This window comes from Ruditapes philippinarum, unplaced genomic scaffold (assembly GCF_026571515.1).
Source record: "Ruditapes philippinarum isolate M1 unplaced genomic scaffold, ASM2657151v2 ctg6811_1_1_1_1, whole genome shotgun sequence".
Taxonomy (NCBI): domain Eukaryota; kingdom Metazoa; phylum Mollusca; class Bivalvia; order Venerida; family Veneridae; genus Ruditapes; species Ruditapes philippinarum.
Genome location: NW_026851790.1, coordinates 128701 through 181284, shown reverse-complemented (window position 1 = coordinate 181284; position 52584 = coordinate 128701). Strand labels below are relative to the sequence as shown.

Genomic DNA, 52584 nt, shown 5'->3' with positions numbered 1-52584 from the left:
AAACGAATTAATAAGGTTACATAGATGTTACAAGGTTGTTACATAGTTGTTACAGCATTGTTACAAATCGTTACGAGAGTTTGAGAATGAAATGAAAATTTTTCACACATTATTGTTACAAATGTTACAGGTTGTTACAAGTGTTTACAGCACAATCCTTAAAAATGGTCAGAAAAACGGAAATAATAAGGTTACATAGATTTACAATGTTGTTACATAGTTGTTACAGTATTGTTACAAATGTTACGAAGGTTGAGAATGAAATGAAAAATTTCACACATTATTTGTTACAAATGTTACAGGTTTTACAAGTGTTACAGAACAAGCCTTGGAAATGACCAGAAATCGGAATTAATAAGGTTACATATATGTTACAAGGTTGTTATACATAGTTGTTACAGTATTGTACAAATGTAACGAGAGTTGAGAATGCAAATGAAAATTTCACACATTATTGTTACAAATGTTACAGTTGTTTACAAGTGTTACAGCACAAGCCTTAAAAAAATGGTCAGAAAACGAAAATAAGTAAGGTTACATTAGATGTTTTACAAGTTGTTACATAGTTGTTAACAGTATTGTTACAAATTGTTACAAAGGTTGAGAATGAAATAAAAAATTCACACATTATTGTTACAAAATGTTACAGTTGTTACAAGTGTTACAGCACAAGCCTTAAAAAGTGGTCAGAAAACGGAATTAATTAGTTACATAGATGTTACAATGTTGTTACATAGTTGTTACAGTATTGTTACAAATGTTACGAGAGTTGAGAATAAAATGAAAATTTTCACAGATAATTGTTACAAATTGTTACAGGTTGTTACAAGTGTTACAGCACAAGCCTTAAAAATGTCAGAAAACGGAAATAAATTTAAGGTTTACATAGATGTTACAAGGTTGTTACATAGTTGCTACAGTATTGTTTACAAATGTTACGAAGGTTGAGAATGAAATGAAAAATTCACAGATAATTGTTACAAATGTTACAGGTTGTTTACAAGTGTTACAGCACAAGCCTTAAAAAATGGTCAGAAAACGGAATTAATTAGGTTACATAGATGTTACAATGTTGTTACATAGTTGTTACAGTATTGTTACAAATGTTACGAAGAGTTGAGAATAAAATGAAATTTCACACATAATTGTTACAAATGTTACAGGTTGTTACAAGTGTATACAGCACAAGCCTTAAAAATGGTCAGAGAACGGAATTAATAAAGTTACATAGATGTTACAATGTTGTTTACATAGTTTGTTACAGCATTGTTACATAGGTTACGAAGGTTGAGAATGAAATGAAAATTTCACACATTATTGTTACAAATGTTACAGGTTGTTACAAGTGTTACAGCACAAGCCTTAAAAATGGTCAGAAAACGGAATTAATAAGGTTACATAGATGTTACATAGTTGTTACATAGTTGTTACAGTATTGTTACAAATGTTACGAGAGTTGAGAATAAAATGAAAATTTCACAGATAATTGTTACAAATGTTACAGGTTGTTACAAGTGTTACAGCACAAGCCTTGAAAATGAACATTTCTACATACTTTTTACGACTGATTTCAAAACACATATAAGTTACCTTAAGGGTTACAGCCTTTATATGTGTTACATCGATGTTACGTACATGTTACTTAGAGTTATACTTGTAACATATTAGAAGTGTTTCATTAAATTGCGCCCATTTTGTGCCCTATCTCTTTGAATTATATCGCTTTTTCCTCTTTTTGTCATTATTAAAATATTTTTCATATTTTCATTTGTTCGTTTATAGTAGCAATATGCAAGTTAGTCTTATGGAAAGATTGACGAGTTTTTTGTGTTTTGTGTTTTAATAGCATTTAGAAGCTGCAGTTTATTCTATTTTTGTATAGAAAAAGAGTAACATGTTGCAAAATAACAAAATGTTTAACTTTATATGTATATTTTAATCATGATTTTGAATATAAGAACTACCCGAGCTTTGTTTAAAGTAAAACATATATATTATAAATATTACGCATTAAAACAGGAATAGGGAAATATTAAAAGATAAAAAGCATGAATGAAAAAATGTTAAATATGCAATTAGCGTGAACTCGAAGATGAGTTTCATTTTATGATGGTGTATTTATATATTATCAAAATTGTTATACTATGTTTAAATTTTCTCGAGTTAATGTCAGGTGAATTTTGTTTTTCAAAAACAAAAACTCAAAATGTAGCCGATTTCAATAGAGTTAACAGTTTACATTTTATCGTGCTTTAGAAATAAAATTTAACGTATAGCTACTTTTAGTTAAACCATTCAGAGTTTAAGCTTATATTTTATATCTTTGTACTGTAAGTATTTTCATTAATACATAACATAGTCACATTCACATACCACGTGTAAAAAATAAGCGACGACGTCAGAATAGCACTTCATATTTTGGTAAATTTTTAAATATGTGATGCCCTTATTTTAATCATATTTATCAAACACTCTTTTCATATATTTGTTTTGTTTCTTTATAGCGACTTAACTGTTTTAACTGAGACTACAATTGTTCGTGCTGTTTTGGTTATTTTATCATATCTGTATTTGTGGACTTTTTACATAAAAATCATAAATGACATATAAACAAGTGATTAGCAACAATATAATATATTCATACTATAGTATCATAATACAGTTTCCACTGAAAAAAATAGTCAGACCATAAAGACAATTTAATTTTTTTTCTTTTCTTAACACGATACTGTATCTTTTATTTAACATGCATAAATTTGAGAACCCATTGTAGTTTGTGGCAGTATAATAATTTGAAAGTATATCAGTTTAGAAATAAAACAAGGAATATAAGTCAATAAACAGACAGTAGCTAGAAGCTAGGTATTCAGCTCCATACATATTAATTTCCAGCAAATACATGGGAAACTCATATAAATAAATCATTCTTAATGAATATTACATATCATAACATTTATGTTTGGTTCTGTTATCAATCATATTTTGAATTGAACATGTGTTTATGTTTTCCTGCTTCATTCACTTGTTTTTCAAAGCAGATTGTATCTGGGAATCGACCATTAACTAAGTTAAAGTAGCGTTGGGTTTATTATATATTCAGTCAATAAATAGAGCGTATTTATTGGTTGAATTTTCTTTCAGTTAAAACAAGTTATTAGTGACATAATCGAGTAATACATGTTAGATAACTACAAACCGCTAATTGAAATAAAACCAAAACTAATGTTTAACTTTAAACATGATACAGTGGTGTTTTATTTTACTCCGATAGTATGAATGAATGTACTCCTGCTTGTAATTTCCATTTCATCATGATAGATCACGTCAGCTGAACACCTTTTCAAAATATCTTCATCTCTTTACAGATCACAGACTAGCTCGGAGGGAAAAACTTACCAAACAAGTGCCTTCAGAGGTAAACAAGAGTGTTAATGAGATTCTTTGGACAACTAATTGAAGAAAAACATAACGTTTAATTAAATTGGCAGATGCCTTAGAAGTGATGAACATTCGAATATCCTACAAAATAGTTAAGAATTGCTAACATGATATTTATAAGCATATGCTTAAGTTAATTAACATACTGAATTTATGATGAATTAGTTCTCCTAAGATGATATATCAACAAAGAGAAGATTAAACGGGATATTAAATGATGTTATTTTAACTATAAAAGGATTATCAAAAGGCTTCAATGTTGTTAGTACAAAAATAATTGACAGCCTCTCTTAGGAACGGAAAATTATTCACTTACAATCGTTAGAATGCAAAATATTTTATAACAAACTCGACTTAATGGTTGTTTACAATCGAAAATAGATTTTGCACTCAAACAGAAACACAATATAATCATCAAGGGAGGCAATGTCTTTCAAGTTGTATTAAAACGACATATAGGCTGAGTAATCTTGTGAATAGTTTTCAGCATTGTAGAACAAATGGTGTATTTATAGATAAAAGTAGTGGATCATGGAATCTAGCTTTACTTACCGAGACTTGATGACAGAGAATCGTGACCTAATTCAACTGAATTTGACCAACATCACTGAAGATGTGGAAGAAAACAATATTCTATATGAATACAACTTGAAAGAATTTAAATCAAAGTTACCGGCAATACTTTACACATCTATTTTAATGCTCATTGGAACACCAGGGAACGCCATTGTGTTGTATGTTTATTTCTTTAAATGGAGGAAGAGTACATCAAGGATGTTTATATTGTTTTTAACCGCACTGGATTTAATCAATTGTATGACAACTTTACCAATGGAAATATACATAATGATATATTCAGTAATTCTTGATAAACCTTGGCTTTGTAAGGTGACGCGATTTTCTACGTATATACTAAATAGCTCGTCAGCGGCTATTCTGGTAGCAATTGCTTTTGACAGATTTCGACGGATCTGTCGACCTCATGGACCTCAATTTAGTGCTCAGAGGTCAAAATACATGTGCATAGGCTGTATATTAATTGCCTTGACAATAACTTGGCCGTCTTTACTATTTTATGGAACAAGAACTATTCCGTTAGGAAATGTTAATGGCAAATCATGTTTGTTAGAAAATAGATATGACCGATCAATATATCCAACCATATTTTTCATATTACAGATGGCAAGTACAGTTGCTATATTCACCACATTATCAGTTTTGTATTATTTTGTTGGAATACAAGTATGTAAACATCGGAAGATGCGATTGATACGAAAAGCTGAAAGTGCTGCTGCTAAGAGTATGATAGAAAAAGAAAATTCATCGCCAAGTAAAGATGAAACTCTGATGCAAGAATCTGATTCAACCGAATTAAAGAAATCACAGATAAGACGGAAGTCTTTAAAAAAAACTAAATCTGATGGTATAGAATTAAAACAATTGGAAGTCCCCCAGCTTAATTTGAGTCATTCATTTAATGAAATTTCTGCTGCTGACACTGTTTCTACGTGTGACGGAAAATGTGAGACTATTGTATCTGTTCCCATCGAGCAACGGAACGGTGGCTCGAGCAAAGAGAGACCACGGACTAGTAAAAAGAAATTTAAAAAGAGGAAAGGGACGTTGAAAGATTCGTTAACGAAAATGAACGGACATTGTATGCACATGAAGATACGTATCGGACGGTCAACATTAATGTTGTTTCTTATTACCTGTGCATACATAATTAGTTTTCTACCGTTTTATATTATTGCCATTATCCGCCAGACTTACTCGGATTTCTTGAGCCAATTAGAAGGCACTAGTTATATGACATATAACGTGTTTTTGAGATCCTACCTTTTATCTAGTGCTATAAATCCTATAATTTATTCGTTTTGTAATGCTCAATTTCGAACATTCTGTCTTGATATGTGCCGAAGAAAACAGAATAGAAGAGTAACATTGTAAAGTTTTTGTAGTATGTACTTGTAAGTTTTGTCTTAATAAAATGCTCAGATATATAAAGTAGTATTTAGTTTGTAGCATGATCTTTTTCATTATTTTTTAATAAAATTTTAATTTGCAAAATTGTCATTTAAATATCGTTGAAAATTCACGTATTATATATTGCTTGTTTAATTTCAAAAGTATTTAATAAAATATTTAGAATATTTGATGCAAATTGCTCATTAACATAACAATAAAAATAAATTTCTACACAACATTTTCATAGTTAACAAAATAGGAACTGGTTCAATAACTTATTATCAGTCATCATGAATATTCATGTAATCATTACTTAATCAAACGTTTGATCTCATGTCGTAGTAAATAAGGTTTTTTTTCTAATAAATTTGTATGTGTAATGCAGTTATATATCTCTTTTTTAGATTAAATCCTAGGTTAAAAGTAACTAAACTCATTCCAAACTATTTAGAAGATAACCTCACTGTAGATGTATATAGGAACAATTTTAACTCTCAAATATTTTATTTTCATGTACATGTATAAGCACTTGCATTATCTATCAATATCAGAATTTCTCTGAATGTTAGAGGAAACTGAATTTGCCCGGAGGGAATATACTTTGTCATTACATTAAATTCACACATTAAATTCACACAAAATAACAGAATCATGTAAAGAGGCAAATCTTTATGACAAATGAAAGTCATTTAACCTGAATAATTATGCCTTAAAACAATAGTGTTTCACTTAAAAATAGTATACATTTTACATTCCACATCGCCGACTGAAAGTTTATATAGTAACTTATATGTGGTCACACTCGTAGTTGTTGCATCACCTTAATCTGACAACTGAAATTCGATCATGATACATAATGCGATCTGCACATTCTCGAACGCTCGTACAATAACAATAATGGTGTAAGTAACATTTTGACTAACACTTGACAATTATGTAAGGTTTTGATAAACGGGCAATTATGCAAAAAATTATAGATCATGAACTCTTGGATTATGAAAATTGTATTCTTCAGTGCTATGGTTGACATTTAAGGTTTCCATTTTGACGATTATGATAATTACTCTCAGCATACGAAAAGAAAGGAAGCTTTAGTCACGGTCCAAACTCTTGTGAAAAGCTGTGAAATATAAGCACATGCATATTTTTCAACAAATATATGTCCCATTACTTCTCATTCAGCCTGAAGGTCAATGTTTCTTGTTTAAAACTGTTTTCTTTTAGAAAAAAAAGGATATTCATTGTAATAGAACTTTTTTTTCGATTTCGATCTTCTGTTGTTTTAAGCAGAAAATGCATTATATCATTAACTCATATCGAACCATCATAACAATGTATGTTTAATAGGTCTTAAATTGTGACAATCATGAACAGTAGTATTAATTATTAACATTATGCCAGCATGACAAGAGGCGCATTCCAGTAACCGTATGTTTACTTCAATTACACTCATAACTTCCCATTGTAGTAAATCATGCATTTTAGTTAGAAGATGCGACTTTTATGAGTATAAATAACTCAGTGCATCATTAATGTTAAATGGAATATGGTATCCTTTTACTCAATATACTTAATGTAAATAATGTTAAATGTGTTACTTTTATGAAAACACATACACTTCGATGCATTGGTCTACATTCTTGAAGATAAAAAAATGGTTGGTTTCGTTCTTCATTTCGTAAAATTGTACTAATACAAGTAATATATAAACATGAATTTATTCTGAAATGACAAACGACATGGTTTATGAAAAAAATAATTGTTTGCGATTCTTCAAAATGTTAGATTTTATTTCAAACATTAGATATTCAAAATTGATAACTTCAACATACATAACGAATATACCGCTTTTTCATTTCTATAGTTGAGCTCGAAACACTTTAATCGCGGACAAACCATAGATAACATATTTTATTTTATATTTATATTTGTTCAACCCGTAAACTTACTCTTAGTCTTGTGAATTCGTTACTACTTTTTGTAGTGGTAAGATTATAGAAAATAGCAAGTTCTACTCTTAATTTAATACTAAGGAAATATGTAATACGTATATTTATAAGGTTTTTAAAATATGAACTTTTCCTCGACCCTTTGGCATATTACTCTTAAAACATAATATGCGAAACACGATAAGGTGAGAAGGAATCTAAAGATAATTTTACCAGTTTTCTCATCTGTTCTTGATTTCTGGTATCAATAGCTGTTTTGCCATCAAGTGGTGTCAACACTTTTGATTTCTTCAGAATGATTATTCTCTTGTACTGGTCATACTGATTTTTCTTTTTCATGTTATTAAACCTTTTGTAAGAACCTGTTGTTTTTCTATCTCTTCTGTTGTTTTAAGCAGAAAATGCATTCTAAAATTTTGTCTTTCATAGAGTTAACAAAATATGAAGAAGTGGTTAGTTTTATTAGCGAGACAGAAATACAATAAAGAATATTTTTCTTACTTCTATATATAACAAATAGATTTGTAGAAAAATAAAAAACACTTCAGATTTAAAACAATATCATTTTAGATAGTATCGAAGTGACATGAAGTAAAGTCATTTACAAAAGATACATACATAAAAATAATCCTTTCATAGAATTTTCTAAATTTTTTGTATGATGAGTAAAATTTAATGACGAATTTAAAAATAAAAACAAAAATATATGTTGACGTGTTGGATTTCTTGTAAAATGGCAGTTTCCATGGTAACCGTATATCTAAAAACTGTCAAAATAGCCTAACTGTGTTATAACGAATGGAAAATGTATAAGATAACTTAAAACACACAACGAGCATTGTTTTATGCAAAGATAACCTTATCTAATCATTCTGTATGAAACAAATGATAATCTGAACATATTTCTTTAAAAAATGAGTTTTCCATGTTCCTCAACCGAACAAAAAATGAGAAAAATGAACATGAATTCTCAGAATAATTAGAGATATTGAAAAAAGTGTTTCATAGAATTTTCTAATTTTTTTGTATATTGTGTAAAATTTAATGGCAAATTCAAAAAGAAAAAGAAAAATATATGTTGGCGTGTTGGATTTTTTGAAAAATGGCAGTTTCCATGGTAACCGTATATCTCAAAATTGTCAAAATATCCAAACTGTATTATAATCATGTATAAAATAGCTTATTACACTCACAATAAACATAATTTTATACAAAGCTTGCTTTATCTTAGGGTTCTGTATAAAAACAAACGATAATTTGGACATATTTCTTTAAAAAATGAGTTTTCATGCTTTTTAACTAAACAAAAAATGAGAAAAATAAGCATGAAAATATTCTGTTAAAAATTAAAGCTATCAAGAAATTTCTTTTATAGAATTTTCTACATTATTGATATATCAAGTAACATTTGATTGTGGATTCAAAAATAGAAATAAAATATATATGTTGAAGTGTTAGTTTTTTGTAAACGGGCAGTTTCTATGGTTACCGCATATGCCAACTGTCAAAATTACCACGCTTTCTTAAGAAATATCAGTGTTATAGTAGATGTATTGTCAAATATAAAACATGTTGTAATAAGAATTTCTTTTTCTTTTGATGTTATATTAAGTAAATGATACTGAATATTTTTTTAAAACATATCTAGGGCCATATTATTTTTTTTTTACTCGACTAACATACCCGAACAGTAAGCAAGTATTCAGAAATTTACAAAGAAAATAATGAAATTCTGAACATTTCTTGGATATTAATTTTGTTTTTTTATTCAACACTTTTAAAATATATCATTTTAAACTTTGTCCAGTTGTCTGCCAGTAATCAAGTCGCGACGCACTTTTGTCACTATACCACAAGTGGGTGGGGTAACGCGCGCAGACTTATCATCAATGCTGTCGTACTAATGCTTGGAGAAATACTTTATGTGATGTTGTCTAAACGACATTCTTATTCTTTTGAACCAATCTCCTTTTGAACATTTAGAAATATCTATTCTGTATTATTTACTCATTATTTGCTTGTAGCCGAAATTTAAACACTTATCCGAATACTATTCAACTTTACCTTCATTTGAAGAGTAATTATCCGTGATTATCTTTCTTGGATGCGCATAACGATGCGCACAGAAAACTACCGAAAACGTCTTTAACAGCAAAATATCTAAAGCCAAATTACGTACGTTAGGCAACGAGTAAGTAACATCGTGTTAAGGTGATTCTCCGCATTGACATATCTGTAATCTGCGCACTTTGGTGACATTCAATTGAGTTGGCATAGACCAGGATAATATGACATGTCTGTAATAAACATCAATTGTTAATTTTACGTTAACTATGGGATTTGATAGTCGACAAAATACATTAAACCTACAACAGTTTATCTTGTCATGTAGTTATATGCCATCAATTTAACACTGGAATCACCAATTATTGGTGTCTCGCGAGATTAGAATGTCGCATTAAACTGAGAAAATGTGTTTTATTTCCTTCATAGTTTAAAATCGAATCCAAAGTGCTGTCAAAGAATTTTTTAAATAAGGACTTTCAAATATATGGCAAGGAAGTATTTGAATATTTTATCTTTTTTGTATTAAGTAATAAATTGTATCAATGATAACAATGTACGATGATTGTAAAAAATCGATTTTAAGAATTGCCCATACTTTCATGGTATTCTGCTGTTCTTTTAACATTAAATCCAAAATAAAAACCCATTTTATATCATTAAAGTGCTGATAAACGTATCATGATTAACACAATGCAATAGCAATGAAATACCTTGATCATTACATTGTCTCTTTAAACAGGCTTAAATCAACACGAGTGTGCAATTTCTGTCTCCTTAATCCAATTATTAATACCTTCTTTTAAGAAGGAGCTGATTTCAAAATGAACATATAGTTTTCGTTTTTAAAACAGAATTTTGAATATCTGAAAAGTGCTTTACTAACTTATTTATTTGAATGGTAAAATCGGAAATCTACAGCCCCTTTAATTCAAATCTTTAAATACATAAATTGTGTAACTTTCATTTACCTTTGCTGTTCAAGAACAAGACCAATTCTTGAATTTCAGATAAACATGAAGATAGGTGAGACAACTCCTACATTATACTCGACATATTTTAGTTATTAAAACATACATAATTAATCTTCATTTTCTTCAGTAAAGAGTCATGAATCAAAATAATTGACTCTTATATAACCACCAAAATGTCTTGCGCGTAAGTACACGAATATTCAATTATAGTAATAATGTGGGTAATAGAATTTAGAAAACAAAATGCGTAAATAATATTTCTGTCTTAACAATGAGATTTAATTAAGCTTATTAATGTAATTATATAAGTAACTAAAGTTACAAAACAAACGACTCTGCTTTAACCGATTCTGGTTGAAGTAGGCGTTGACAAGTATGTGCATTTGCTTATTGCATGCATGAATTCAAACAAGCGTTAAGAAAATTAATTTCCATCTTATTTTTGACACAATCACTATCTAAATTGTAGAATATTACTCTCATCATATGCATTGAAATGTTAACAATACTGTATTTATATTTGCTGGTCCATCGGGATCATTAATTCCAGCACATGTACTGTTGAAGATTAAACACCGCTTAAGCCGGTGCTAGGTGCGTAAGAGATGTTGCACCTTTACATTATCTATCAGAAACAGACTCGGTTAAGCCGGGTTTGCAATTTTCATGTAATGTTGTTGTTTTCTTGCTTACAAGGAATCATCTCTTTCAGATTTTTTACAAATATGTTTCCCAAACTGCTTTACTTCCTCTATTTATCATATCCTAGCTTTCAGCGTTGTAAGCCCTTTAAGCACATTAGCGTTGCATATTTAAACAAAATTATTATTTCAAAAATGAGTGTTAATATGGTTAACAATAAATGAAATAATAGCCATCTTCTTGTTCCGTTGTTTACGGATGTTTTTACAATCAAATTCTTAAGCAAGATTATATTAGTTTATTTTGTTTGGTTTTACGGCGCGCCAATACAATTAAGATTATATGGCGCCGAACAAGAAAGACAATTATGGCTAACCTTACGCGTTTCAAACTTAAAGCAACACAAGGGGTCACGGGGTCACAATAACCTCACCTGCTGGAGGTAAGATATGTATAGACTTAAGTTATTAACCTATTAATGACCTCTTACGATCACTCGCTGTTAGTCTGATGCCTTAACCCTTTAAGGCAACCGTTCAGCCACATGGAGGAGTTATATAAGTAGATCATATAAGAAAATCACATCTTTAATCAAAAGGTTTAGTAAGTGAGCGATGAAGTCTGATTGTTTCTCATTGATAATTGTTTGAACTATTGCATAAGCAAGTACAAGAATATATGATAAACAAACTGGTGTCTGACCTTTGATTAACACTCCTATTTAATTAATATATATTTCTTTATACCTTTATTATTAATTATTCTTATCACCATAATCTGTTTTACTTAATATAATCATCCCGTTTTGATTCATATACTATGTGTTTCTAACTCAAACGTTTTATGTTAATATTCACTATATACAAGATATTAATTATTAATGTACATAATTCTTTATAATCCTTTTAATAATGAAACCAGCATGTGGCATTTACTAGATTTTGACATAAACAGCTTATCATACATGTACATGTTTGTAAACCATTTGATAAAACAAAATATATTCAGGCACAATATCAAGCAAAACCTAATCAATTTGGCAACTAAGAATATTAGCAATAAAAGCAAAAGTACTTGAGAGACGTACATATTTAGCTATTTTAGACGTCAAATAAATGCACTTAAGAAAGATGGTTAAGGTAGATACGTAAGAAAATAATAATATGGATAACATGTCAATTCGTTTATTCAGGTCATGTATAGTCTGATTTATATCAGCTTTGAAAAAAATAGATAAATACAGAATCCCTAAAGAAAGCTCAACACGGCAAAATTGAAAATGTTGCAGGCTCGTCTAGCACCTTTACCGGTTACTGTACGTCAATGGTACTCATCCACATGCTATCTGGGGCCATTTTCCATCTATCAGCATTAACACAACTCAGATTGTCTTTGGCATTGACCTAAATTTTGACTTAGTTCTTTGACAAGGCAAGGTTAACCAAATAGGACCGTTTTGTCTAGCACCTTACCGCTTACTGGACTTCATCGATACATGCACATGTTACCTGTGGCCATTCCCCATATGTCAGCAATCTCAGATAGATAAAACCAGAATCCCTAAAGAAAGCCCAACACGGCAAAATTGAAAATGTTGCAGGCTCGGTTTGATTGAGCCTGTTCATGGACGGTACTGGAAAGTGCAAGTTACCGTCCACGCCCCCTAGCACCGGCTTAAGCAGAATTCAACATTTAACATGAACTGGTAAAATTTAGAATTTTTTAACATCCGCAGATGTGTTCATATGGCGGTTATCATGGAACCTTCAATGTGACACGTTAGTGCCATTCCATGAAAAGCGGCATATGGTCCCCAAGTAAAAAAATGCGTGTGCCTTAAACGAGAAAACAATGGGCGGAACTAAATAAAATGGAATTTTGAAAGGGGATCTGAGGTTATGAATCACCTCTCTAACTAAGACTGACCTTGACCTAAATTTGGACTTACTTCTGTGACAATGGAATTTAATTGGGAATTTTAGAGTGCAGCTTTCTCATTAGTTGATGTCATTCTCGAATTTGCAATAGTATAATGCCTTTTAACGAAATTTATTATTATTGTCTGATTTTGACAAACTTTTTTAAGAAAGTTCTCTCGATTTTTTTTATTCAAATTGGGACAAATATATATACTTTTTGGCATTGGAAACATGACCGAAAATCGTCTATTAAAACAGAAGAAAAAGCCTGCTTTATTATTACCTCTCAAATATGTATATAGTGTTGTTTTATTTTAGGTTCAGGAGTGTTGCACAGAGTTATATAGAAAAGGGCCGACTTAAAGTCCTCTATGAGATAGAACTGATCACCAATGAACAAGGCGAAAGGAGTCATGCAAAGTATTCAACCTAAGATGGCTCTTCCTCTTCATCTTTTCCACAAACAACATATGGTATGTTATTCAGATAGTTTATAATTAACCTAGTCTCAATGTTTTCATAGAGCCTAAGAGGCACATGTTGATTCGTAACAACACGGCCATCTGAGGGCGTGGCAACCTTTCGTTAAATACTACTAACTAGGAATAAAAACACAGGGAGTGTATGTATTTATTCATATCAAAATAGATAAATACAGAATCCCTAAAGAAAGCCCAACACGACAAAATTGAAAATGTTGCAGGCTCGGTTTGATTGAGCCTGTTCATGGACGGTACTGGAAAGTGCAAGTTACCGTCCACGCCCCCCTAGCACCGGCTTAAGCAGAATTCAACATTTAAACATGAAATAGTAAAATTTTGAATTTAGAAACTTCCGCACCTGTTGAACCAAATCATGCAAATGAATTTACTTCTAGAGCTAATGTTATACTTGCTGGACCAAATCCTGTATTGCCTGAAACAAATGAAAATTCAACTTCCCCTTTGAATAACCAAGAAAGGTCAAGTAACAGTAACTTAAAACAAGCAGAGTTCATGGAAATTTCATCAACAGATGTCAGAATCCTAATAGAAAATGAAGAGAATAAGAACTCTCTTAAGAAAACACTATCAGATGTTGCTAAATTTGAAAGATTTTTGCAAAGCAAGCAAGAAACCAAACAATGCCATCAAATTGAACCAGACCTCTTGGATGAATATTTAGCTAACTTTATATTTTCTGGTCCTTCGGGATCATTGATGCCAACACTATAATGTGTTGAGAATTGAGTACCGCTCAAGCCGGTGCTAGGGGGCGTGAGGGATGTTGCACTTATACATTATCCCTCATGTACAGACTCAATCAAACCGAGTCTGCAATTCTTATGTTATTTTGTTGTAATTAATGCTTCCGAGGGATCACTTTGTTTCCAGAATTTTGTACTTCACAACAGCAGGTGTCAAGTGCCGTGTGGCAGCCGTAAAAAGTTGCCCCAATACTTCACTTCAGTGTTGTTATATTTTTCTGGTCCTTCGGGATCATTGATGCCAACAACTATAATGTGTTGAGAATTGAGTACCGCTCAAGCCGGTGCTAGGGGGCGTGAGGGATGTTGCACTTATACATTATCCCTCATTTACAGACTCAATCAAACCGAGTCTGCAATTCTTATGTTATTTTGTTGTAATTAATGCTTCCGAGGGATCACTTTGTTTCCAGAATTTTTTATTTTATCTGTAAGAAAGCCAGACGGTGATGAGTATGAAATAGATAAATATAGAATCCCTAAAGAAAACCCAACACGGCAAAACTGAAAATGTTGCAGGCTCGGTTTGATTGAGCCTGTTCATGGACGGTACTGGAAAGTGCAAGTTACCGTCCACGCTCCCTAGCACCGGCTTAAGCAGAATTCAACATTTAAACATGAAATAGAAAAATTTTGAATTTAGAAACATCCGCAGATGTGTTCATACGGCGGTTATCATGGAATAGATAAATACAGAATCCCTAAAGAAAGCCCAACACGGCAAAATTGAAAATGTTGCAGGCTCGGTTTGATTGAGCCTGTTCATGGACGGTACTGGAAAGTGCAAGTTACCGTCCACGCCCCCTAGCACCGGCTTAAGCAGAATTCAACCTTCAATGTGACACTTCCGTGCCATTCCATGAAAAGCGGCGTATGGTCCCCAAGTTATAAAAAGCGTGTGCCCTAAACGAGAAAACAATGGGCGGAACTAATTAAAATGGAATTTTGAAAGGGGATCAGAGGTTAAGAATATGATAAACAAGATCAACAAGGAAATAAAATAGATAAAAACAGAATCCCTAAAGAAAGCCCAACAAGGCGGCGTTCAATGAACGCAACCCCCATATGATATGAAAAACTAGATCAACAAGGAAAGGCGGCGTTCAACGACCCAGCAACAAGAACCAGTGGCAAGGAGCCCAGGCGGACCCCAAACAAAAATAGGACAGGGCAAAAAATATGAAAAACAAGATCAACAAGGAAAGGCGGCGCTCAAAGACAGAGCACGGACGGGTTAATCATTAAATGATAAATAATTTGTAACTGATTAGGAATTAAAAGAAAAGAATATTATGCCCACAAAGGGGATGGGGACAGGAGACCGGGGGAAGTGGGGGGGGGCGTTAATCAAAGAAATAAAAACTACAGGCAATGGGGAAGATACTTACCCTGGACGAGAAAACAACAAGGGACACAAGCAAAAGTGTCACCAAAACAGTAAGAAACGACATAGACATACATCTGAGGAACACAGAGGGGCGCCGCCTTGGAACGGTCAGCATATCACAGATAAGACGTCAAAAGACAAAATTTAAAAAGCAGGCAACATATCCCAAGGGTGATTCAACATTATTCAAGTAGGAATAGTGGAACCACCCATCTAGAAAATTCCGAAAAGTTGAAACTAAAAATACCACAAGCACAACAATAATGTCGTGCTGAGCGATCTTCAAGGATCGAATATATAACATCATTCATTAAATGTACGGGGAGACTTTTTACTGCCGCCACACGGCACAAATAACACGGATGTGATCATAAAATAGATAAATACAGAATCCCTAAAGAAAGCCCAACACGGCAAAATTGAAAATGTTGCAGGCTCGGTTTGATTGAGCCTGTTCATGGACGGTACTGGAAAGTGCAAGTTACCGTCCACGCCCTCTAGCACCGGCTTAAGCAGAATTCAACATTTAAACATGAAATAGTAAAATTTTGAATTTAGAAACATCTGCAGATGTGTTCATACGGCGGTTATCATGGAACCTTCAATGTGACACTTCCGTGCCATTCCATGAAAAGCGGCGTATGGTCCCCAAGTAATAAAAAGCGTGTGCCCTAAACGAGAAAACAATGGGCGGAACTAATTAAAATGGAATTTTGAAAGGGGATCAGAGGTTAAGAATTAAAAAATTCTGGAAACAAAGTGATCCCTCGGAAGCATTAATCACAACAAAATAACATAAGAATTGCAGACTCGGTTTGATTGAGTCTGTACATGAGGGATAATGAATAAGTGCAACATCCCTCACGCCCCCTAGCACCGGCTTGAGCGGTACTCAATTCTCAACACTTTATAGTGTTGGCATCAATGATCTCGAAGGACCAGAAAATATAACAACACTGAAGTGAAGTACGGGGCAACTTTTTACGGCTGCCTGCCACCATCAGAAACATGGTAGCAAGTTTAGACCGCAAACTGCGCAGACAGTGATATCCTCATGAAATATTTTCTGAGCAGTCTAACATATTCCAACTAAGCACATGTGCATTACATGCGAAACAGAAATCTCTTAAAAGGTTAGGAAAGGGAAATAAAATAGAGATAAACAGAATCCCTAAAGACAGCCCAACAAGGCAAAAATTGACAATGTTGCAGGCTCGGTTTGATTGAGCCTGTTCATGGACGGTACTGGATAGTGCAAGTTACCGTCCACGCCCCCTAGCACCGGCTTAAGCAGAATTCAACATTTAACATGAACTGGTACAATTTGGAATTTTGAAACATCCGCAGATGTGTTCATATGGCGGTTATCATGGAACCTTCAATGTGACACGTAAGTGCCATTCCATGAAAAGCGGCATATGGTCCCCAAGTAAAAAAATGCGTGTGCCCTAAACGAGAAAACAATGGGCGGAACTAAATAAAATTGAATTTTGAAAGGGGATCAGAGGTTATGAAGCCTGCATATCACAGATAATACGTCAAAAATAAAATACGTCGGGAAATAAACCGAAGAAGTCCTGTCCGATATCTGACCAAGAAATTGACATGCTTAACGAAAAAGGGATTCTTGGTAACAGAACCGCCAAGTCATTGCTGAATACCATTTGGATCAACAACTGTATATTGTTTGGTCTCAGAGGGACGAAAGAGAATTATAATTTAAGGTACAGTCCTTTAGAGATTATTGTGAAATTATTTAAACATGAATTAAACTTACAAATATGTTATTGATAAAAATATGACTCAATTTAAAAACATTACTCATTTGTAAACTGCCCTGTCCTTTTTATGTTTGGGGTCCGCCTGGGCTCCGTGCCATTGGTTCTTGTTGCTGGGTCATATGGGGGTTGCGTTCATTGAACGCCGCCTTTCCTTGTTGATCTTGTTTTTCATATTTTTTACTTCAAAATTGTTTGCGTTTTTTAATTCTTCAAACCATGACCAAGCAATGAAGTACTCCTGCTGAGATTTGAACTCAGAACTCCTCTTTAACAATATTATATGACAAAGAGGTATTTTTGCTATTAAACTACAAGAGCTTATAACATTCTTGCCATGGCAATAACTTAAGAACAAGTAATTAAAAGCCTAAACTTAGAACCATATCTCAAATGCTACAGGGTTTTTTGTGTCTGTCTAAAATTGTATTATTGTAAAATTGTATTATTTCATTCTTATTAAACCAACACTGGCATAAAGAACTAAAAAACCAAGTAATTAAAAACCTAAACTTAGAAACATATCTCAAATGCTACAGGTTTTTTGTCAGATTACTAATTACCTCAATATTTAATTATAAATAAGGAGATGAGAAATCTAAAACTAAACTAATATCTCAGTTGCTTCCGAGGGATCACTTTGTTTCCAGAATTTTATATCTACATGTATCTTCCAATATTAAATGTCAAATGCCTAATGGGGAAGTATACATTTTTTCTATGTTGCTTGTAAAAAAAAAACAAAACTCATTTTACCATTACTTTTATTTCATTAATTTTAGATGGGGTGATGTTTGTCTCAAAACTAGCTCAGATGGTGTTGAGTACCTTGAACTAAGATAGCGCCAGACTAAAACAAGGACAGGATCGAACATCAATGATGTCCGAGAAGTGACACCAAAAATTTATGCAACCCCTGATGACCTAGAAAGATGTCCTGTCGAGATGTACAAACTTTACGCCAGTAAAAGACCTACTGATTTTTGTGACCAGGACAATCCTTTTTATATATCACCTCGCACAAGCTCTCAAAAAGTTAATCATGAAAACTGGTTCATGAAAATGCCTCTTGGAGAAATAAAAATTGGTAGCCTGCTAAAAACAATGGCTATGGATGGTGGTTTAGATGAAAATAAACGCTTAATCAACCATTCAACAAGGAAACATTTAGTACAAAAACTTAGAGACTCCGGTATTGCTCCGACCGACATTATGCAGATAAGTGGCTATAAGAACATTCAATCTGTCATGAATTATTCTACAATGTCTGAGCAAACACATAAGCAATGTTCAAAGATCTAATCAAATGTAAGACCTAAAATAGATAAATACAGAATCCCTAAAGAAAGCCCAACACGGCAAAATTGAAAATGTTGCAGGCTCGGTTTGATTGAGCCTGTTCATGGACGGTACTGTCAAGTGCAAGTTACCGTCCACGCCCCCTAGCACCGGCTTAAGCAGAATTCAACATTTAACATGAACTGGTAAAATTTAGAATTTTGAAACATCCGCAGATGTGTTCATATGGCGGTTATCATGGAACCTTCAATGTGACACGTTAGTGCCATTCCATGAAAAGCGGCATATGGTCCCCAAGTAAAAAAATGCGTGTGCCCTAAACGAGAAAACAATGGGCGGAACTAAATAAAATGGAATTTTGAAAGGGGATCTGAGGTTATGATGCCTGCTAAACCACCATCCACAACCAGTTGTCCAAAAGTAAATGAGCCTGTTGAGCCAATTGTTAATTCTGATAATCACATAGTTCTTGCTCCAATGACTGTCAACTCCTATGCACAATCATCAATGAATGAAAAAAAATTATCTTCTCTTAATGTTAATGCAACCAAAGGAAGTGCATCTGAGTCGAAACAAAATGAAAATCAAAACTTACATCTTATTGAAATTGTTCCCCACCCACCATCTCAGTTGCAGCCAACGGTGGTATCTCCAAATTCCAGTGTCAATTCCATCGCATTTGTAAATGACACTGTTACACTTAAACCTGCAACTTGACTATTTAAGCCACTAGATGGCGCTGGGGCAGATTTTCATGGTATTTTGACATGCTTCACATATAACGGCCCTTTTTTGAAATAGTAAAATAACCAAGAAGTATTTTGCCTAAAAACTTTTTGTATAACTTCTTTGCAACATTTGAAATAAAATGGCAGAGAAAATATCACAAAAGATTAACTTAAATGTACTTTGTGAAAAAAAAATCAGTTAACTGTCAAAAATTTGAAAATCCCGGGGCGGAGTAAATGGGGTCATGAACTGCAGGTTGTAAACAAATACACGTGGCAGTGTTAACTTTCCAGTTGAAACTTGAAATATTACTCTAGGAAGGGAGCTGCTGATCAGTAATCGTCTGCAATAGTGTTTGTTTACATCAGCTAATTTTAGCACAGGTACAGCGTCCTTTGCATGATTTATCTGATAAACACGCCTACAAAATTCTCCCTACCAGGGCAGGGATTTTTGCGGCTTTAATACACAAATGAATTCTCTATTTTCTTGAGCTGTATTGAATATCCAGAATTTCAATTTTTATATGAAGTAAATTATATCCTGTACCTCGTGAAACGGTAAGTACTGTACAAGTACTGTATCATGCATGTACATGTAGTGTAGATGCGTATGAAAGCCAAAAGCAAAATTATATAATATTTGGTCAGTTCTTGAGAGGTTATTTTACAAAATGCTGTGGAATAAAATAGTATTTGTTTACATAGTTTGTTGTTGTTATTTTATTTTGAAAAAATATCAAAATGTTGAGAACTATTTTTTTTTCCGCGCAATGGGTAAGATTGGAAATTAAACAACGTCACAGTGAAAGGGACACAACTCAGTAAAAAATAAAGGTGGTTTACCTTATAAATTAAAAAAACTGTGACAGGATAAATAGAATAATAGGTTGGTTCCGTGGATGGAGAAAGTTTATCTCACCCGATAAATTCCTCCGCCTCGCCAGATAAACTTTCTCCATCCACGGCACCAACCTATATTCTCTATTTACATAATTCCTATATTTATATCTATCCTTGTTATATTTATAATTAAGCATTACAAAATTTGCTTATTGTTTGCAAAACATCTACAAAATATTATAACTTAACACTGTATTGTAATCAAAATGTTAAAAACAGAGTCAAATATTGTAAACTGTACGCAAATTATGGCATTCTCACTGCTTGAACTCTTCTAAATATATTTAAGTTAAAATTTCAATAAAAGGTAATTATAAAAATAAAAAGTTTTCATTTTGATATAATTTCTTAAATTACAATTTAAAGTACATGTGTAATTAAAAAAATAGTCTTTTGATTTTGATATAACACCATCATTTTTATTACTTGTTCTTTTATTCTTTTAGACTGGATCTCTGTAGTTTCAAATTCTACAACTCATTCTTAAAGGGGAGCGGTGGCCTTGTGGTTAAGGTGTCTGCCTCTCAAAATAGATAAATACAGAATCCCTAAAGAAAGCCCAACACGGCAAAATTGAAAATGTTGCAGGCTCGGTTTGATTGAGCCTGTTCATGGACGGTACTGGAAAGTGCAAATTACCGTCCACGCCCCCTAACACCGGCTTAAGCAGAATTCAACATTTAAACGTGAAATAGTAAAATTTTGAATTTAGAAACATCCGCAGATGTGTTCATACGGCGGTTATCATGGAACCTTCAATGCCAGAGATCCCAGAGATCATGGGTTCGAGCCCTACTCTGGTCACGACCGTGTTTCTTCATATGACACCAGTACTGGTTGGTTCAAGGAAGCGGACTCGAAAGTGATTAATATAAGTTGCAAGAACTTGTTTCGCAATCGAGCTAAAATAGATATGTTTAAACCAAATTCTACAACGAAATGATTCTTTTGAAAGCCATAAAATAAAGGACGAGCGTTTTGGTTGTAGGACAATATTAGTGTTAGTGTTCAGTTCTATAAATGAAATAAACTTAAGCAAGCTTACTCACAGGCGAGTTTGCACTTTGGCCGAGACAAAATGACCATGAATGCAAGCAATACACTTACTATAATTTATTACGTATATTGTCTATGTATATTCCCAAATTTAGATATACATGTAATCTTAGATAACGTAATATAATACATGAGATAGTAAATGAATAAATTTGGGCTCCGAATATAAATATGAATAAAAGTTATTTAAATTAAGGTACAACTGTCCGTATGCAATACCTCCGTTATGAAAAGTACCTAAATAGACTACAGATACTATTATCAGGATTGTTACTAAGGGTCAAGGGATAAAACTCGTATACGATCTATTTTGTGCTTCTTCCTTTTATTTTATTTTCCCATTTTCTATTAATCATACATATTTATTTTTGAAAAACAAATCAAGTGTTTAATCCTAATTAAGAGATTATTGCAAGAGTTTATTGGATAAATTATTTTCAGTTCCTTACCAAATTTAATGCCCGTTATTTTTAACAAATTTGGTAACCGAAAATAAGTTTGATAAAATTTAAACTTAACGCTAAAAGTAATAACATCGGAGAAAATTCGGGAAAACTTTATTAAACTTTATAAACAGACCCTTAGTTGGATAAGTTACATGGATATTTGGCTAAGGCTCTTCTCTAAACAGAAAACTGGTCAAAGAGTGGGATAATGTTTTTAAACACATTTTTAACACTTTGAGACTAAAGTAAGCTGAATGTTAGAATTTGGTTCTTAACAATTATCAATGGAAAAGGTTTTGCATAGGGATAATATTAAAGATTATATTCCTTATTTCTGAATAAAACAATCCCTTAAAATATCTAAGTTTAGATCAGAAAAGTGTTTATATGTTTGGGATCGGTTGTCTTTTTTTATATAGAACGAACACGTGTTGTTTGTTGTTTTTTCTTCTTTCATTCTTTATTTCATTCTTTCTTTAGATTTGATTTATATTTGTTTCGATGGGGTATTTCTTTGCAATTCTTTTGCATGTCTCACTAATTGATATTAACTTTTATAAAACACAACGGTCGACAAATAGTCCTTTGTGATATAATACGTCTGTTTTGTTGCATTGGCATAAAACAAAATGAACATGAAACGTACATTAACAAGTGTTACCCGAAAACATTTAAATTTGTTGTTTTTTTCTATGTTATTAAATGGACGAACTTGTCGTAAATACACTATTTTAATATGATACAAAGATACGAAGTACTATAAAAATTCTTCCATGAAGCTTTGATTGGTAGGAACTGGTCACGTAGACCTGAGATGTTCCTTTTATCGCATCAAAGTTTATACCAATGCTAAATAACCGACATCGCTCAGACGGATATTATTGGAGATCATTAAAAATATTTTTCAGGCGGAGATAATTTCTGCTGCCGGTTTTCGTATTTGTCTGTTCTATTCTGCACCTTACTGTTGCAAAAGAAAAACAAGAAATGAAATTATAAGAAACTTTTCACTTTGAATGTCGTATTATATATCTTTATGTTCAATAATTATTTCATCAATAAAAACTAACTTACCTAATTGGAATTGATAATGTTAATCGGTGGTAGATAGTCTTCATCCCAATCCATGATAGTTTATTCTGGCGCCTTTTATGAATTAGTTGCATACTTTATGACGTCATTATGCTACTTATGAATTGTCATATAAATGGCGCCTTTGCTCATCAATTTTATCGGATGGATAACATGTAAAACAATAACAACCAGTCTTTGTTGGCTATTTTCACCGGTTGGTTTCTTCTTTTTGTGAAATGACAAAATCACGAGTCATGTTAGAATTTGAGATTTTAGATTATATTTCACTAACCATTTAGAGTTAAAAATATACAAGATGTACACAAACTCCACACTAGTAATGGAATTTATATGTTTCTGATTGATTTCAATAACCTTGATATTTGTCTATATTTTCTTATCTTATTTTTTAGTAATAGAGGGAAATTAATGAACTTGGCTCACCGTCAATATGTTTCTAAATGAAGCATTTTAATATCTTTAATGATACTTAAAAGCATTTTTATGAGTTTATTTACTTGAAAGTTATCACTTTTAGTACATATCTTCACTAATGATGATTTACAATTTGAGGTGTTGTATCATACCACACACATATATTTTTTTCAAATAAGAGAGCACTTATTGTATAATGCCGAATCGTTCGGCGGCTCTAACGACTACCCTATCCGGTCGCATACACATCTTTTCCACGAAATGGTGAACAGTTCTGAACCGTGACAGATGTGTTCAGATGTATATCGTACAATATGTATACAGTCTTCCATTTATTTTTCTCATACAATTACTGTTTTACCTATATTATAATTACTTTGATTGTATGAGATTAAGAAAACTGTATTAATACTTGAGTTTTACTGGTGTTCGATTATTCATGGTGTTTTTTCTATGTTTGTAATTGTGTACTCAGCAAGAGTTTAATCGGAAGAAACACGAATATATTAAGACATGAACATTTCAGCAACTAACGATGCTACATGTAGATGATCGTTGTGTATGCAATGAAATTAAACATGAATTTACAATTCCAAGTATTAGCACTTTTGCATCAAGAAATTTCAACTGGTAAAGCGAATATGCTTCGAAATATTTCCAGAGCTTCATTTCATGAAAGGTTACGTGATACGATGACCTCCTGAACATTCATTTGTTTGTCTGAAATTCAAATTATTATTATAACAATTGAATGAGTCTTCTTTCTATTGATATTGGCTGTTGAATTATCAAATTGCAATGCTAATTGGTATAAAAAGCCTGGTCATTTACATAAATAACTTAAATAAATTCGATACAGTTTATAATTCATACATGTTTTTTTCACTTGCATTGATTTTTAAATATCTTTATTTATACTTTTGCTCTTAGAGGGTATGTTTTTTATGCGAATCGAAAATGTATATAAAGTTAGTTCCCTATTCCTTATTCCTTTTTCGAAAAAGGAATAAAGGAATCAGTTCCTTATTCTTTTTCCGAATAAGGAATAGAGAACTAGTTTCTGGTTCCTTATTCAAATCTAAATAAGGAACAGCAGAATTAGTATTTATATAAAATAAAATTATTGTTGATCAGCAAACTAGAACGATTATTTCAAAATATTTATCGGCAAACTATAACATTTTTTTTTCAGAATATTTCTATGCGGATGCTTTTTGTAATGATTTTAATGATTGATCCTTGTAATTATAATGCGTTTGTCAAAAATAACTGCAATTGATGTCTTTCTTTACGTCATTTGTATTTCATTTTGTTCCATATTCGGAGTTGAGTAAGGAGTAAGGAACTGGTTCCCTATTCCTAATTCGACTTTAACATTTTTTTCCAAAATAAGATGCTTTATTTTATTATTTCAATGATTGATCCATGCAATTCTAATGCGGTTTTATCAAACATAACTGCAAATGCGTCTTTCTTTACTTATTTTCTTCTGTTCCTTATTCGGAGTCGAATAAGGAATACGGAACTGGTTCCTAATTCCTTATTCGATTTTGACATTTCTTTCAAAATATTTTCATGCAGGTGCTTTATGAAATGATTATGATTTATCCTTGCAATTCTATGTAGAGTTATCAAAAATAACTGCAACTGGTGTCTTTCTTCACGTATTTCTTCTGTTCCTTATGCGGGGTCGATAAAACTTGAACATTTTTTTTTCAAAATAGTCTTTATGCAAATGCTTTATGCAATGCTTTCAATGATTGATCCTTGCCATTCTAATGCAGCTTTGTCAAAACTAACTGCAACTGATGTATTTCGTTACGTATTTTCTTTTGTTCCATATTCAGAGATGTTGTATCCTGATCATTGCAATTCTCATGCAGATATATCAGTAATAACTGCAACTACTGTCTCTATTTGCATATCTTCTTCTGTTCCTTATTGGGAGTTGAATAAATAATAAGGAGTGGTTTCTTATTCGATTTTTACATTTTTTTCATAACATTTTATGCAGATGCTTTATTTAATGATTTTGATGATTGGTCCTTGCAATTCTTATGCAGATATATCAGGAATAACTTTAACTGCTGTCTCTATTTGCGTATCTTCTTCTGTTTCTTATTTGGAGTTGAATAAGGAATATTAAACGGGCTCCCTATTCCTTATTCTACTTTAACATATTTTTAAGATATTTTTATGCAGATGCTTTATGCAATTATTTTGAGGTATTAGGAACGGGTTCCTTATTCTTTGTTCGATTTGAATATTGTTCAAATATATGTCGATGCGGATGGTTTATTCTATGATTTTGATGATTGATTTGTGCAATTTTCAAGCCGATTTATGAAAGAAATAACCGTTCAAGTTTGCTGATCAACCATAATTTTGTTTTATAAAACCACAATTTCTGCTGTTCCTTTTTTTAGATCTGAATAAGGAATCAGGAACTTGTTCCCTATTCCTTTTTCGAAAAAGAAATAAGGAACTGATTCCTTATTCCTTATTCGAAAAGGGAATATGGAATAGGGAACTTACTTATATTTATGAATATAAATACATTTCAAATAAGACAAATACATTTCCGATTAAGCATCGATGATATTAATACAATTTTCATGCGTCATTAATACCAGATATCGGTGCCAGTTGCATTTGTTTGTACTCAAAGAGGGGACCATTGATGGTTTGTTTTGCGTTGTTTGAACTTAAATAATAACATAATCATTAATTTAACTCTGATAACTGTCTAGGCCTAGTGGAAAAATGTTTAAGCAATTAGCAAGTTGATGCTTTAACTGTCATTTCTTATGGGTTTTCTAAAATTTGTTTTCAATGTGTCTTCGATTGTACCCCGTATTTCTACGAGACATATATATAAATCTAGTCTAATCATATAAAATCATTGCTTCATATTGAACCTTTTATTTCACTCTACTTCAAACTATTTGAGTATTTTTTAGCATATACAATCTTATTTATTATAACGTAACAAAAGTCGTATATATGAATTAATTCAACACTTTCAAATCTATTACATGTATTAATTAATGCAAAAACAGAGTTTCACGTTTTATTCACATTTGTCATTGAATGTACCATTGTGTAGCTGTTGTGATATATAGAGAATCCAGGCGGTCACTTGATGGTTTGTCACATGTTTGCGTAACTTTCGTTCAATACACATATACTCAAAGTGTATTTGTGTCATGTTAGTGCTGAAATTAAATTATCAAACATCTTTATTATTTTGGTTGATTATCATATTTCAGTACAGAATATTCTACAAAGGTTTAAATGTATAATGATTTTTAAAAATGGTTGAAATTTAACGTGACGTTAGTACGATTAACTTAATGTTTGTAATTATATTATATTCTTAATGCAGAAGTTTACAGTGCTTACTTATTGCGTCGCAGTTTCTATAAGCTTTATGTTAACATGCAATTTATTTCTTAAGATGTCAGCTTTATGCCAACAAAATCATATGCAAAAACAGGCTGGTAGTTATATTGGCTGAAAAGAAGAACCCAGGAGTGTTTAAGGGACTCATTTAAGTTTTTTTCACATGACGGGACTGGAAATATCCTTTTTGATAATTTTGTTCCTCTTTAAGTGGGTCCGAACAAATACCTTGAAAATATTATGATCATTCCCTCACTACGGTTTTCCAGTAAAAAACTTAAATTTATAACCCAAAAATACCTAGAATTGTACGGCGCTTAAACTTTAAATTTAACTTTAACCCGGCAATGAGTCGCAGCAAATACTCGTTTTTTCTATTTATTTGAGTATATTTATTTATTTTGTTCTACATATTTTCCCAACAGATAAATGTAAACTTTTCATTTTTTCTGTGTATATGCTGTTGGATATGTTTTAATATTTAATTAGTATGTGTAAACATGACGTAATTGATGATGACTAGAACTATACTAGATATATATTTTTATCATTATAAACCGATCATAAAAAGATGATTTAATGTTTCCTCTGACAACAACAGATGCATTTAATTGAAAGACAATAATGTTTCAAAAACAACGATTTATAGCAATAAAGAACACTTATGAGGGTGTTGTTAATGTTGTTTGTCTTCTTTTAATTCAAACACCACAATAAATAATTTTTGTTTGGAGACATATCGTTGCCCTTAAAACACGCTTAAATCGTTATTGACGAATCTACGTGATGCACCCGTTACCTGATTTCAACTATTTCAGCTATTTATGAGGAATATTTTACAACTTTTTATCATTCTTCTCTATTATTGTTGATATATAGTCACAAAAAATTAAAAGGATAGAAACTCTAGTCACTTCATAACAAACTTTACGTTGATAAAGGAAATATAATATTAATACGGTGTAATGAGTACATTTCTTTGATGGTAATGACGATTACATCATTAATGATTTCTCTTTTTTCTATGTTAACAAATAGTAACACACCCTTTGCTGCAACTGATATTGTTGAAATATTGTAAACATTTTGTTGATGAAACAATCAAATTCATTTTATACATTTGATAATTTTTTCTCATTTAACTTCGCTTTGTCATTAATCTTCTTTCAATTGATTTTAATACGATGTTCAGAAGAGGGACTTTGATAAGATTTCTATTAAGCATAACACATTATATTCATAAACAATAACAAATGCGTTTAAAGTGAAATTTTGTCATCTTCAAGTTGAGCTGAATTGGCTATATATTGCAAACAATTGACTGTAATTATGATGATCGACCTACAGTTGATATTTAAAAATGTTAAGGATAAAAAATGAATCTGCCTTAAATATGAAAAGACTGCCCCACTTTTTCATGATTAAAATTAAACGTTACAGACAAATTCTGATTGCTATTCATAGAAATTTCCTTGACGCCACTTAAGCTATGTATCTTTAATGTAATGTAATTTATAAAAAGAAGGTATGATGGCAAATGTAAACTTACTTTGAATTTCACCTGTTCACTGACTATACACCGTTGGATGGGCATAATGTTACTTCAAGCTACTATTATTGTACCTGCTGATGATATTTTTCTAATTATAAAAACTTATGATCAGATTCCATTGACGGAATACATCCAATGAATTCTTCAAAATAATCATAATGAGATTTCCATCAAAGACGGAACGAAGTTTTTACAATGATCAAAGGCATGTATGCATAAATATATAAAGTTCAGATGCATTCCTGAATTTATTTGCTGTTTCATTATTTTGTATTAAGTCACTTTTATTTTCAATTCCAGAGTTTTGTTATTCATTTGCTTTATCAAAGGTAATTAATTTGCTTTATCAAATGTGATTAACCAAGCAATGATCCATATCAAAAGATAATATAGACACTCATTTTTTATTATTTAAATGATGAAAACTTAAATATTTATATATGATCAAAATACTAAATAAATTTTGCTTTAAAAATGGATTTGGTGATTTCCAATACGAAACTAAACTTTTTACTTCAAAGTTTGATAATGTTCTATATTGTATACATATATCAATTAAATAATATAATATTTAAGATGATTCTTCATAATTTTCATTAGCATATGTTTTTAATGACGAAATGCATGTAATTTATGTTGACAAAAACTAAGCTTAACTTTAAAACTCGGTACCTTTCAATCTTTATGAAAGTAGTGTATAAGAAAATGCTTGATATGTGCGGTAAGAAGTTAACAAAACATTAAACCTGCACTATACAGTACAATTGATTTCTATGTGATAATGCAAGCTCGATTTGATTAAGCCTGTCCACGGACCGTGGTGCAAGTTGCAAGCCTGTCTGGGCTTCCACGCTAGCACCGGCTTAAGCAGAATCAAACATTAAAAAATCAGTTTCCTGTTAATTATCCTATCTACTCTAGTAGTAGCTTAGGTATGCTTTCACAGCACATTACAGTGTTTCTGATTAAATACAATTATAATACTATATAGTGAAACTGATTTCAAATTACAACAGCAAGAGGCTGATAAAATCGCAAAAGTTTCTTCATTTTTTACTAGATCATACCTGTATTATGTTGTGCCTATCTATGTAAATAATATATCTTAATTGCTCGTTATGTAATCCAATAAGGACTTATTTTAATTCTAATTTGTTATTTTGTTCTTTATATTCTTCATTTTCTTTCATGTCTAAAAACCAAACTACGTTACATCGTTTTGATGGGTACATATTTTCAAAATCAAAATAAGCAAAAAAATAACAGTTTTCTTGTACGTTTCTGACAAAGGCATAGCTAATTTCCAGAGAATTATTATCTATATATAACATAATGCTATAACTTTTTTTGTTTTCTTGTGCCTGAGTGGTTAAAGCGTTGAACTAACCTGAGTAACTGCTAAGTTCAAACCCGTCATCATCAAGCGATTGTTTCAGTGAGCAAGAATTTACACTCATTGCTTAGTAGTGGTTGGTTACAGGAACGGATTTGAGAGTGTTTCAATAAGGCTAATAGCTTCCAACACAATCGGACAAAGTTAATTTGTATTAACTATAAACAAAAACATAGAAAAATCTTAAATCAACCATTTGCTTTATTTACTTCTTTACAGACATGGTCAAATTTATAACTTTAAAAAAGACAAGTTTCATAACAAAATAAAAATATAACAAACTATAATGCAACACGCACAAAATCATGGGCAGTTTAAAAAACATCCCTACTCTGTATAACATTAATTCTCTTTACTTTTTCAGATAATTTATATCTAAAGGAATATGATTTTTTATTTGATATGTATTAAACATCATTATAGTAAAGGTATCAAATGCGGTTCGTAAATTTTGGTCGTTTCTAGGACACAGCTTAATTCTTAAACAACAAATGTAATTCTTTGTTTCATTCTGTATTCTTTTTAAGAAAGATATCTTTAATCAGCTATAAATTGCAAAAACAATCAAATTAACATTCTCTTTCAAAGTAAGTGTTTTCTAAAGTTATTACCATCTTAATAAAATGATCTTTGTTAGAAAAGTAAGTTACTGCAAGCCACACACAGGCTTTTGTCTTTTGATATTAGAATACTTTTCGTTTCTTGATAAATCTCTATCTTATCCGTGATCTTAGCTTTTAAAAAATATGTGATGAGCCTCTTAAACAGACGATAAATATATTAGGATAGTTATATTATTGCTTAATTTTGTACCTTTCATCTTTTTGTATCATATAAGGCATTTGAGAGGTAATCAGACCTCTTTGTGCGCATGCTCTCCTTCAAAATACGACTTTACTTAAACTAAACTTCGAGGTGAACAAACTGGTAAAAAGAGAAAAATCGGAAAATATCATTTACGTTACATTATACACAACGGACAGTGGTTCATTCCGTTTTTTTAATCCTTTAAACTGTATTAATTCATAATTGTTTTCTGAGAAGCGTTTTATTTCTTTATGTTCCGAACAATAGTGACAGTAAACTTTATAGCTACAATATCTCCAAGCAGTATTGTTTGACCGAGTGAACCGTGTACCCGATATTTTGCTACTCCTTTAACTTCGGAACACCTCGGCAAATTATTTCTTAGAACTGACGTAAATAACCTCAATAATCAAAATAGTTTGTCTATCTATTAAACATTTTTTAAACTTAAATAAAACTTCCACGGCTGCAAACAAAATCTCAAATGTTTATTTTCAAAGAAGCAAACTAGTATAAATAGATAAATAAATAGATCTCGTTGTATTCTGCATCATTATTGTTGTTTTGTGTCAATGCATTTTATTTTAACTTGAAAAGTATTTATTTTCCCGAATAATCAGATAAGTGCGAAGGTTTTACAGTGTTTACTATCTGTAAACTTCCTGTTACACAGGTAGTACCTTCCTGGCAAAATATGTGAAAGTGATGCTTTTTAAAGATCGAGAGTGTGATACAGGCAGGTGTTGAAGCTAAAACAAGCTTTTATCTATTGATAGTGTATAGATGAAATATACAGAATTACAATAGGATAAAATTTTGGTTATTTGACAAAACAAATAGCATCGTATTTGATGCTTTCAATACGTATTTTGATATGTTTCTCAAAAATAAAATTTAAGAAAAATAAATGAAGTACCATTTCGAGAAAAACTTCCTCTTTCTTTCGACAAAAGCTCAATATGTTAGTGTATTATCTTTACTCATTATGATTTACAGTTTGTGAAGTTGTGTAACATACCACACACATTCGAACACATTATTGTATTGTTCAAGATATATACCTATATATGTGCTACCAAGTTATATAAATATACATTACTTTTGATAAATTGTTAATGATCCTGTATATCCTGATAAAAGCTTCAATACACAGTGTCTTGTTAAGCAGTTATTTCTGATTTTTATTTTGTTTATTTTTATTGCGAATATCTTAACTCAGGCCCCTTTTCTTCCTATAGTTATGTATGGTTTGAATCATTACAGTATGTTAGAAATTGTTCAAACTGAATGCTGCATAACGTTTTTAGATTGATAGATACACATAAAAACAACATTGGGAAGAACAGTAATAGTTAGAAAAATGTCATATTTCGAACGGAAAACAAGAAAAGATTTGAAAGTATTTACAATGAAATGTTTTGAAAAAATGTATGTATGTATCAACTATAATCAAAAATATAAACCCTGATCAAACATTATCAAGCTTAATATACAGCAAAAAATGTTTTCAGATATATGTCATTTTAAAAAAAAATTTTTCTTTTTTCCATTTGAAATTTTTTGGGGGTTTTATTTTCAAGGGAATTGGGGGGTTTAAATTAAAAATTAAATTTTTTAAGAAAACAGGGAAAAAAGAAAATTTAAAAACCCGGAAATAAAAAAAGGGGGGATAAAAAAAAAATGGGAAAAAAAAAAATTTTAAAATTTTTTTGGGGAAGTTTTTCCGTTTCAAATTTTTTTATTTTTTTTTTTTTTTTTGGTTTTAGTCGAAATTTTTAAATTTTAAAAAATAAAAAAGCTTTAAAATTGATACAAAGAATTTTTTTTTTAAATAAAATTTTTTAAATTTCCCTTTTTTAAATACTTTAAATTTAAAAAAAAAATATTTCAATTTTTTTAAGTTAATTTTTCCGGGTTTCAAGGAAAACCGGGGAAAAAAGGTAAATGTGGGGGGGGCCCGGGGGGACCGGAATTTCCCGGGGAAAATTTTTTTTAATTTTTTGAACCTTATAAGTCTTATTTTTTACAGCAAAAACAAAAATTTCTGGGGTTGATTTCGATCTTCGTTATATTTTTTACCACTTGTTTAATTTTCAAATTAATTTTTTGAGGGTTTTAAACATTTACATTATCAACTTTAAAATTTTAAAATAAGTTTTGGGGGCCTTTAAAAATTTTTGGGTTTTTTGGAAAATTCCCGAGATTATTAATTTTTTAAATTTAAACCAATTTTTAAAAAATTTAAAAATTTTCCCCCAAAACTTTTGCTTTTTTTAAAAATTTTACATTACATGGTCAAATTTCCCTGAATTGTTTAGGTCTTTGTGAAATTCCTTTTTTTTTTAAAATTAAAAACAATTTTGAAATTCCAGGGGGGATTGGGTTTAAAAATCAAACCCCCTTTTTTTTTTCCCATTTTTTATAATATCTATATATTTTCTAATACAAAAAATTAAAATAAAATTTTTATCAAATGAATTTATTAAAAATTCAAATGGGTTTTTTTTTAAAAAATTTTGCTCAAAAAATTTTTTAAAAAATTTTTAAATAAAAAAATTATTTAATGTTTTTTGTAAAAAAATAGCTTCCCCCAAATGTAGTTTTGGTTTTTAAACATGCAAAATTTTGAATTAATTTTTTTTTATTTTAAATAAAATTTTTTTTTTAATAAAACTTATTTCATGAAAGGGAAAAAAATTTTGTATTTTTCCCTTTTTAAAAAAATTTTTTTTTTTAAATTTTAAAAAATTTTCAAAAAACCCCCCCCTTTAAAAATCATTTAAAAATTTTTTTAAATTTAAAAAACACCGGGTTTTTTTTGTTTTAAAAAAGGGGTATAAAAAGAAAGTTTTTTTTGAACCATTGGGAGGTATTGGGGATCTTAACTTAAACCCCCCCATTTTATTTTTTTAAATTTTAGTTTTGAAAAAGTAAACCTTAATTCCAATTAATTTTTTTGTTTTTTTTTTTTAATTTTAAAAGTTTTTTTTTTGAAGTTTTTTGATTAAATTTTAATTCCCCTTTTCCCCTTTAAATAAATTTTTTAAAATTTATTTTAAAAAGGGGTTTTTTTCCATTTCTTTTTCCCCCCCCCCCCCAAAAAAAAAAAAAAGGGTTTAAACCTACAAATTTTTGAAAAAAAGGGGGGGGTCGAAAAATAAAATTAACGGGGGGGTCAAAATTTAAAAAAAATTCTCGGGGGCCCTTTTTTAAAAAATAAAAGGGGGGAAAGAAAAACCCCAAATTTTTTTTTTTAATAATTTAAAACCCCCCCCCCCCCGGGTTTGTTTGGCCCCCGCAAAAAAGTTTTTAAGAATTAAAACGGCGGGGTCGCAGGACGAAATCATGCTTATTATTGCAGGTGCGGGCGAAGTTTAATAAATAAAACTTCACCGCGCGCCCCCGCTAATTAGCGTGCTTTCGACCCGCGACCCCGCCGTTTTAACTTGTTAATTCTCGACTTTTTGCCTGGTGGGGTCAATGGGCGAAAACACGAATGACACAAATCAGCCACCATATAAAACGATGGGTTCACGTTGATTTTATTTTTGGTTTACTTAAAACTGTTTGATTACTTTCTGCATGAAAAAGAACATAACAAACATCTTATATGTGAATTAACTTAACACATTCAAATCTAATCTATCTATTAATTGATGTATAAACCATAGTTTCACGTTGTTATTCATATTAGAAATTGATATAGCACCAAAACTGTAAATGTTATATTGCTGGCTTAATTGGTGGAAGAAGACCTCAGGTGCCCCTTCGTGCATCATTGCAGGCAGAAATGGGCATCGAGCAGAACCACAGACGTAAATAAGCTAGCTGGATAGCTTCCTTACAGGCCCGGGTTTGGTTTGCTATACTCTCGATTATTTTCGATACCGTACCATGTTTCGCACATTATGTGTCCTGTTGACATTCATAGCAATTCACTGATGTTAGAATTCAGCCAGTCACTTACCCGTTAACGTAGCTTTCGTTTAATACACTGAAACTCATTTCAAAATGTATCATAATGTTAGCGCTGAAATTTAGATTATTGAAAATCTGCATTATTTAGTTTATTTTAATTCATTATCAATTTAAATATATGATGATTTGCTTAACATTAAACATTATGTTTATGTAACAAGTGTTGTTCAATTAACTTGTTGTTTGAAACCTTAATCTGATTAATTGTTTATTGAAGAGGCTTTCAGTGTTTACTTATTGCGCAGTTCCTATAGGTTTTATGTTTACATGCAATCTGTTTCTAAATAAGATTCCAGCTTAATGACAGCAAAAACAATCTGGCAGTTATATATGTATTTCAAAAGAGGATGAATAGAAGAATCCTAAAGCACAATGCTTTTTAACATGACGGGACTTGACAAACCTTATATCTTTTGATGTGGGTCTGAACCTATAACTTGAAAATATTTTCATCATTCGGTCACTGCGTTTTGCGGAATAATTATAGAGACTTAAAAAAGTAAAAAGTTCAAACGCTTAAAACTTAAATCCCGCCAGGAATAGAAAAATAACTATTTTCAACTTATTTCTGAGTGTATGTTTTTATTACTGTTTACAGGTTTTCTCGTTTGATAAATGTAAACATTTCATTTTTGTATTCTAGTTCGGTGCAAATATTACTTTATTTTATAATATCCAACATTGTACTAGAAATATATAGTAAAACGTCGATTAATTCTAAGTAAAAACTCCATATACTCACTTAAATTATTTTTTGCACTTTTGTACAAATTGGTTTTGTTAATGTTTTTTCTTAACCGATCACAAGAAGATAGTTTAATATTTTTTTCTGACATCATCAGATAAATATAATTATAAGACAATTATATTGCAAAAAAACAACGATTTACAGTAAGTAAGATAAAACATCGCTTGTTTTATCTATATTTACCCTAATGATGGTGTATTGTATGTTCTTTTGTGTTCTTTTATTTAAACATCATTATGATTTATTTCTGTTTTAAGACATATCGTTATTTTGTTTAAAATAACTTAAATTGATATTTATTTTCAAGAAATCCTTCATTTATTTCTTATAACTTAAGCTATATATCATTGTACCTGTCAACGAAATATTTCTAATTATATAATTTAAATAACGGAATATACTAAATAAATTCTTCAAAGTAATCTTTCTTAATGAGATTTTCATCAAAGAGCAAATGAGGTTTTTCAATGCTGAAAGGCATTCTGTATAAAAGTATGGTGTTAAGATACACATTCCTTTGTATAATGACAGTTTTATATTTAATCTTTGATCTTGATAGTTCAACGATCATTGTGTATTTTTGTTTTTATTTTTTTTAGATCTACTAAGCAAAGATCCATACATACACATATATCACTGAAGAAATCGAAAGCCTGAAATCAATCTCGACCTATATTTTAGATTTATATTTAACACATGAACAGACAAGATCCCTTTTTAAACTTTTAAACTTATTACCTGCCAAACTTTATGAAAGTAGAGTAAGGAAAATGTTAGATATGTGCAGTTTGAAATATACAAATGTGTTTACCAGCACTTTACTGTAAACAGTAGTCAAGATTACACTTTTAATTATTTTATCATTTTCTTTATATTGTCATTTCTAAGTCAAGTTTTAGCGCATATACAGGCGACACATATGTAGTAATTTAGCAGCACTTTGATTACTTGTTTTGTTTAATGGGTTCTGTAATTGTCTGGAATTTCAAAAAAAATCTTATGGTAAAACAAAACAACTCTTCATTGGTTTCTTTGATCGACATAAAATTGATTCGTTTTCTGATGATAACCTTTCTCTTTTGTGTTTTAACATAATGTTACTTGGGAAAGTAAAAAGTGTTAATTATTTCCCGAGACATATGTTCTAACTTATCTGTGACTTCATTTGATAAATTGAGAAAGTGATTTCGCAAAGCGGCATTATATCAACGGAAGCCAATAATAATCATCAAACATTCTTATCTCGGATATCTAGGGAAAAGTCATGCGCCATTTTGCAGGACGAATGAAACAATGTTTATGCATGTTATGTCATAAAATATATTTTTATCTTTCAAATGTTGTGCACTGTGGAAATTTGTAAAGATGCTTTTAAAACGACATGCACAAAGTTTTGCTAGTCAATGAAGTATAATAGAAAAATAGATATAAAGCATCTTAGAGGAGATAATTGATTGACATCTTATATTAACAAATTGAATAACTCCAACGTGCATTTGGTAAGGTACCCGATATTTGTTGCAAACTTTTCATGTTCATTTTTAAAATACCTGGCATCAAAGTTGAACAGCTTTCTATTTATGTAAACTGTGTTTTAAACATCAGTAGTTCAATATCAAGTTATATTCTTTTGTTGATAACTACTCAAATATTCTGATGTTAAAACAATCAAATTCTTCAAAGCATTTTAGAAAGCATTTTTTTTAATACAAACATGCTCGTCAAACTCTATGTCTGGAACAGCATATCAGCACTCAGTTTGCAGTAACTAAAATAGAATATATGTTATCTACATACATCTTTATTCAACTTTTTTATATTTTATAAATATTTCGTTCGAGTGAAAAATTAAATTATTGCTGAACATTCACCGTTGTTAATTTTATCATCTTTTATCAAAAGTTAACGTTGACCTTTTAGTCCTCTACCAGTTCTGTTTACCAACGTCTGTTTTCCGTCTGTCCTTCCACAAATTTATGGGATAATTAATTGTTTGATAAAACTTAGAACATTGACAGAATGAAATATAGAGATTATGCACACTATTTTAATTTGTTTCTGTGTTGAGACATTAGTTGACAATATTTAGACTTGACAAATTTCAAACATAGTGTTATACGTCTGAAACACTATATATATACATTTAAACTTTATACATGTTTGATACTGAACCAATGAATGCTAGTCTCAGTTTCCATAGCTCTGGGGTTTAAATTTACAGAATGAAATATTCTCTTTTTTTCAGGAACATTTTTCCAAACATTTATATTAACTTCTGCAATTAATTCATTTGAATGAGACTATAAAGCCTTATAATGTTTAAATTACTTTACACATGACGTTCAATAACTCTGTTGCTTATATTAACGAATTCGTGCCACTTAACTGTTAAAATATAGCGAATTTGCTTAAACTTTTGAATGTGTTTTTTTTTCATTTCTTCCTTAAAACGTATACATAATCCATACAACTTAAGCAAAATCTTACAGATCAGGCAGCATGGCAAACATAAAAGTCTGATCATCATCATCACAATCGCTGAAATCAGACAATTCATAATTTTGCTTAAGAAAAACACAAGAAGATAATTCAAATATTTCTTCAGCGTTACATTAGATTCAAATATTCTTTGGTTTATAAGTGTATCTAAAAACATTAAGCCGCCAATTCCGTCTTCCGCAAATATTGTAATATCTTGAAATTGTCCATTTTTGTTTCCCTACTAGTTTTAAATGCAAAATTGATCCACTTTCAAAAACGCAAAAACGGCCATGATTGGCTGATTGAATGGTCATGAGAAGGTGACACTTTATTGATTACTGTCAGACTCGAAAGGTATTTAACACACATTCATCAATGATTATCATCAAACCACGCATTGTAGCTATCATATTGGCAATATTTTTCTTAATGTTGATTCTATTTAGTTAAACAATGGATCCTAGAATAAATAAAAATGGCAAAAGGCCCATTTATGTGTCCTAAGAAGATATAAACCTGTAAAGTTCATTTTGCTCTTCCATGCATCCTATCTAATCTACTTGCAGCTTAGGTATGCTTTCATAGCACGTTATCGTGTTTCTGATAAAACACGATGATTTTAACTATGTAGCAAACTGTTTCCAAATAACAACAGCAAGTGTCTGATAAAATTGCAATTGCCTCTTCATTCTTACTGGATTATACCTGGATTATGGAGTGCCTTTCTAGGTAATAATTATATCTTTATTGCTTGTTATCTAATTCAAAAAGAATTTTGTGATCGATATAATAAATAATATCATTTTTGCAATGAATGTTCCTAACAAAGGCATAAAAGATGCATAAAAGATGCAAAAGAATTCATATTATTATTATTTCAAACTAGGCGAGGCAAATCTATAACGAACATTATCTTGAGTTCTAAAGAACGAATTTTATCAAAATAAAATATTCGTTTGACTGACGTTGTAAGGAGTTCTTTTGAAAAGAGAATTCTTGATACAATTTGTTATCGATAATTACTTGGCATATATCTTTTGAAAACAAGATAGTTATGATCTTTGTGTGACTTAATATGGCATACGAATGTTTGGTGCTGTTTATACTAAGCGTTATCGATTCCTTATTTTATATTGTCGTAAGAAAATAACTTGCCATTAAACATGATATTATTTAATGATGTATTAATATGATAATGTGTCAGAATATTTTAAGCATGATTTTTTGTTTAAGCATCGTAAATTAGTCAGTAAGGCATCAGGAGAATTTAGACATTTCTCTCAATTTTAAATGCCTATTAAAGTGTTTCTGTATGTAATTTGATTGATTTAATTTTTTGCAAAGTAACTTAATTTTGTTATGGACTAACTGTTTATATATTTATGAATGAAAATATAACTCATCTAAAACTCGACACCCCTGGTTGTTTTGATTGAATAAATAACGGTAGTATTGGCGGCTCTTCGATTATCTATCAACAACTTGTGGATAGTATTGGATTTCATAACATGCTTAATATTTAACTCCATATTGTGTGCAATACAAGTAAATATATTGCTACTTTGAAAGGAACGAGTATGTGTTTTAGCGTAAATTAATTTAACGTGTCTGTGCTAGGGACAGTAGCCTGTACTTACTATGATCATATTAAACTTCGTGATCTTTTAATAATGTATTTTAAGCGTTTCTGTCCAATAATTTGCAGAAATAATTGGTTCAATAATTTCCCAGGGATATCTCTTTGCGTTACACCATTTAAAAAACAACAGATATTTATTAGCTAGATTTTGTAAATGTGTAATTTTATGTATCAATTTATTGATAAAAAACAGAGCATGCTCTTACCTGTACGATTTCGTCATTTTATAGTGTACTGACGGTATATTTGTATGCATAGCATACTATCGTTGGAACAAGACAAGGTATATGATGGGACTTCAAATGGTATAACAATATACTTTTTGCTTAATTGAATAAGTACTGAAAGTTTATGGTAAAGAATAACATAATCTTAAAAATAAAGTTTGCGATTGTGACGTGACTTCATAAGGTCTTAAAAAGCACGTTAAATATAGATTTGTAATTTTTGATATTTGTTTTTATTTCAGATAGTATTTTGTTTAAAATTACGAACTTTATTAATAAACTTAGAATAACTTGACGTTAAAAACATCTTTAATCATTTAGATATTTGCAGTAAGTATCGGATAGGTTTGAGGTTGAAGACATGTTAGAGTACAGTCAGAATACAGGACCGCGGGAAAAATTCTGACATTCATTTTAATTTTCAATAACTAATTAAGTGTACAAACTCCCTTCTTCGGATTAACGTGTTTTGCGAATGAACTTTAATATTTTTTGAATGTTGACTGCTATGGTAACTTTTACTCGCCTGTAACTTAACTGAGTCTGTTTTAGCATGCTTGCTTTATTAACGCAAATATTGTTATTGATGTACATCATCTTATCTAGCAACAGCTAATGTAATGCTACTTGGTTTCATAATCTGTTTCATATACATTGACTTTGTAATACTACATTATATACACAAAGTAAAAGCATTCGTGCCTTATTGAAGATCATTTGTTTGTATTACCAATCTGTTACAAGCTAGGTAGAAATATTTTTTCCAAGACTTAAATCAATTAAAAAATGTTTTGTGGTTTTACGTTGATTTTGAATTTAAGAAAGTGTTTATTGTATATGTTTATGAAGTATGTTGTAGTATTGACTTAGCAAACCAAAGTATTAATTTGCTAACTTTAAAGCTCTTTATAAACAAGCATATTTCTGTGAGCAGAATTGATCTCATCTTGTAAATGGAACAGATCTGTATGTCTGGGTTGATTTATTTATAACTATAAACATGTTTATATGTTAATGATATTTGTTTATACGTTTCATAACAGCACAAATCAAACTTTCCTCATTAAGAACATTTAGGTGGAAGTTCGTATATAAAACATCTGCCATAATGCCGATTTCTGTGTAGAATATACTTTAACTTTATTTATATTCGGTCAATTTTACATATACAAATAAGTGTTTATAGTTTACAACATAGCAAGACTGATTTGGGCAAAACTTATGTCAATTCTTTCCCTGTTTATGTGAATTTTTTTGTATAAAAATTGAGAAACGGGCTGTTATAATTATTTGATTACAAAATATATAACACATTTTACTTATCTGAGGTAAATAGATATACATACATATAAAAACGCTGAAATATTGTGTAAGATACAATTAAAAATTAATTATGTTAATACTATGTAAGACATGACTTTTCTTTTGTTACATTTTATCATTATAAATTTATTGTTCGTCATTTATACTATTTTCATCGTGTGAATTATAAGTATATTGTCAGTATAAGCATCTTCTACCATGGATTTATCATAACATATTACCTTTCGTAGGTGTCAATCGCCAAATTAAATTTGACTTATATTCCAAGAAAACAGATATATAATCTTCCTATACGAAGAACTAAATCTCCATGTATTTATCTCATTTCTATTTATATAATCTTTTTGCACTGTGCTAGTATGCCATACAGCTTCAAGCTACTACTAAAACTCCTCAAAATGTAAAACCGTTTAGACACACGTTGTACAAAATACATGTTGATAAGAGTTTACTGTGAGTTGGTAAACGGCATTTAATGCTAGCAATGTAATACGCATATCAATAAAATAAATGTTCATTATTGAGATGAATTATTCATGTATTCTATACCCTACATTATTGAGGTGAATTATTCAAGTATTCTATACACAACATTATTGAAATGAATTAATCATATATTCTATACACACCATTATTGAGGTGAATAATCTATTATTCATTAAAAAGGCTCAGTTTTAACTCCTATGATTGTTTGTTGTTGTTGTCTTTTTATTTTATTGTTGTTTTTGTTGTTGATATAGTTGTTGAATCTTTTCATTTTTTTAAACAGTATTTAGTTATATAACTGTAGTTATTATATTTTACTTACTTGAAAGTATTTTAAATTAATAAATATGGGTTCTGTTATCATTTGTCATTATGTGCTTCACCAGTCCTTTATATGGTAGGGATTTAACTTGTGTATAAGTACCTTTTTTTCGATTTTGATAAAATCTACGAAAACGGTGTAATATTGAACAGTTATTGCCTTGATTAAGAGCACCTGTTAATTCAAGATATATTTTGAAGTATATAAAAATGTATAAAGTTAACCATGAAGTTGGTATGCGTATTTCCTGATGCTTTTAGCTGATAGTTCTTCTGAATGATATATTTCATGTTAGAGTTTCTTAGTTAACATATATGTTAACATATATTATTACATTTGTGATAAATATCACTCCTCATATAACATGAATTTCTAATGTGAAATGACTTTTTCCGAAATGGCTGTTTTTACTTTTCATCATGAAAATGAAAATTTATTGTAAGTAAACAAAGTTGTTTTTGTTACAGAAATAATAAAATTATTTTTACGTTTTCATGATATTTCGTATCGTTTTGACGCGATGTATTGTCATAAAAGATATTTCGGGAACTGATAATATTTTATAAATCACGTTTTGCCAGTTATCTTAGACATACGTTATTTCAAACATGTTGTACCTTTTTAAAAATAGATAGAATTAAATAATGTTTAAAAAGATAATACCTCATTTTATAAAATATAGTACTATGATATCACATTGACATACATTTGTGTTTCCGCTTAAAAATATTATCGGAGTATGGCAGGAACTGTGTTGTAATTGCAAATGGTATCAACTTACTACCTTTTGTGTGTAGTCTGAACATGCTCTATAGTGTTGGTAGATTTTGAACGGGTAATTCTTATTCTAAGGCAGGTCAAAACCATTAACGGTTAAGTGTGGCATTAATCTTATTTTGATTTTGATTTTTATATTCGTTTTGATATTTCGTACAGCAGGAAAGTATGCAATTTTAAGCATTTTGTCAGGTATTTGTACAAATGAAACAAACATGTTGACATTGTGCGTGCATTAATATTAAATATTATCTTAGGAAATTATTCAATCCCAGAATCAATTATTTTAAATCTCAATTTTGGCATGTGATAAAAATGTTTTTAAAAATAATATATCATTTTCATTGTAAATTATCAAAACAAGTGGTAAAATATCTATCGAAAGTATCTTAAATATTTAAGATAAATGATCTGTACTTATGCAAGCAGGAATGTGGTATATGTTATCTGAACAAATGACGTTTAAGGTGCGTTAAGGTACTCGTAACTCATCTGTTTTTCAAATGGATAATTTTTAATTGATAAGTTTTAATAATAATTTATTATCCTTTCAATAAACAGCTTATTTTCTACTTATTAAACAGTTATAACTTTTCTTATATCGGTATAATATATCATAAGAGAATAAGATGTAGTTGTCTGATTTTGATAAAGTTAATTTAGCATGTTTGAGTGTAATCAGAATGTAGGCGTAACGTGGGCGTCAGAGAAATTTTGCTCTTCTTTTCGAAATTGCAAATCAAAAAAGAACATGTTTTAGCGTAAACAGTGGCGTAAGGAATAAATATGCAAAATAAACTTTATAGTATTTCATAGTACATTTGCATATATATACATATTTTTGCCAGAAAAGTGCAATAACCCCCATTTGTCTAGCCGGATAAGCAACATGGGTAGAAAAGATATTTTGTATAGATTATTCACAGTAATAATAAACACACGAATGGTTGAACATAGTTCATCCTAAATATATTCTTTCCAAAAATAACACTTGTAATCATTAAATGATTTACGCAAATGTAAATAATGCGTTTACTGAATTTAGACAGTGTTTAAGTATTTACATATACCCTGGTTTATATTGCTGTAGACGGATCGCCATGATTTGAATTTTTTGCAGATCATTAAGTTCTTTAAAACCATTACTATATATAACGCAGATTTAAATTATTACCCATTGAAATATTTTTAAAATGGTAATTTGTTTTCAATAAAAAAAATCGTATCAATAATTGCTTTTACGTTTTAAGTTAAAGACTAAATTTTATATTGTGACAAATAGTTTAATGTCTTCATTCGATCATCTATAAATGTTGGTTTCTTTTTTGAGTGACTTGCAAGTTCCGTACACACAAACAATTTACTTTTAGCATAACTAATTCATTATACACAGAATGACATGTAATGTGCGTTCAAATCATTATAAGGGTCAAATAACGAACATGTTTTAATGAGCCTCGTGTAATTTATAAACACCGTTATGAAAATTTTTATATAAATTCGATGACTCCATATTTCAATTACTAGCTCATTTGATACTTGTCATTCCTTAAATTGTTTGTTTCCGTTTAATCTCGTACGTTTTCCTTCTCATAAATATTTTCTTAGTATAGAATGTATTATTTTACAAATGAATCATAAAACAGATACTTGTTATAAATACAGGTATAGATTATCTATTATGTATAAAATTTATTATTTGATATCACTAATATTTCACATACAGAGTATTTTCCAACATAGTCCGAAAAGTTAAATCCCATTCCTTTCATAATTAGTTTTGTATGCACATAGTAATAATTATAAAATTAATAAATGACATTCCTTTTCGTTGTAAGGTATATAACTGCCATGCACGACATTCACGTGCAGAATTGTTTTCAACTCTTTTTACCTGTTATGAAATCTCGTGCTATACATAGTTGTAGATATGTATTGGTTCGAGATGTAGATAACATTAACAAAAAATTGTGTATATTGAATTATAGCAAATCAACCCCTGCTTGATATTTCATAGTTTAGATGAAGACATGTGTTCGAAATATTGTTTGTTCTCTAATTTTCATTTTCTTAGAAAGGATTCTATCGATATGTTTCTAACCGTTGTACTACTTTAAAAGATAATTATGCAATTCCTCTAGTACCGGAACCATGCATTCCTATTTATATACACATTTCGTTATGATCCCCATACTGTGTTGAAAAATAATTTGGGGGAAAGGAAGGATTCGTTCTTTCCTGTTCTGTTCTAAAAAGATGGGTTAATTTTAGTGTTTATAATTGTTAAAACGGAATCCAGTTATACACTTCAAAATGAAATCTTTCATTAACCTTATTACGTCAAAATAGTTATCGAACTTCCCAAAACAAATCAATACAATTATCACTCACACTGACGTCAAACCTTAATGTCAAAATTATTATCACTTACTCTCACATCATAGAAAAAGTAGGAAGCAGTCCATCATCCTAAAACTATTCTATTTTACGTGTGTTTATTGTGAAGTTAGTATATTTAATTATTCAGAAATGTTTTATTGATTCGTATTACTGAATGTTTATTATTTAAAGGTGCAAATGAAGCATTCAGTGAAGCTGTTCCTCAAACAATGTGTGACTTGTTTTAGGTATATTAACGTTAGGTATTGAAAGGAATTAGTGTTATCATCCACTGAAAAGAGGCAAAGTAATACTTCTTTTTCAAAAACTTAATACCGCTTATCATTTTTGCTAGAATCAGCTATATTTAACCTACACTATCCGTATAGTGTACAAGCAAATAAAAGTAGGTAGGCAGAACTTATCATGAGTTGTGAAGCATGTTTAAATATAAGGCAGAGATAATTATTATATGGTATCTGTTGATTTTAATGCCGGAAAAATGCTTAAAACACGTTCGTTACCTTTATTTTATCTTCTAAAAACTAATTTATTTATATCTTTGTTATCATCCATCTATTAAAAACGTTCTTAGAAAGATTCATCTATATTGCACCTGTTGTTAAAAATATTCTATCGGAATTTTAGTTTTGCTTGATTTTTTACATTTGATTCTTCTTTTAAGTATACATAGTATATAGAAATAATCAATGTTTTGACATAGATACTCACTTTTTGTTGATTTTTTAAATAGAATTATATTGAAAAAAAGTTCAAAAATATTGTTTCCATGATTATTGTTGCTTTATACATTTGTTATTTACACACCATGTCAAATTGAAAAGCAACAACTTTAAGACCCCAATTCAAGGATAAATTCTTGTGTTCCTACTCGATTTTTATTTTTAACAACAACTGCACACAAGGAACACTGTAGGTTGTGAACAACCTTTACGACCATTTAAAAACTAAACACACATTCTTGATGACAGACACATTTCTTAAGAAGCTAAAAGCTATCCAATGTTATTGTTGTTGTTTTGGGGTTTCTTTCACACTTATAAATAATTTGTATTGTTTGAAATACATTTAATTTGAACTATTCATTATGAATTATACCTTCCTTTTAATTTTGAAATCAACTTTTGGTAAAATCCGTTTTTCTATAAAACATCCCTTTATGGGTTTAAACTTACCTATAAAAAACCTGTATCAGGAGGCAAAACTTTGTGCAAAAAGTAAAAAGCGTGTGTGTGTAGCGTTTTCTGAGGGGTATGCTTAAATATTGTGGAAAATTTATTTTGTTTTTGTTTATACGGGATTTTTTAAAAAGATCCATTAAAGGTTTATTTTTTTTAATATTATTTTCATCCCTTAAGCTCTTTTAAGGGAAAAGATTGGGTTTAATATTTGCTATGAAAATTATTTATATCTTTGATTATTCGTTTTTTTTCCTATTTTTTGTCAGAAATTATTTTATTTTTCCTTTTTTCCATTTGTTCGATTATAGTAGCAATATACAAGTTAGTCTTATGGAAAGATTGCTGAGTTTTTTGTGTTTTGTGTTTTAATAGCATTTAGAAACTGACATTTATTCTATTTTTGTATAGAAAAAGAGTAACATGATGCAAAATAATAAAATGTTTTTCTTGATATGTATATTTTAATCATGATTTTGAATATAAGAACTACCCGAGCTTTGTTTAAAGTAAAACATATATATCATAAATATAACGCATTCAAAACAGGAACAGGGAAATAGTAAAACATGTAACAGATAAAAAGCATGAATGAAAAAAATGTTAAATATGCAATTAGCGTGAACTCGATGATGAGTTTCATTTTATGATGGTGTATCTAAGAGAAATAAAGATAATAAAACGTTTTAGAGCAAGATATTATCAAAACTGCTATACCATGTTTAAATTTTCTTGTGTTAATATCAGGTGAATTTTGTTTTATCAAAAACACAAAATGTAGCCGATTTCAATAGATTTAATAGTTTACATTTTATCGTGCTTTAGAAATAAAATTTAACGTATAGCTATTTTTAGTTAAATCATTCAGAGTTTAAGCTTGTATTTTATATCTTTGTACTGTAAGTATTTTCATTAATACACTACATAGTCACATTTACATACTACGTGTAAAAGTTAAGCGACGATGTCAGAATAGCACTTTATATTTTGGTAATTTTTTAAATATGTGATGCCCTTATTTCAATAATATTTATCAAACACTCTTTTCATATACCCCCGGTATTAGTTTTGTTTCTTTATAGTGATATAACTGTTTTAAACGAGACTACAATTGTTTTGTTAATTTTATCATATCTATATTTGTGGACTTTTTACATAAAAATCATAAATGACATATAAACAAGTGATTAGGAACAATATAATATATTCATACTATAGTATCATAATACAGTTTCCCCTGAAAAAAATAGTCAGACCATAAAGACGATTTTTTTCTTTTCTTAACACGACACTGTATCTTTTAACATGCATAAATTTGAGAACCCATTATAGTTTGTGGCAGTATAAAATTTTGAAAGTATATCAGTTTAAAAAAAACAAGGAATGTAAGTCAATAAATATATACAGTAGCTAGAAGCTAGGTAATCAGCTCCATACATATTAATTTCCAGCAAATACATGGGAAATACATATGAATAAATCGTTCTTAATGAATATTACATATAATAACATTTATGTTTGGTTCTGTTATCAAGCATAATTTTAAATGAAAATGTGTTTGTTTTCCTGCTTCATTCACTTGTTCTTCAAAGCCGATTGTATCTGGGAATCATCCATTAGCTTACTTAATAACGTTGGCTTTATAATATCTTCAGTCCATGAAAAGACTTAATCAAATCGAGACTGTTACATTTCTAATGAACCCCATTTGAACATTCTTTAACATTTCTATTTTATCTATGAAATGAGCCTTAAGTTTGTTACTTCCAATCTTGTATGAAGAGTGTATTTATTTGTTGCATTTTCTTGTAGTTAAAACAAGTTTTTACTGGAACATAATCTAGTTATACTTGTTAGATAACTACCGACTGGTAATTGAAATAAAATTAAAACTAATGCTAAACTTTAAACAAGGGTATACAGTAGCGTTTGTATTTTACTCCGATAGTATGAATGAGTGTACTCCTGCTTGAAATTTCCATTTCTTCATGATAGATTACGTCAGCTGAACACCTTTTCAAAATATCTTCATCTCTTTTCAGATCACAGACTAGCTCGGAGGAAAAAATTTACTAAACAAGTGCCTTCAGAGGTGAACAAGAGTGTTAATGAGATTCTTTGGACAACTAATTGAAGAAAAACATAACGTTTAATTTAATTAGCAGATGTCTTACAAGTGATGAACATTCGATTATCCTACAAAATAGTTAAAAGTTGCTAACATGATATTTATAAGCATATGCTTAATTAAGACAACATACTGAATTTATGATGAATTAGTGCTCCTAAGATGATATATCAACAAAGAGAAATTTACGACAGATTAAATGATGTTATTTATAATATAAAAGGATTATCAAAAGGCTTCAATGTTGTAAGTACAAAAGTAATTGACAGCCTCTCTTAGGAACGGAAAATTATTCACTTACAATTGTTAGAATGCAAAATGTTTTATAACAAACTCCACTTAATGGTTGTTTACAATCAAAAATAGATATTGCACTCAAACAGGAACACAATATAATCATCAAGGGAGGCAATGTCTTTCAAGTTGTATTAAAACGACATATAGGCTAGGTAATCTTGGGAATAGTTTTCAGCATTGCAGAACAAACGGTGTATTTATAGATAAAAGTAGTGAATCATGGAATCTAGCTTTACTTACCGAGACTTGATGACAGAAAATCGTGACCTAATTCAACTGAATTTGACAAACATCACTGAAAATGTAGACGAAAACAATATTCTATATGAATATAACTTGAAAGAATTTAAAGCAAAGTTACCGGCAATAATTTACACATCTATTTTAATGCTTATTGGAACACCAGGGAACGTCATTGTGTTGTATGTTTATTTCTTTAAATGGAGGAAGAGTACATCAAGGATGTTTATATTGTTTTTAACCGCACTGGATTTAATCAATTGTATGACAACTTTACCAATGGAAATATACATAATGATATATTCAGTAATTCTTGATAAACCTTGGCTTTGTAAGGTGACGCGATTTTCTACGTATATACTAAATAGCTCGTCAGCGGCTATTCTTGTAGCAATCGCTATTGACAGATTTCGACGGATCTGTCGACCTCATGGACCTCAATTTAGTGCTCAGAGGTCAAAATACATGTGCATAGGCTGTATATTAATTGCCTTGACAATAACTTGGCCGTCTTTACTATTTTATGGAACAAGAACTATTCCGTTAGGAAATGTTAATGGCAAATCATGTTTGTTAGAAAATAGATATGACCGATCAATATATCCAACCATATTTTTCATATTACAGATGGCAAGTACAGTTGCTATATTCACCACATTATCAGTTTTGTATTATTTTGTTGGAATACAAGTATGTAAACATCGAAAGATGCGATTGATACGAAAAGCTGAAACTGCTGCTGCTAAGAGCATGATTGAAAAAGAAAGTTCATCGCCTAGTAAAGATGAAACTCTGCTGCAAGAATCTGATTCAACCGAATTAAAGAGATCACAGATAAGACGGAAGTCTTTAAAAGAAACTAAATCTGACGGTATAGAATTAAAACAATTGGAAGTCCCCCAGCTTAATTTGAGTCATTCATTTAATGAAATTTCTGCTGCTGACACGGTTTCTACTTGTGACGGAAAATGTGAGACTATTGTATCTGTTCCCATCGAGCAACGGAACGGTGGCTCGAGCAAAAAGAGACCACGGACTAGTAAAAAGAAATTTAGAAAGAGGAAAGGGACGTTAAAAGATTCGTTAACGAAAATGAACGGACATTGTATGCACATGAAGATACGTATCGGACGGTCTACTTTAATGTTGTTTCTTATTACCTGTGCATACATAATTAGTTTTCTACCGTTTTATATTATTGCCATTATCCGCCAGACTTACTCAGGTTTCTTGAGTCAATTAGAAGGCACTAGTTATATGACATATAACGTGTTTTTGAGGTCCTACCTTTTATCTAGTGCTATAAATCCTATAATTTATTCATTTTGTAATGCTCAATTTAGAACATTCTGTCTTGATATGTGCCGAAGAAAGCAGGATAGACGAGTAACATTGTAAAAGTGTTTGTAGTATGTACTTGTAAGTTTTGTCTAAATAAAATGCTCAGATATATAAAGTAGTATTTAGTTTGTAGCATGATCCTTTTTTCATTATTTTTTAATAAAATTTTAATTTGCAAAATTGTCATTTAAATATCGTTGTTAATTCACGTATTACAAATTGTTTGTTTAATCAAAAAAGTATTTATTAAAAATAATTGATGCAAATTGTCCTTTAACATTACAATAATAAAAATAAATTTCTACTCAACAATTTCAAAGTAAACAGAATAAGAACTGGTTCAATAACTTATTATCAATCATCATAGATATACCTGTAATCATTACAAAATCAAACGTTTGATCTCATGCCATAGTAAATAAAGTTTTCTCTGATAAAGTTGTATGTGTAATGCAGTTATATATCTTTTGTTCAGATTAAATCCTAGGTTAAAAAGTAACCAAACTAATTCAAAACTATTTAGAAGATAATCTCACCTTACCTCTGTAGATTTATATGGGAACAATTTTAACTCTGAAATATTATATTTTCATGAACATGTATAAGCATTTGCATTATCTACCAATATCAGAATTTCTCTGAATGTAAGAGGAAACTGAATTTGCCCGGAGGGAATATACTTTGTCATTACATTAAATTCACACAAAATAACAGAATCATGTAAAGAGAACAACAACATTTCGTTGCAAATCTTTATGAAGCAAATTAAAATCATATTAATCCTTAAAACAATACTATTTCACTTAAAAACGTACTTAAAGAAAAGTATATATTTTACATACCACATCGCCGACTGAAAGTTTATATAAATATTTGCCCCATAACTTATCATTCAGCCTGAAGGTCAATGTTTCTTGTTCAAAAAGTATGCATCCTATTAACTGTTTTTAGAAGAAAAAGGTTAATTCATCGTAATGCACCTCTTTTTTTCGATTTCGTGTAGATTACATTTATTTACTCTCATTGAACCATCATTATAATGTATGTTTAATAGGTTTTAAATTATGACAATCATGAACAGAAGTATTGATAATTAACATGATGCCAGCATTACAAGAGGGACATTCCAGTAACCGCATATTTACGTTAATTGCACGCATAACTTCCCATTATAAAATGTAAATTATGCATTTTAATTAGGAAATACGACTTTTATGAATAAAACACGGTGCATCGTTAATGTTAAATGGAGTATGGTATCTTTTACTCAATATAATTAATGTCAATAATGTTAAATTTGTTACTTTTATGATAACAAATACAATTCGATGCATTTGTCTAAATTCTTGAAGATTAAAAAGAACTTTGTTGCCTTAGTTCTTCATTGCGTAAAATTGTACTTGTAATATATAAACATGAATTTAATCTGAAATGGCAAACGACATGGTTTTATAAAAAAAATTGCGAACACATAACTATTTTATTTTAGTCGTAAGATTATAAGAAAATCAAATTCTTCTCTTTATTTACTAAGATAGTAAGGAAATATTTAATACGAATATGTATAAGGTTATAAAAATACTATTTGACCTGTCGCATATTACTCTTAAGACATAATATGCAAAATGCGATATGGCCAGAATTTATCTTTTTTTATCTATTCGTGTGTTCTGGAAATATAGTGTATTGTATCAATATCTGTTTTGGCATCAAGTGGTGTCAATGCTTTTGATTATTTTCAAAATGATTATATTCTCTTGTGTTGGTCATACGTGTATTTTGTTTTCACGTTATAAATCCTTATGTTAAAAACCTGTTGTTTTTCCATCTCTTCTGTTGTGTTATATTTTGCAGCAAATAGATTCTTAAATTTTGTCTGTCATAGAGTACACAAACTTTAAAGTAGTGGTTAGTTTTATTAGCGTGACAGAAATAAAATAAAGAATATTTTCTTACTTCTATATATAACAAATAGATTTGTAGAAAATGAAAACAACACATTGTTGGCATAGACCAGTAGTCTGTAATAAACATAAATTGTCAATTTTATGTTAACAATGGGATTTGATATTCGACAAAGTACATTAAACCTACAGAAGTTTATCTTGTCATGCAATCGATTTACCACTGGAATCATCAATTATTGGTGTCTCGTGAGATTAAAATGTTGTCATAAACTGAGAAAATGTGTTTTATTTCCTTCATAGTTTAAAATCGAATCGAAAGGGCCGTTAAAGAATTTTGAAAATAAGGACTTGCAAATTTCATTACAAGGAAGTATTTAAATAGTTTATCTTTCTTGTGTTAAGTAATAAAATGTATCAATGATAACAATATGTAATCATTGTAAAATATTGATTTTAAGAATTGTCTATACGTTCATGGTATTCTGTCGTTTTTCTAACTTAAAATTCCAAAATAAAAACCCATTTTATATCATTTAAATGCTGATAAACGTAACATGATTAACACGATGCAATGGCAATGGAACACCTTGATCATCACATTGTCTCTTTAAACAAGCTTAAATCAACCAGAGTGTGCAATTTCTGTCTCCTT

At 30.2% G+C, this 52584-nt stretch overlaps 2 protein-coding genes across 2 annotated transcripts; both read left to right on the top strand.

The window, feature by feature from the left end:
* The first annotated feature begins 3363 nt into the window (after nt 1-3363).
* On the top strand, nt 3364-5733 carry LOC132739612 (muscarinic acetylcholine receptor M4-like). Its single transcript, XM_060727361.1, has one exon. It carries the CDS (start codon nt 3970-3972, stop codon nt 5386-5388), a length of 1419 nt encoding a protein of 472 aa, XP_060583344.1. The 5' UTR covers nt 3364-3969; the 3' UTR covers nt 5389-5733.
* Nucleotides 5734-38249: 32516 nt separating this feature from the next.
* LOC132739669 (muscarinic acetylcholine receptor M4-like) lies at nt 38250-52104 on the top strand. The gene is made up of 2 exons (XM_060727429.1): nt 38250-38396; nt 48062-52104. The coding sequence occupies exon 2, from the start codon at nt 48664-48666 to the stop codon at nt 50080-50082; it is 1419 nt and encodes a 472-aa protein (XP_060583412.1). The 5' UTR covers nt 38250-38396; nt 48062-48663; the 3' UTR covers nt 50083-52104.
* The last annotated feature ends 480 nt before the right edge of the window (nt 52105-52584 follow it).

Excerpts from the sequence above, each read along its gene's own strand:
- LOC132739612 (XM_060727361.1), top strand. The coding sequence starts at position 3,970 with ATGGAATCTAGCTTTACTTACCGAGACTTGATGACAGAGAATCGTGAC.
- LOC132739669 (XM_060727429.1), top strand. The coding sequence starts at position 48,664 with ATGGAATCTAGCTTTACTTACCGAGACTTGATGACAGAAAATCGTGAC.